We start from the raw sequence: 72,089 nt of genomic DNA, 5'->3' as shown, positions 1-72,089 counted from the left end.
AAAAGGCATTCTCTTTATTATGGTTGATTAATAAAGTCCCTGGAATAGATAGTCCGTTTAATGTATTAAGTGTGACTTAATCATGAGAACACATTAAACATAAGGACACTATTCCTAAAGTATCCGTAGTCGAGCTTTAGTGTGAAGTGGGATAACATTAAAGCATTAAGACTATTATGTTTGTAGACTGATGATCACATCTCATGGATCATGGATAAAGAGTTATCAAGTCTTAAACATAGGTATGAATATTAGGAGTAATATTTATACCGGATTGACCCGCTATGAGAATACTATATAGAAAGTTATGCAAAGTGTCATAAGTTATTCTCATGGTGATAATAGTGTATTCCACTCTCCGACCTGAAACCACTATGGATCCTAGATGTAGAGTCGAGTGCTTTATTGCTGATCCAACGTTGTCCGTAACTGGATAACCATAAAGACAGTTGATGGGTACTCCACAAAGCATGCTGAGGGACATGAGTGACCTAGATGGAATTTGCCCATCCTGCATAACAGGATAAATGTCTATGGGCCCAATATTGAACTGGACAAGGATGACACGGTCTATGCCTTGTGTTCAATATAGACATAAGGGCAAAAGGGTAATTATACACATAAGTATTATCACAGAAGGAATTGTCAGATCACATGACATTTTCGTGTCTTGGGTAGCAGTGATGTGTTGCTAGATACCGCTCACTGTTTATTATGTTAAATGCGTGATTTAATATAATTGCCAACGTCACGAAAACCTACAGGGTCACACACAAAGGACGGATTGATGAGAGATAGAGTAACTAAGGAATACCGTAAGGTACGGTGCCCTTAAGTGAGTTATAGAGCATCGTAAGGTACGATGTACTTGAATAGAATACGAAATATGGTAAGGTACCATGAGCTTAAGTGATTTTGGGCATATTATAAGATATGAGCCAAAATACACTTAAGTGGGCTTTTAGCTTGAAGCCCACACAAGTGGTTCTATAAATAGAACCCTTGTGCAGAAGCAAAAATTTGCGGTTGCATTATTTTCGTTTTCTCTCACTCTCTCTCTCTCTCACTCAAAGCCTTCATTCATACCAGCTAGCACTGAGATTGAAGGAATCCGTTCGTGTGGACTGAGTAGAGACGTTGTCATCGTTCAACGTTCGTGATCGTTTCGTGGATCTGCATCAAAGGGTTTTGATCGTTACAAGAGATCTGCACCAAAGGTTTCAATCGTCACAAGAGGTAAATATTCTATCACTGATCATGACCATTCGTAAGGATCTCTAAAGGAGAAATTTTAATTTCCGCTGCGCTTAGGGTCGCAATTCTCCTTCAGTGTGATAGGCCCATGAAATGATGTAATCAGGTCCAAATTTCATCATGTGCGATGCTGAAAGTGTGTCATGTAATCATGCAATGGAAATTGGAACGTGATCATGAGATTCATCCAAATGGAGCCTTGAAGAGAAACCATGCGCAAGTCATCCAATTCTTGGCCAAACGAGATGGTCTTGGAACTTTTGGAAAGGTGCGATCAAGGGGAACAAGTTTCATGTTGAACAGTATTCCATTTAAAGTACCAAGCCAAATATTCACTTCTGTCACCTTGAATAACTTTTGATATGGGCTTCAAATGGAGAGAGTTCCTTCACCGAAGTTGTATATATTTCAAACCTTTTAAACTTGGTAACAAATTTGACCTCATTTGAACTTGGGATGAAGGAGTTATGAATTTTAGAAGTCGAGGAAAATCTCTTGTTCAATTGTAATGGCCCAGAGTGACCTATAATATTTCCTCTTGGCACATGCATTTACAAATTGAATTTGAATTTCTTTAAAGAATACAAGTTATAGAGGACATATTGAATTTAACCATGAAATTTTAATGGCTTTCATATCATAAAAATTGAGCAAGTTATGGCCCTTGTAAGTTGACCTCCTAACTAGGGCACACACAAAATGACCTATAATCTTTCACCATAAAAAGTGACTTTCCAAGCAAAAAAAAGCTCTTGACCTCAACATGAAAGTTGTTTGGAATGTCATAAGGAGTAACTTTTCTCTTGGAAGCATTTTCATATGAAAAAAATTGTAGGAGATAGGGTCTAGTGAACCCCAGTTTTGACCAGTTGACTTTCTCTGGTCAACCACCATGAACTAACTTGCAAACTTGAAGTTACCTTGATCTCTTGGACTCATGGAGGAGATAATATATGCATAAGATGATGTAATATGAAGTATCCCTTGAAATATTTGATCAAATGATAAAGAAACTTGCTGAGGAAGTCACACAAGATACCATGAATTAGGGCTTCCAAGGCAAACAAACTTCCAACTTTTGATGAATTCTTGATCAAAATGATAAATGAAGATCATGGGGATCCATATATGAGGTATAGAGCCAATGTGAACCATATCTTGATTAGTGTCCTTGTATTGAGGGTCTCAAACACTAGATATGAGCTTGATGAGGCATAGGTGAACACACACACTACCTACAAAACAAGTAAACTACACATTGACATATTTTTGGTATTTTGGTTAGTAAATAATGAAAAACAAAGTATGATACAATCTAATGTGTTTAGCGATATCTCCCAATGCAAACCCAACGAATAATAGGTAAGGAGGATGCCAATGTGTGATCCCAAAGTCAATGCATATGATGAGAAGTTTGGGTCTTACAGAACTCACCGTTCTTCAAACCTTTCACTCGGCTGAATCTATGAAGCATAGATTTATGCAAAAAAACCAATGGTTTTATTCAAGAAAAACCCACTCAAAGCCTCTACCCAAACTAAGATTACACAATCCTATTTGGACGTTATCACCACAACAATGCATTATGATCAACAAAAATTATTATGTGTAGTTGTTGAAAAATGCAATGAAGAATGAAGATGAAGAGGAACTTTAGTGTATATCTTTCACTTTTCTTGTTAACAATTGAAGAAGAGACTCTAGAATATATATATATATATATATATATATATATATATATATATATATATATATATATATATATATATATATATATATATATATATATATATATATATATATATATATATATATATATATATATATATATATATATATTTTGTTGCAAAAATACACAGTAGAAAATTGAGTACCAACAGCGACCACTCGACCTGTTCACACAGGTCACTCGACCTGTTCAGACCCGCAACAAAATTACTCAAGTGAAGCAGACGATGAGTCGACTCAAATAGGGGACGAGACAACTCAAACAAGATTTTCCAGAATTTAGTCGACCTTTGACTCGACCTGCTCAGACATGTGGCAACATGGTTCAAATGAAACAGACAATAAGTCGACATAACATATGGATGAGTTAACTCATTTAGTTTTCCCAAGATTGAGTCGACCTATGAGTCGACCTGTTCAGACCCGAGAGTTACACAAAATGGGATATATCTGAATGAGTGGACCGCTCTAAGGCGTGAGTCGACTAAAAGTTCTTAAACTGTGAAAAATTGTTTTTTGAGACATATTTTGGTCAATCCAAACCATTCTCTTATGAATCTAAGGTACTAACGATGATCAAGTGCATTATTCACATATATGAGATGCTCCTATATGCATGGACACATTAAACTTATACTTTGAGCATGTTGGAGGATGAATGCATTCTATGATATGATGATATCGTCCAAAGCACACATTATGAGCAACTAAAAAGGTTTGACATCATTAAAACAAGGACTAAGAATATTTGACCTCACATACTCCCCTTTTTGATGATGGCAAACTGTGGCACAATCACGTACTTTGATAGATATCCTCCCCCTGATTTTATACATTCCTTTAAAAATCTGCTATTATAAATTTGCTATTATAATCAAGTTGTGCGTGTTTCCATTGTTTCTCCCCCTTTGACAACATCAAAAAGAAAAAAGAACACGGTCAACGAGAAACAAATATATTCATAAGCACATAGTCAACTACTTTGCAACAGATTGACATTAACAACCATTCACATAAATTGAAGTCAATATAAGAATTATAGTTATAAATAAGGCACAAAGAAAAAGAAAATAAGTAAATAACACTGCCACATTTGTTTAACATAAACTTTAAGACAAATAAGTAAACACAATAACATGCAAGCATAAAGAAATGGAAATGCACTGAATGAGTCAATCATCTAAGGTCGTCTCTCCCGTGACGGGTCATTTCTGCCTCTATAACCAGAGGGTTGACGCGGAGGTCTGTCTTGTTCATAGAGGTTGGTGAATTCAATGACGTTCTGATTAAGCGTATTGAAGGATCTGGAGAGAGAGTGATGAGTGGAATCAATCCTTTGCATGATTGTGGAGGCAAATGAATTGAAGTTGTCACTATGGGTTTGGATATGATTCCTTAAGACCGAGTACCATTCCTCTTGGAGAGTTGCAAAAGAGGCAAAGTTATCACTTTGAATCTGAAGTTGATCCTGCAAGGTCGTTAATCTCTCCTCTTGAAGTGTAGAAATTTTTTGCTGGTGTATTTGCATGTTTCTCAACATTTCCATCACTTCAGAATTATCATATTGAGAAGAAGGTGTAGGCATATAGGATGATTGTTGGTTGGTCCAACCGGTGTGTTGCCACTCTCCACAGCCTTGGTTATCAGATGGATTTTGTCCAGGAGTAGCACCTAGCCAATCACCATGGTCAGTGACTTGTTGATCATGCTCCATAGGGTGAGTATCATCAGCAATATTCTCTTCGTCGTTTTCATCATCTTCATCATCATCATCACTATCTCCCAAATGCTTAATATTAGAACTTGAAGCTTGAGTACGGATCTTGTATATTCGCGTTGTAGGATCCCAAGTGTAGCCCATCAAACATAACGATTTTTGACAGAATTCTTAATTTGCAGTCACTGAGTTATATTGAATTCCTGAAACGGAAACTTCAACCCGATTTAGGATATTTTGAATAAATGAAGGATAACAGAGAGTGTTGCCTCGACCTGACTCCTTTAGGGAAAAGATCCTGCTGGCAATGTAGTGTGGCCAGTTAACTTTCAACTTGTGTTTCAACACATAAATCAAGTGTATTTCGGCCTTGTCCACTACGGAGTTACCTCCTTGTTTAGGATGGATAATATGCGTCACAACCCAGTGTGAAATCCTGTCAACAAGCTTTAAAAGTCCCGTAGTCACATTGGTAGGGAACAAATTGCTCTCAACAACATTGGCAGAAAACGGTTTCTTCAGCATTGAGTTTGATGCATTCCTGAACTCATAGTTTGGAGAAAACACAATATCGGTAATCTTAAGATCATTAGGAGACGACAATGGAGAAATTTCAAACAGAGACTTCCAAACGTCATCATTAATTTCAATAACCCTATTACCGGTATGGCATGTAAACTCATAACTCTCGAATTTTCCAACAACGCCAGTATAAAACAGTTTGACTAAATCTCCATTATACTTAGTAGTACAGTATAAGAATAAGTCAATTCCTTGAGCATTTAACCGCTCAATAACTTCTGGAATGCGCATGCATCTAGCCATTAATGGTGAGTATACGTACTGCTTTACAACTGTTCTTTTTTTGAACTTCTTTTCAAAGGATTCAGCAAGACCATTAGAGAGTAAGGATATAGCAGTTACCAGAATATTCGAGCGAGGTTGTGCAGTCCCAGTGTGAGAAGAGGGTCCCCTTACAGTTCTTTTTCCAGAGGTTCTTGATGAAGCCATTTGAATGTTGCTTGTGAGGATATTTTAGGGTTTGTGTGAGGAAGAGAGAGAGAGAGAGAGAGAGAAGACCAAATAGATTGATTATGCAATTTAAAAGAGATGCCTTGAAAAATGAGTCGACCTATTAAAAAAACGCAGATGAGTTGACTCTGGGTAGCAAATAGTCGACTCATGGGTCGACCTTTTGGGACCCGAAATTAATGCGATAATGCAATGGGCAGCGAACAATCGACTCATACATGTAATGAGTCGACTCCATGTTTGAAACCTCAGATGAATGGACTATGGGTAGCAACGGGTCGACACATGAGTCGACCTGTTGGGACCCAAAGGTAATACAAAAATGGAATTCATAGCGACGAGTCGACTCATGGGTCGACCTGAAGGTAATACAAAGGTGGAATTCATAGTGACGAGTTGACTCATGGGTCGACCTGTTGGGCCCAAGTTAATGATTAGAAGGCATGAGATTCAAAAATGCTCCCAATGATGAATGCATGTTAAATATGATACCTAAGTAAGTTCAAGCATAATTCTAACATAGAAATGGGTCAAATTTAGATCAAACCATAAAATGAACATCAAGAATTGCATTACATAGAACACCTATAAACATATAATTGATCAAGATAATTCAAATAGATAGGAACTTATTACCTCAAATGATGATAGACGACGAGTGCCCTCACATAGCTCGCACTTATAAATCAAGGAATAGACAGACATAGATATAGAGCAAGTATCATATATAAATTTAAAAGCGATCCAAGATATCGAGAACACCAAGTTCCCTACGGATGTGAAATAAAGGCTCTGTCGCAAGTGGTTTTGTGAAAATATCGGCAAGTTGATTTTTGCTATCAACGTGCTCGAAGACAACATCACCTTTCTCAACATGATCTCTAAGGAAGTGATGTCGAATTTCAATATGTTTAGTGCGTGAATGTAGTATAGGATTTTTGGTTAAATTGATGGCGCTTGTATTGTCACACAAAATGGGAATACGTTCAAGTTGAACATTGAAGTCGAGTAATTGTTGTTTGAGCCACAAAATTTAAGCACAACAATTACCGTTTGCAACGTATTCTGCCTCGACCATTGACAAAGAAACTGAAACTTACTTTTTGATGTGCCAACTCACTAAGGAATTTGAATAAAAATGACAAGTGCCACTAGTGCTTTTCCTATCCAATTTGCAACCAGCAAAGTCAGAATTAGAGTAGCCAACCAAAGAGCAATTACTTCCCTTCAAAAACCAAAATCCATACTTTGAAGTACCATAAAGGTATCTAAGTATGCGCTTGACGACCTTTAAATGTGATTATTTGGGACATGATTGATACCTAGCACACATACATACACTAAACATAATATATGGACAAGATGCAGTAAGATAGATGATGGAACCTATCATACCTCTATACCTTTTTATGTCTATGGCCTTACCGTTTTCATCCCGATCTATATTAACCGCAGTAGGTATTGGAGTGTCGATTACTTTGGAGTTTTCCATATCGAAGCGCTTGAGTAACTCATTGCAATACTTCGTTTGGCTCACAAAAGTTCATTCTTCAAGTTGATTGATTTGAAGTCCGAGGAAATAATTTAGCTCCCCCATCATGCTCGTTTCAAATTCTCCCTGCATCAGCTTAGAGAATTCCTTGACCAAATTTATGTTAGTAGATCCAAAAATAATGTCATCTACATAGACTTGAACTAAAATAGAGTGTTTTCCTTGACGCTTAATAAAAAGGGTTGTATCAACCTTTCCTCTTGAGAATCCTTGTTCTAGTAGAAATTTGCTAAGATGTTTATACCATGCCCTAGGGGCTTGTTTGAGATCGTACAAAGCACTCTTAAGCTTATAAACATAGTTATGATGATCATAATTTTCAAAATAGGGAGGTTGAGATACATAGACCTCTTCATTAATATAACCGTTTAGAAAAGCGCTCTTAACATCCATTTGAAATAATTTGAAGTTTTGAGAACAAGCATAGGCAAGCAAAAGGCGTATAGCCTCGATTCGGGTGACCAGAGCATAAGTTTCCTCATAGTCGATGCCTTTCTCTTGGTTATACCCTTGAGCAACAAGGCGAACCTTGTTGCGAGTTATAAATTTGTTTTCATCTAACTTGTTCTTAAACACCCATTTAGTACCAATTACTCGATGGTCTCGTGGAGGGGGGACAAGATCCCATACCGCATTTCTCTTGAACTGATTAAGTTCCTCTTGCATTGCTAAAAACCAATGTTCATCGAGTAATGCATCCTTGGAGTTTTTAGGCTCAATTTGAGAGACGGAAGTGAAATGATAACAGAAGTTTCTTATCTTTTACCGTGTGGTAACTCCCTTTGAGATATCTCCTAGAATATTATCGATGGGATGATCCTTAGAAGACTTCCATTCCAAAGGAATATCATTGTTATTAATCAAATGATCCTTCTCTTTCTTTTCAGATATGTGATTCGGCTCCTCCTCAGCTTTTTCTGGATAGGGTTCAACACTCTTTTCTTCTTGATCTTTTATTATGTTTTTTCGAAGGAATGCCTGCACCATCAACAATAATACCTTCTCCGACAATTTTCGGATAAGATTCATCAAAGGAAACATGCACAAATTCTTCAACGATAAGTAACCTTTTGTTGTATACCCTGTATGCTTTACTAGATTGAGAGTATCCAAGAAAGATACCTTCATCGGCTTTTGAGTCAAATTTATCAAGGTTTTCTTTACCATTATTTAACACAAAGCATTTACATCCAAATACATGAAAATATGAAACAATAGGCTTCCTTCACTTTAATAATTCATAAGGAGTTTTATTTAGAATATGATGAATGAGTATCCTATTCAATACATAAGAAGTCGTATTTATGGCATTGATCCAAAAATATTTAGGAAGGCCATTTTCATTGATCATAGTCCTTTCAAGATCTTCTAAAACTCGATTTTTACGTTCCACTGCTCCATTTTGTTATGGAGTTCTTGGAGCAGAAAAATTATGATCAATGTCGTTTGTTTCACAAAATTCCTCAAAGAGGTGGCTTTCAAATTCACCTTTGTGATCACTTCGGATAGTAACTATGCTAGTGTTCAATTTGTTTTGAGAAATCTTGGCAAACTTTTCAAAAGCAGAAAAGTGTCACTTTTACTTGCTAAGAAGACGGTCCAACAAAATCTAGAGTAGTCATTTACTATAACAAAACCATAGTAGTTTCCACCTAGACTTTTAATTCTAGATGGCCCAAAAAGGTCCATATAGAGAAGTTCAAGGGGTCTCATTGTGGAAACAATGTTTTTAGATTTAAAAGAGATCCTTGTTTTCTTTCTCATTTGGCATGCATCACATAAGTGATCTTTTGAAAATTTGATTTTGGGAAGACCAATTACTAGATTTTTTGCAATAACTTTATTTAGCAAGTCAAAGTTGACATGCGCTAATCGCCTATGCCAAAGCCAAGAGTCTTGACTCATGGAGACGAGACATGTAGGGCTAGTCAAAGATACTCCATTTAAGTCAAGCATGCATACATTATTTACCCTTTAGTCCTTAAGCACATCATTCTTTTTATCATTTTGTTCAATCATGCAACAATCTTTTGAAAATGATACTTTATATCCTTTGTCACATAATTGGCTAATACTAATGAGATTGTGCTTAAGGCCTTCAACTAAAAGGACGTATGAGACAATAGTAGAGGAGGGATTACATACGCTACCTTTTCCGAGTATAGCTCCCTTGTTATTATCACCGTAGGTTACAAATCCTTTCTTTTTAGCCACAAAGTCAAAGAATAAGGAAATGTCACCTGTCATATGTCTTGAGCATCCACTAACGAGAAACCATGTTCTCTCTGTATCCTCAGGCCACTCCACCTACAAATTAAACAAGGGAAGGAGGTACCCAATTTTCATTGGGTCCTTGTGTGTGAGTGAAACTTTGGTTGCATTTGGGAAACCATTGAAAAATACCTTTAGGAACAAAAAATCTCCTAAATTGACATTTAGCAATAGTATGTCCCCTCGTGCAACAATATAGACAATTTAAGTTCAGATGAGAGTTGTTTTTGCTAACTTGATCCTTTACCACATAAGTGTATTTTTGATAAGGATTATTCACGTTACTTCTAAAATGTGATGGATCAATATCAAAGGTAACTTTAGGTTACAAAGCCTTGTCTAATTTAGCTTGAAGAGTTCTAACCTCTCTTTGCCAAATGTGACAAGTCTCACATCCATACCATCTAAACCAAAATCCCTTATCATCTTCAATTTTGCCTTTAGTAGCCTCTATCATAAATTTCTCAAGAGTTTCTAATTCCTTTTCGGAATCAGAAACCTTATTTTTTAAATAACAGAAATTTTTCTTAATTGAGACTAAACGTTTAAAAGCTTCCTTTGCCTTATTGTGTAGAGTACTAAAGGATTTTTGCAAATCAAAATAAGACATTTTATCAACATGATCATATTTAGAATGACTTAAATTCTTTTTCTTCTTTTGATGAACCATAAGACAAAGATTTACATTTTCTTCTTCATCACTTGAGTTATCACCGCTTGAGGACTCACTATCGCTCTCCCATGCAATGTATACTCTTCTAGCTTTGCTAGATTTCTTGTGACGTTTGTCTCTTCCTTTGTCTTTCTCCAACAAGGTACAGTCTGGCTTATAGTGACCGGCCTTTCCACAATTGTAGCATGATCCTTTTGACTTAGTTATCTTACCTTCCTCTCGATTTGAGAATTTTGATTGTCTTCTATAGTTGACAAGATTTTTATTTGAATGTTGAACTTCATTCTTTCTAAGGTATCAGTTATACCTCCTTACAAACTACCCCATGTCTACATTCAAATCTTTATCATCATTACTTGATTCATTCTCACACGTATCATTGGTGGATGACTTAGAACTTGAAGCATTTAAAGAGATAGACTTCCTTTCCGTGTCCTTAGCTTTCTCCTTCTTTTCTTTCTTTTGAATCTTCTCATGTTTCTCAAGGTTCATGAGATCTTTCTCATGCTCTTGAAGCTTACCAAACAATGTTGTCATGTCCAATATTCTTAGAATATTGGCTTCCTTAATCGCGGTGACCTTTGGTTGCCATTCCCTGTTAAGACATCTTAAGCTTTTGTTAGTAGAAACATCATTAGGGGTAGTCCTATCAAGAGCATTTAACCAATTGATTAGGTGATAAAGTCGCTTTTACATATCAGCAATGGTTTCACCATCCTTCGTATGAAAAATGTCAAATTCTTGAGTTAAAATGTTGATTCTAGCTAGTTTGACATCATTGGTTCCCTCATGCGTAACTTGCAATGAGTTCCACATAGCTTTAGCACTAGTACAATAGGAAACCTTATAATACTCATCAACACCTGTCGCATCGCGCGAAAAACCGGCGGGAAAACAAGAACAACAGAGCCGCCACCGTGCGTTATTTATCCCAAAAGAGGGAAAGGAAACGCTCAGAGTAAACCTGGAAAGAACATGGTCTCGCGACCAACGAGGATGGGTTCGGGAGTCGGTTATGCGAAGGGAAGGTATTAGCACCCCTACGCATCCGTAGTACTCTACGGGATCCACGTACAAAAGGAAGGAAAATTGGTTGCTAAGAATACTGCTCAAACACACACACACTGGCTGAAAGAGACACAAGAAACTGACTGAAACTGACTCGGCAGGACATCGTATCCTGGGCCTACTTAGTCTATCAGGCATAGACATCAGAGTCGAAGTAGTTCGGACTGGGGAAACGACACATGCTCGCTAGGACATCGCATCCTATGCATACGTATCTTCTCGGACGAGAGAAGAATCAGAGCATTCGTAGCTCGGCTGACACGCATACAAACAAAACACAGGCAAAGGCAAACGTGGAGCCTGAATGCCAATCGTTGGACTTACATCAGCATCCGAACTAAAACACACACAAGAAGGCAAACATGGAGCCTGAATGCCAATAGCTGGGCTTACATCAGCATCCGAACCAAACACACGCACACTGGAACCCAAATGCCACTCGATGGACTTACATCAGCTTCCAAGCACACAACAGCACAACAAGTTAATAGGGAGTCGGGGACTCAGCCTATAACTGTCAAACACACACAAAAAAGAAAAAGGGCGCCCGGAGAGATCAGCTCAATCTCCTGCCTACATACTTCATCTGGTATGAAGATCAGGGCGATGTAGTTCCCCTATAGAGGGATAAAGGACTAGCCTAACCAGATAACAGAGGGAGACACAACTAGGGAGACTACGACTCGAGCCTAGATGTTATCATGCAAATTCATCCCTAAGTTAAGGTTTCTAGCTAACTGGCACAGGGAGCCAGCCTATCCTAGTCATGACTTGCACAGGAAGCAAGCCACACACACACTTAACTTGCACAGGAAGCAAGCCAAGCAAAACCTAACTTGCACAGGAAGCAAGTCTAAACTAATCCTAACTTGCACAGGAAGCAAGTCTAAACTAATCCTAACTTGCACAGGAAGCAAGTCAAACAATCCTAACTTGCACAGGAAGCAAGTCAAACAATCCTACAAGCACAGATAGCACACACTATACACAAGCAAGTGGCTCAAACAAGGGTTAGGTTTTAGTCAAGGGGTCATATCAACCTCGACAAACAAACCTCTGGAACTGGGTGAATGTGCTCTTAACCCTGCCATTGAGGGGCTAAGGTGAAGCAGATGAAAGGTGAGTGAAGGTAAGACTTCACGGCTCTTATCCCTGGCCTGGGAGAGCTTAAGACAAGAATGTGTGGGTTCAGAAAGTGGGAACCCTTCTACACATTTAAGACTGACTCAACTGTGCAATTGCACAAGATCTTGGGTTTTTATCTGTAATGCATCAACACAGTGGTGTGAGCAAAGCAGATGATGTAACACCCTTCTAAATACCCCAAATATTTAATTAAAATAACAACAATTAAATCATACATATCAGAGTAAATATTGTCACTCAAGGGTGTCACATAACAACTTCTTCACATAATTCAACATAAAAGCAGTCATACTCAATTTTATTCGACATAAAAACTCTTTAACAATACGCAGCGGATAAAATATTTCAACATCTGTAATTCATCAAAATTAACATTTATTCGACAATTCAAACATCCCGTCCCGATGTTACATCTATCAGAGCATGACCCTCTCACCACACTAGACTTCAAGCACTAGCTCCTACTCAACTCACTGCTCGTTACCTGAAAAATATTGTAAGGGTGAGTTTCTCAATCGATATAACAAATATTATAAATCATCATGTTATGTTAAGTAATTCTACACGTTAATCACCCAAATCATATCATGCATGCGGTAACGGCACAATCAACTCAATTATCATACGCAATTACAACGTAATTACAACTCAATAACAACATAAAGTGCAACTCAATGAGACTCGACTCTTTATGCATGTGGTACCATTTGGAGTAAAACTCCCAACTTAAAATCATTGCCAGTTTAGTGGCCATCAAGGCATAAGCCTTCAACTTTCAACTTAAAATTTTGCCAATCCAGGCCAACGTGGTGTGAGCAAAAGCCCCATAATTTTTGCCAATCCAGGCCAACGTGGTGTGAGAAAAAGCCCCGACTTAATGCATATGAATGTCTATGGCATGTACGACTTGAACTCAACAACATAAGAATAACAGCAACATAACAGCTTTTCTTTCAACAAAACAACTTATAATCAACTTTGGCTCATCAGCCTACAACTCAGTAATTTTCAACAAAGCAACTTAAAATCAACTTTGGCTCATCAGCCTACAACTTAATATTTTCAACAAAACAACTTAAAATCAACTTTTCAACATATTTGCATCGGCATTTCACAACATAAACTCAACAATTTTATTCATCACAATTAATTGCAATAGGCCAACTACCAATTGCATTTTCAACATAACAATCAACTATTTTTCCACACTGCAACAGTGTTAACCGGTTAACGCTATAGGTTAACCGGTTAACGCAGGACAAAAATACCATTTCTGGCAAAACGCAACAGTGTTAACCGGTTAACGCTATAGGTTAACCGGTTAACGCAGGCAAAACTCAACATTTTCTCAATTTATAACAGTGTTAACCGGTTAACACCCTGGGTTAACCGGTTAACGCAGGCGAAACAGCAGTTCCTGCGCTAACACAAGGCAGAATGCAGAGTTTCCGCATTTTCCGCCGTTGGAGGACTTCCGGACCTCCGACTCCAATTCCGTAAAAAGCGATACGTTCAGAATCTCACAACTCACACAGCCACCGATCTAATTTCAGCTTAAATTCAACTTATTCATCATAATATTTCAGCATCCATAATCTCAATTCGGTCAAATTAACAGCTTATCACTACCCATTACATGTTAATCGATAATACCCGTTAAACGACGATGAACCCCCCTTACCTGATATAATCCGGCAAATCTCTAAGCTTTAGCTTCTCCGTTCCTCAACCGTGCTTTTCGGCTCTTTGCCCTTCTTCCTCTTCTCTGCAGCTTCTCTGTTTCTCACGTGAAACCTTTTCCAAAAAAATGAAACCCTTTCCTTATTCCAACTTATATATTTTTCCAATAATTATTATTAATAATAATAATAATCCAATAATTCAATTTTATTTAATTAAATTAATAACTATATTATCAACTTAATTAAATAATTCTTTTTCTTTATTTGGGGTGTTACAACTCTCCCCCACTAAAAGAGTTTTCGTCCTCGAAAACATACCTCAAACAAATAACTCTGGATAAGACTCCTTCATCTGACTCTCCAGTTCCCAAGTCACATTGCCACCTGCTGGTCCTCCCCAAGCTACCTTCACCAAGGCAATTTCTTTACCCCGCAACTGCTTCAACTCTCGATCCTCAATCCTCATAGGTGATGTTTCAACAGTCAGGTTATCTCTCACCTGTACATCATCTACTTGGACAACATGCGACGGATCATGAACGTACCTCCTCAACTGAGACACATGAAAAACTTCATGCAAATTCGCAAGTGACGGCGGTAAAGCGATACGATAGGCTACTTCTCCTATCCTCTCCAAAATCTGATAAGGACCAATAAATCGCGGTGTCAACTTCTTCGACTTCAAGGCTCGACCAACACCAGTTATCGGAGTAACACGAAGAAACACGTGATCTCCCTCTTGAAACTCAAGTGATTTCCTCCTCTTATCATGATAACTCTTCTGACGACTCTGAGCAATTCTCATCTTCTCCTGAATCATCTTAATCCTTTCTGTAGTTTGTTGAACCATCTCCGGTCCAACCACAGCACTCTCACCGGACTCATACCAACATAAAGGTGTCCGACATCTCCTACCATACAAAGCTTCAAACGGTGCCATACCAATACTCGAATGAAAACTATTGTTGTAGGTAAACTCAATCAAAGGCAAATAACAATCCCAAGCACCTCCTTTTTCCAAAACACAAGCTCTCAAAAGATCCTCTAATGACTGAATCGTCCTCTCAGTCTGGCCATCAGTCTGCGGATGATATGCAGAACTCAATCTCAGCTTAGTTCCCAAAGCCTTCTGCAAACCTTCCCAGAACTTCGATGTAAATCTAGGATCTCTGTCCGAAACAATACTAGACGGAATACCATGCAAACTTACAATCTTCTCAATATACAACTCAGCCAATTTCTCTAACGGATAATCCATTCTGATCGGAATAAAATGAGCCGATTTCGTCAATCTATCAACAATCACCCAAATGGCTTCAAAATTCTTACTTGTCCTCGGTAACCCAGAAACAAAATCCATACTGATACTATCCCATTTCCACTATGGAATCGCCAACGGTTGCATTAGCCCAGACGGCTTCTGATGCTCAATCTTTGACTTCTGACAAGTCAAACAAGAATAAACGAAACTCGCGATATCTCTTTTCATTCCCGGCCACCAAAATAACTTCTTTAAATCATGATACATCTTCGTAGCTCCAGGATGAATACTCAACCCACTACGATGTCCTTCTTCAAGAATACTCTTCTTAAGTCCAGTAACATCCGGAACACACACCCGACTACCAAATTTCAAAATACCATTCTCATCAATTCTGAATTCGCCACCTTGACCTTGATTCACTAGAGTCAACTTATCAACCAAAAGCATATCAGATTTCTGACCCTCTCTGATCTCCTCCAGAATACCACTTGTTAACTTCAACATTCCCAATTTAACACTGTTGTGAGTACTCTCACACACCAAACTCAAGTCTCTAAACTGCTCAATTAAATCCAATTCCTTAACCATTAGCATAGACATATGTAATGATTTCCGACTCAATGCATCAGCCACTACGTTTGCTTTACCCGGATGGTAATTCAAACCAAAGTCATAATCTTTCAGAAACTCTAACCATCTCCTCTGTCTCATATTCAACTCTTTCTGATCAAACAAATACTTTAAACTCTTATGGTCACTGAAAACCTCAAATCTTGATCCATACAAGTAATGCCTCCACAACTTCAAAACAAACACCACAGCTGCCAACTCTAAATCGTGCGTCGGATAGTTCCTCTCATGAACCCTCAGCTGTCTCGAAGCATAAGCTATAACCTGCTTATTCTGCATCAACACACCACCCAAACCCAACAATGAAGCATCACAGTAAACCTCAAATGGTTCCGACGAACTCGGTAATGTCAGAATAGGAGCACTAGTTAACCTTCTCTTTAACTCTTGGAACCCTTCTTCACATTTTGAGTCCCAAACAAACGCTTGCCCCTTTCTGGTCAACATTGTCAACGGTAACGCCAACTTAGAGAATCCCTCAATAAACTTCCTATAGTAACCTGCAAGTCCAAGAAAACTTCTTATCTCAGAAACTGACTTCGGAGCTTCCCACTTAGACACCGCTTCCATCTTAGAAGGATCAACAGCAACACCACCTCTTGAAATCACATGACCAAGAAAACTAACCTCTTCTAACCAAAATTCACATTTTGAGAGTTTAGCAAATAACTTATTTTCTCGTAGGACTTCCAACACCACTCTCAAATGCTCAGCATGTTCTTCTTCAGATTTCGAATACACCAAAATATCATCAATAAACACCACGACAAACTTGTCTAGGTACGGATGGAAAATCCTATTCATATACTCCATAAATACTCCAGGTGCATTAGTCACACCAAAAGGCATTACAGAATACTCATAATGTCCATACCTTGTTCTGAAAGCAGTCTTCTGAATATCCTCAGTCTTCACACGTATCTGATGATACCCAGATCTCAAATCTATCTTGCTGAACACACTCGCACCAACCAATTGATCCATCAAATCATCAATCCTCGGCAAAGGATACCGATTCTTGATCGTCACTTTATTCAGTTGTCTGTAATCCACACACAACCTCATAGTACCTTCTTTCTTCTTAACCAACAGCACTGGCGCACCCCATGGTGACACACTCGGACGAATAAATTTCTTATCCAACAGATCTTCCAACTGACTCTTCAATTCAGTTAACTCAACAGCAGACATACGGTACGGAGCCATCGATATCGGTCTAGTGCCAGGTACCAAATCAATCGAGAACTCCACTTCGCGTTCTGGTGGTAATTCGTTCACCTCTTCAGGAAACACATCAGGAAAATCACACACCACGGCTAGATCACAAATCACCATCTTATCCTTGGCCTCCAAAGTTGCCAACAGCATGAACAACTCTGCTCCCTCAGCTACTGCCTCATCCACTTGCCTTGCTGATAGGAACAAACTCTTTCCTTCTTCAATCTCAGGAAAGATCACCGTCTTATCAAAACAATTGATAGAAACTCGGTTGAACACCAACCAGTTCATACCCAGAATAACATCAATCTGCACTAGTGGAAGACACACTAGGTCCATCCCAAAGTCTCTACCAAAAATACTCAAAGGACAATTTAAACAAACCGAAGTAGTAGTCACTGAACCCTTCGCAGGAGTATCAATTACCATACCACCAAACAGCTCAGATATCTCTAACTTAAGTTTCACAGCACAATCCAAAGATATAAAGGAATGAGTCGCACCTGTGTCAATAATAGCCACAAGAGGAAAGCCATTAATGTAACACGTACCTCGGATCAAACGATCATCAGCAGAAGTCTCAGAACCCGATAAAGCAAAGACCTTGCCTCCAGACTGATTCCCTTTCTTCGGCTTCTGACACTGACTTCCAATATGCCCTTCTTCACCACAATTAAAACAAATCACTTCCTTGTGCTTGCAATCAGCTATTGCATGCCCAGTCTTACCACAGCGAAAACACCTCTTTACTTCAGCAGTGCATACATTACTCTTATGACCAGCCTGACCACATCTGAAACAAACTATACCAGTAGGAGCACCTCCCCCACTAGCTCTCTGAGTCGGAGCAGCTCTTTGTTTCCCTTTCCCAGCTGGAACATCATACGGCTTGCCACGGTTTTGATGTTGCTTGCCTCTGCGATCACTGACAATCTTGTAATGAGCATTATTGTCCTCTTCAAATATCCTGCAGCTATCAACCAATTCAGTAAAAATGCGTATCTTCTGATACCCAACAGCTTTCTTAATTTCAGAGCGCAATCCGTTTTCAAACTTGATGCACTTTGAAAATTCAGCACCCGCACCAGTGTAATGAGGATAAAATTTGGACAGCTCCACAAATTTCGCAGCATAATCGGTGACAGACATGTTTCCTTGCTTCAGCTCAAGGAATTCAATTTCCTTCTTACCACGGACATCTTCCGGATAATACTTTCTCAGGAATTCCCTACGGAATACATCCCAAGTAACGTCTTCACCCGCCACGGTCAACCTCTCGTGAGTCTCTAGCCACCAGTCATCAGCTTCGACTGCTAGCATGTGAGTACCATACCGAACCTTCTGAGCTGGAGTGCAATCCATAACACGGAAGATTCTCTCAATCTCTTTCAACCATCCCAAGGCTGCATCTGGATCATGCTTCCCTTTAAACACCGGCGGATTCTCTCTCTGAAAAGTCGCCAAGCTACGTGATCCAGCATCACCACCAGCATTTGGCAAGTTCTGCACAGCTTGTGCCATCGCTTGCATTGCGGCAGCCATTGCAGCGTCATTCCTTCCAGCCATTTCAACTTATCAATGCAACACAACTTAAAGTTAGATTGGTAACAATACACAATTGTTAGACAAAACGACACGACAACTGGCCGGACGGACCAACCTGCTCTGATACCACTAATGTAACACCCTTCTAAATACCCCAAATATTTAATTAAAACAACAATAATTAAATCATACATATCAGAGTAAATATTGTCACTCAAGGGTGTCACATAACAACTTCTTCACATAATTCAACATAAAAGCAGTCATACTCAATTTTATTCGACATAAAAACTCTTTAACAATACGCAGCGGATAAAATATTTCAACATCTGTAATTCATCAAAATTAACATTTATTCGACAATTCAAACATCCCGTCCCGATGTTACATCTATCAGAGCATGACCCTCTCACCACACTAGACTTCAAGCACTAGCTCCTACTCAACTCACTGCTCGTTACCTGAAAAATATTGTAAGGGTGAGTTTCTCAATCGATATAACAAATATTATAAATCATCATGTTATGTTAAGTAATTCTACACGTTAATCACCCAAATCATATCATGCATGCGGTAACGGCACAGTCAACTCAATTATCATACGCAATTACAACGTAATTACAACTCAATAACAACATAAAGTGCAACTCAATGAGACTCGACTCTTTATGCATGTGGTACCATTTGGAGTAAAACTCCCAACTTAAAATCATTGCCAGTTTAGTGGGCATCAAGGCATAAGCCTTCAACTTTCAACTTAAAATTTTGCCAATCCAGGCCAACGTGGTGTGAGCAAAAGCCCCATAATTTTTGCCAATCCAGGCCAACGTGGTGTGAGCAAAAGCCCCGACTTAATGCATATGAATGTCTATGGCATGTACGACTTGAACTCAACAACATAAGAATAACAGCAACATAACAGCTTTTCTTTCAACAAAACAACTTATAATCAACTTTGGCTCATCAGCCTACAACTCAGTAATTTTCAACAAAGCAACTTAAAATCAACTTTGGCTCATCAGCCTACAACTTAATATTTTCAACAAAACAACTTAAAATCAACTTTTCAACATATTTGCATCGGCATTTCACAACATAAACTCAAGAATTTTATTCATCACAATTAATTGCAATAGGCCAACTACCAATTGCATTTTCAACATAACAATCAACTATTTTTCCACACTGCAACAGTGTTAACCGGTTAACGCTATAGGTTAACCGGTTAACGCAGGACAAAAATACCATTTCTGGCAAAACGCAACAGTGTTAACCGGTTAACGCTATAGGTTAACCGGTTAACGCAGGCAAAACTCAACATTTTCTCAATTTATAACAGTGTTAACCGGTTAACACCCTGGGTTAACCGGTTAATGCAGGCGAAACAGCAGTTCCTGCGCTAACACAAGGCAGAATGCAGAGTTTCCGCATTTTCCGCCGTTGGAGGACTTCCGGACCTCCGACTCCAATTCCGTAAAAAGCGATACGTTCAGAATCTCACAACTCACACAGCCACCGATCTAATTTCAGCTTAAATTCAACTTATTCATCATAATATTTCAGCATCCATAATCTCAATTCGGTCAAATTAACAGCTTATCACTACCCATTACATGTTAATCGATAATACCCGTTAAACGACGATGAACCCCCCTTACCTGATATAATCCGGCAAATCTCTAAGCTTTAGCTTCTCCGTTCCTCAACCGTGCTTTTCGGCTCTTTGCCCTTCTTCCTCTTCTCTGCAGCTTCTCTGTTTCTCACGTGAAACCTTTTCCAAAAAAATGAAACCCTTTCCTTATTCCAACTTATATATTTTTCCAATAATTATTATTAATAATAATAATAATCCAATAATTCAATTTTATTTAATTAAATTAATAACTATATTATCAACTTAATTAAATAATTCTTTTTCTTTATTTGGGGTGTTACAGATGACACACTGAATAGTGGGGGATAGATTGCATATCCCTACCTTCCACCAATTGCCTCTTCACTTAGGAGGTCTTTGACTCTATGCAGGGACAAAAGTAAACATCCACAAACATTGCCTCTTAAGGAGGGCTTCAGACAGTTGCCTGGCCAAGTAACAGGCCAGGTCTTCCAGACTACATGAAGATGAGAAATGATACCTCAATGCAAATTGCTTATACAAGCAAAGCAAAGCAAAAAGTTCACAAGGAACTAAGCAACTAAAAGCACCTGAAATAGTCAAGCAGATGTTAGTATACAAGTCAGAGTTAAATCAAAATGAAACAGACATCAACCAGTCAACACAAGCAAGTGAATGTGCAAGGCACAAAGCTTAAGGCATGTGAGCCAAGCCACCTACAAAACAAACAAGTTAGACAATGATATTTAATCAAGCTCAATCAAAAAGAATTGGTCTCATTGGCCATTTGTTGGTCAACCTGAAAACATGAGCTCAAAGGTGAGTAACAGGGCCACTAGGGCAAGCCTAGGGTCAAAAATGAATGAGAAAGTCAAAACAGCAAGCAATGCCCAATCAAAATCAAGTTCAAACATTTAAGAAACAAACCCAATTGGTTTCACATTCATAACAATCACCATTATCATTTCATGAACAATTTAGGTCAAGGTATGGCATTTAGAAGCTCATAGAAGTCAACAGCAAGACTTAACTCAAAAGCAATCCTAAACATTTCCAAAAATCACCAAATAAATCATGACCAATCACAACCCACAGCATGGTAAGCATGTCAAATTTCATCCCATTTGGACAAGTGGAAGGCAGTCAATGAAAATCAGAAAGTCAAAGCAATTTTGAACATGCTCAATGAAGTCAACCAAACATGCATCAACTTAGAAAAATCATAAATCAGAGATGGTGTATGATAAATGAATGGGAATAAAGCCATGGCAAAGATGAGGATGTCTAGTTATCACATGTCAAATTTCATGTCCATCTAATAAAGTCTGAGAATTTCACAAATGAAATGGGAACATGTGTCACACAAGGTCAACATATGACTAACCAGGAGAGAAAATCTCAAACAATTAGGAAATGCCACAAATAATTCCAAGAAAATTCACATGTATACTAGACATACAAGAGTAGGTTCATGCAAAATTTCAATCCATTTTGAGGTCAAGAAGCATGGTAATGAAAATCATGAAGTTGGTCATCAATGGTGTGACACAAATTGTCACACCCTAATTCAAAAAATCATAACTCACAAACCACAAATGATAAATTCACAAACTCTACACCAAAATCACCATGAATGTGTCTAGTTTGAGCACAAAAAATTTGGGAGCCATTGGATACATTCTCATCATTTCACAAATGTTTTGGCAAAGTGTACAAAATTTGGTCACATGTCACAAACCCTAAGGCCATTTAAAAATTACCCAACCAAAAAATCTGGAAAAATTATGATAAAAAAGTAGAGACCATGATGAACACAACACAAAAAATCCCATGATTTTTGGATCAAAAATGGATGCACAATGATTTTTGGAAGATTGGATATCAAAGTGAAATAAAATGAAGAAATTAATTGAATTAATATTGAAAGAATGGCATTTTTGTAATATAGGAATCCACTTATTGCTGCACGGTCGTTTTGGCCAATAGATTGGAATGTTTTGATTGGCTGGTGAAATTAAAGGCCATGCACACGTGAAATGAAAGAAAATCTGGGCAAGGTAATGGAAACCTAGGGTTTCTACTGTAGCATTCATCCCTCTTTCAATCGACCAAAACTTTTTCACTCAGAAACAGCAATTGGTCATACCATTGTGATCATCAAGCAACACACAACCTAAATCTAACATTGGTTTTCATTAAATCAAGCTGGGCAAAGAGAAATCAATGAGACAAGCTTGGATGACCAACATTCATTTCATCATAATTCAAACATTACTCAACCATTTTTAAAACTAAGACCACTGTCAAGTTCAGCATGGAAAGACCTTTTGAAAGCATGTATCAATTTGACAAAAGAGGGAGGTCGAATTTTTACCAAATTGGGAAGGCAGATGAGATGCAGTGGCTGTTTGATGCTTTTGAAGTGAAACAGTTGAAGCACAATCCTCCAAATGATGATTGGTGAAGGTCCTTTGACTTGTGGATGCTTAGCTTGGCTTCAACCTTGGACTGTCATGGTTGAATGGCTGTTAATGCAGTGCTAGAACAAGTGCTTCCAGATGTGAAAAGGTGATTGCAATGTGCTCATGATGTTGTCTTGATGATGAATCAACAAAAGCCAGGCTTGGTTATTTGGAGTTTTGTTGACTGTTTTGGAAAATGGCCAAGAGTGAGGCTTTGAGAGAAATGAGAGGACAATGGTTTTTTTTTGGTTGATTATGTTGGCTGCAACTCGAGGTTCAAAAATGCTGAAAAGATGGTGAAAAGCAATGGCCAGGGTTTAGTTCATTGAGAGTTCTTGACTGAGTTTGAAAAATGCCAATGAGTGAGTTTTTGGAGAATGATTGAAGCAGGTTGGTTCTGCTGTGTATGTTGGCTGCTATTGCTGGCTTCACATGACAGAAAATGAGGGAAGATATGGTATTAAGCAAAGCCAGGTTTTGTTGGAAGTTTTGACAGAGAATCACAAATGCACAAAAGATGAGTTTTTTAGCATGTATGAAGTTTGTTGGTCTGCTGTTGGTTCCTCATGACAGAAAATGGGGTTTTAATTTGCTGTTTCATGTTGCTTGGATGAGGAGAACCAATAAAGCTTGCTAGGGTTACTTGAGATTTTGGGAGATTTTGAGAAAAATGGCCAAGGATGTGTATCAATGAATGAGTGAATTTTTTTGGTTTGTTGCAGTTGCCAAGGGTTTGTAGCATGACAGAAAATGATGAACAAGACTGCTATGTGCAGTACCAAGCATGGCAAGGTTTTCTGTCCTTTTGGAAATTCTTTTGACAGCTCTTTTAAATGCAACAGCAGGGTGAGATTTTGAGAGAGTGAACCATGCTTCTTCTGCTGTCAAATGGCTGCTATTAGTGTTCATGATGCATAAAACCTGCTGTTGGAAGTACCAAGCATGGCAAGGCTTTTGGTCCTTTTGAGGATTTTTTTGGAGATTTTGAAGATTGGCCAAAGTGAAGTTTTTTAGCATTAATGATTTTCTGTTGGCTTGATGCAGCTTCTAATGTTCTCAATTGACAGAAAATGATGTCTTAATCTCCTGTTTTTGGTACAAAGCATGGCATGGTGGATAGTATGGATAGGTATGGTTGAATTTGTACTTTTCTTCCAATTCAAGCAACTAAGTATGGATACATGATAGGTGCAAGTACTGCATAATTTGAGCTTGCAAACATACTTTAAATGACATTTCTGAGCTATTTCAATTGGCCAAATGGTAGAAAAATGATTATATCAAAAAGTCAACCCTTGGTCAAACTTGCATTTAAATGAGATAAGTCAAAAAATGCCATTTTGATTGGTGAAGTTTTGGCTCATGAAATTTATATTTTTGGAAAGAGGGGATCAAATGTGACTTGTAGGAAAAAACCCCACCAAAATTGGCCAAATGGTTTGAGAGATATGGCCTTTTGAAGTTCAAGATTTTCTGAAATCGATTCGATCATAACTTGCCAACCACACATGGGAATTGAGAGTTCTTGGACTTTTTGGAAATGGGAGAACAAGATCTTCAACTTTCATGTTGGGCAAAAATTCATTTGAAGCTTGTATCATGATGTAAGTTTGAGGATCAAGACTTTCCATTTTTGGTAAGTTTCAGTTACGGGTCCAGTTTCCATTTTTGGAAATTTCTGATCTGGCTTTAAATTCTTCCATGATGGTGTTTGACATGATATATGAGGCCTATTTGGACATGAATGAGACCTCTCAAACCATTTTCCATCAACAAATCACTGATTAAATGAACAGTTGACCAACAGTTGACTTTTCTAGGGTTTTGGATGACTGAACCTCTTCTGGTGAATTCCAAACCCTAATTCCTTGAGAACTTGACTTCAAATGATGTCCCAAGTTGTATGAACTTGTTGGACAAACCCTAGGGCCTTGGCTCCTTGAGAATTGTGCTTGCTTGCTTGACTGACTGATCTCCTGACCAGTTTGACCCAATTTCTTGATTGGCTTGCACTTGAGGCAAAAGAAGCAATGCAATGCTATGCAATGGACCATGATATGCTATGACCTAATATGAAAATGTATGTACAATGATAGGTGCAAATTTGAGGTGCTACAACACCTAAGGCGACGATGATCATATTTCTGGCTTTCCAATCATAGCTATACTTTTTCTCATCCTCTTCATTCCATTGTGCTTCAGGTTTAGGTATAACAACACCATCCATATTGGTCATACTTATTTCCATAGGACCATCTTGGATGACTTTCCATACCTTCATATCAATAGAGTTGGTATGGGCGCACATATAATCTTTCCAATAACTATAGTTTCACCAGTAAAAATAGGCGCTCTATTGTACACCCCTTTAGAATCGTTACTCATTTTCTAAAAAGTTATATACGAAGCACTAGATGAACTGGTGCTCGTGATACCACTTGTTAGACGATAGTACGGATCTAGAAGGGGGGGGGGGGTCGAATAAATCAGTATTTAAAATTTAGCGCTTTTTAAAATTGTTTTGAAAGGTTATGAAAGCTCCCTAGACCACAATCGTCTAAACGATCCGTTAATGGAAAGATCGGATATGCGTGAAACCAAATGGAATGACTAAGATAAAGGTAATTAACAACTATCTTAATTAATCAATTAATTACACCAATCCTTTATATAGTTGCCGCTAATGATGAGATAACACAATAGGAGAACAAGTAAAATATTGATACACTCGTGTGAAGTTAATTTTATCAAACACTTGGTGTGCACTCCACACCAAGTCTCAATTTCACTAAAGTTAATTGTGCAGAATTTTCCTTAGTTGCAATCAAAGTGATTGCACTAATTTATCGAACAACTTTAATGCACAACAATTAAGCGAGATTAAGTTTACAATTAATTTCATACAAGACTCAATTTATGCAGAATTTAAAGAGTTAAAGAAAGAGAGAACAACATCAGATTTGTTTAGGCAGTTCCCCAATCGTCCTTGCTTAGAGTACGTCTGCCCCCAATTCTAAAACTAGAATTGATATATTTATTATCAAGTTGCAAAGTTTATAAAATAGAAGAAATAATCACCATTAAGCAAACCTAAGTGTTGTTGCAGATCCTATTTACTTCTCTCCCCTTGATTCGAGTTAAACCAAGTGCTTCAAGCGTTTCGAACAAACCTCTAATTGTAGCTACCTTATTGCAAGAACTCCATGTTCTCCAAAACTCTAGCTCAGCTAATTTCGATCGGATATGTGTGAAACCTCCGATTGCATCTACCTTATTGCAAGAACTCCATGTTATCCAAAATTCTATCTCGGCTGACTTCAATCACAAGACGCTTGAACCCAAACCTTTCTTCACAATCCTCCAGTTACCGTTACTTGTTTGAACGAACCCACTGTTCTTCAAACCTTTCACTCGGTTGAATCTATGAAGCAAAGATTTGTGCAAAAACCCCAAATTCATGGAGGACAAAACCCAATAGTTTTATTCAAGAAAAACCCACTCAAAGCCTCTACCCAAAATAAGATTACACAATCCTATTTGGACGTTATCACCACAACAATTGCAATATGATCAACAAAAATTGTTATGTGTGGTTGTTGAAAATGCAATGAAGAATGAAGATGAAGAGAAACTTTAGTGTATATATTTCACTTTTCTTATTAATAGTTGAAGAAGAGACTATAAAATATATATATATGATGCATGAACCAAGTAACAGACACAACAGAAGATTTTTGCAAAAATACACAGCAGAAAATTGAGTACCAATAGCGACCACTCGACCTGTTCATACCTCAGCAAAATTACTCAAGTGAAGCAGGCAATGAGTCGACTCAAATAGGGGATGAGTCGACTGAAACATGTTTTTCCAGTGTTGAGTCGACCTATGACTCGACCTGTTCAGACCCGTGGTAACATGGTTCAAATGAAGCAGGCAATGAGTCGACATAACATATGGATGAGTCGACTCATTTAGTTTTCCCAGGATTGAGTCGACCTATGACTCGACCTATTCAGACCCGAGAGTTACACATAATGGGATATGTCTGAATGAGTTGATCGCTCCAAGGCGTGAGTCAACTCAAAGTTATTTAACTGTCAAAAATTGGTTTTTGAGACATATTTTGGTCAATTCAAACCATTCTCTTATGAACCTAAGGTACCAACGATGATCGAGTGCATTATTCACATCTATGATATGCTCCTATATGCATGGACAAATTAAACTTATACTTTAAGCATGTTAGAGGATGAATGCATTCTATGATATGATGACATCGTCCAAAGCACGCATTATGAGCAACTAAAAAGGTTTGACATCATTAAAGTAAGTACTAAGAATCTTTGCCCTCACACCTTCTACCTCTGATTTTTCTAACCAAACAATAAACATCCTTTCTAACCAAACCATTTAAATTTCTTCTGATTCTGAGAGATAATCTGAATCTAACCCTATCATAGACCCTGCGGAAATAAATGATTTAGCTAGACAGTTCAAGTCAGAGGCAAATGAACGTCTCCACTATGTAGTTCAAGACTGCACAAACTGTGTCAATCCTGCTGAGAGTGATGCCGCCTAGGTTGACCTCATAAGGTGGATGAACTCATGCTCCAAGGAGATTAAGGAACTTTGTTTTGAAGGTGATCATTTAAGATTCAGTGACAAGCTAACTGAATACTTAGAACCTCTTGTGGACTTTTTCTCCCCAAGAATTCCTATAAGACAACTTCCTCCTTTTGGAACTAAAATCCCAATAGTTGTGACTATTGAAGAAGAAGAAGTAACTGAAACTGAAGTGGAAGCTCCTCCTCCTGCTCAAGAAACTGCAATAGTAACATCTTCTAGATCACATCAATCTGTAGAAGCTGAAGGCTCTGGTTCTGAACCCATTCCTCTAGTTCTGAAGACTCTGCAAAAGTTGAAGCAAGAGAATGAAGTTGTAAGGACTCGGTTGGACAAACAAGATGAGATGTTCAAGGAACAAGCTGAAACAAACAACGAGATTGGATGGATGCTTCATGCTATCTTATCCAGACTGCCACCCCCTTTTTAAGCCTTAATTTTTAAAACTTGTTGCTTTCCTAGTTTTTTAAATTTTTATCATTTCTGACTCTGTACCTTATGTTTTATTCAATGAAATGAAGTTCCATTTTGTTTTACTTTGTCTATTTTCTTTCTTTTTGATTGATGATAAATGGGGAGAAGAGTGATACAATTTTGATATACCTATTTCCTTTTGGACACCCAACATTTTTCTTTAATATTCTTATTTATGACTCTGATTAACTAATATGGGAACTTTGAATAAGTTCATCATGTTTCATGTTAACCAAGATTTTCAAGAGTTAATATTTTTCAGAAGACATTAACCAAGTTAATATGAGTTTGAGTTACCCAGGTGTATATAAGTTCCAGCAAATCAAGTTATGATACAAGGCCGATAACCAGCCTTTCTGATACTTAAAGCAAAGTCAAGTCTGAATACTTATGTAACCAGGCTTCTACATTATGAGAAGTTATTTCTTTCATACTGATTGAGATATTTTATATGTAAAGATTATTTACAGTCTTAAATTCAGGGAGAGTTTGCAAATTTAACTCTGAAATTCTAAGCTAAAAAATAATTTTAATAGTATAAAATTCAGGGGGGAGTTTACAAACCCCATTCTGATGTTTTATGTGATTAAACCTAGTAAAAATTATTCATCAAAATTCATGGTTTTGTCATAATAAAAAATGGGGAGATTGTAAGGACAAGATTTGGTTATGCATCTGACCTTTAGTTTTGATGATAATAATATATTGTTTCTTAGAGAATAATTTTATACCTTAATGGTTTTTTCTAGTGTGTATCTTTTGCTAACAGGTTCTGATTCTGAAGATTTGGTGAGTGACATCAACATATTTTGGACTCAACACACTTTGACTCTGAAGAGATACAAAAATGTGCTTTACAAGATTATATCAAGTTCCATAACGCTCTTAAATAACAGTTATGATGAATGTTTGTGTAAAGCTTCTGACTATGACTCTGATAGAAGAGCCTCTGAAGGTTTGTTAAGCTCTCAAAGTTATGCGCTCTCGAGTTCTGAAGACCAAGTTCTGAAGACAAGGTTTTGAAGATTCTGAAGACAAGGTTCTAAAGACTCTCTACTCAGTATTGATCCTTCTAAAGATGCTTCAACAACATTTATTCAAAAGCCTCTGAACATTAGAAGATAAGATCAATAGGTTTTACGCGAGAAAAATAGTACACAACACAAGTGAAAATGCTCATTCCACTATGTTGATTTCATGGAATAAAGACTGTACTATTGTACCATTTTGTCTCTCACCTTTGCAGACCATTATGGAAGGTGTCAGCTCATTTGTGAAGATTTCCATCCACACTCTCCAACAGATCTTTCCTTGCCTATATAAGGAACACTTGGAAGAATGGAAAATGAGAAAGATTTTGAACGATTATCCAATATCTCACAATGCTTTTGCTGGACTGAATATTATTCTTGTGAATATAGGAAAGAAAACACACATAAAATTTTATTTGTTTTTTTTGTGATAAATTCATTGTACTAAAATTTGTGTAATTTGCTTTCTTAGAAGCAATTTTGTAACACACATTTCTTGCATCTCGTTGATTGAGTTTATATTCCTTGAGAGACTAGGGTTTAGTCAAGATTCTCAAGAATACATTGACGCGTTGTCTTTGTGTGTATTTAATTAGTTGATTATAGTGGATCAAGTCCTTGTTGGTAAAGCGAAATCACCTTGGCAGGTGGACTGGACTCACTTTGTTAATAGTGAGCCAAAATAAAAATAATTGTGTTCATTTATTTTTGTTCTTATTTCATCTTTCAGTGTTTTGGATACGGAAAGTTTTGATCTTAGAAACTCAATTCAAACCCCCATTTTCTTGTGTTTCTCGTCACCTTCAAAAAAAGTGTCCAGAGATGAATCTCCGGATCACCAACATGATATTTGAATAAATGGTGTTTACGAAAATGCATATTCGAACACACTTTTAACACATACAGAGATGCATATATGTATTAAATTTTAACGTAAAAATGATGTATCTTCAATTTGGCCTGAGAAATGGCTAAAAAGGATGCGTCCAGAGATGCATATTCGGATGCTAGAGACATTATGGACTTTTCACTATGGTGGCGGAGCACCCATAAGGGTGAAAAGAGCATTTCCCATAAAAAATGGTTTGACTATCAAATTGGCCAAATTATTGTTAAACCCGAAAAAACCTAGTTATGAACTCGAAATCGAAAAAACCGAACTCGAAAATGGGTATGTATTCCTCAACCGATGGTTAGGTCGACTTTGGGGTTTGGGCCCGAATCCCAACTGACCCGACCGATTGTCCACCCCTAAATTAAATTCTAAAAGATTTAAGTATGAGTGTTAATTGGTTCGGGCAATTCCGAACCAAAACAAAATCTAAATCAAACCATGGTGTTTGTGTGAGATGTTTTTTTTAGTTTGGGCAAAAGGCGAATCAAACCATTAAAATCCAATGTTAATTGGTATGGACAATAAATTTCCAAAATTCTACTCGCGAGCCCGTCTACCCGAACCAACCATAGTAACTCATATATTTTGTATCATCATTATCATTGAAACTAATATAAGATATTAAACTTTGAAACTAGTATAAAATATTAAACTTAAACAAAAATAATACTTGTGACATTCACAACCTATATGGAGAAACGAAAAAAATTAAGAGTTTTATATTAATATGTAAAATATGTAAAATTACTTGATGTAAATTAGATATATTTTTAAAAATATTTTTGCATATTTGTTTGTAATATGTCCGATCAATTCAACTCAAACCAACCCGTTATTTTTTGGTTTGGTTCGATTTTGATTTTATCGGAAAAAATGAAAATCCAATCCAAACTGATCCATATATTTTTGATTGATTTGAGTATTAGATCCTCTTAAAGTTGAATCAAACAGGTCCGCAAACACTTTTAGATTTAAGAGAAAAAAGAATATGCATTAACAAAATAAAATAATTTTACACTATCAATTAATAAAAGATGTGTATTTCGTTAAATCACGCTTTTATTTCTAAAATACTGAGATGATATAACTGAATGATAAAATTATATTGAACGATGATGTAAAACAAATTTACACCAGTAAGTCTCACAAATTTAAATTCTATCAATTTTATTTTATTCTATTCAAAATTTAATTTAATTTATAATTTATTTATTTCTCATTTAAATCTAAAAAATACTATAAAACCTTAAAAATTCATTTTATAAATCCCTTAAGAGAAAATGGGTGATACACCGACCGTGTAAATTTATTTTACAGTGTCAGTCAATAATGACCATGTATCCCGTCAAATCATATTAAAAATTTTAAAATACTTATATGACATAACAAAATAATATATTATTATTGAATTACAATGTAAAACTTTTTTATACTTTCAGAGTAGCACCATTAAATCCATCTCTTAAAATCTAAATTCAAGAATCCTATATGTACAATTTTTTTTGAGATTAATTATTATACACTGTCAGTGTAAAAAGTTTTACACCGTCGATTCATCACCATCATCCGTTTGTATTACTTTATAGATTTTTAAAATAAAAGTCAAACTTCTTTTAATATCCGACGTCTATGATTAACTGACGGTGTAAAATCCTTTTACACTGTCAGTGTATTTCAATTAAACTCATTTTTTTTATAAGAAAAAGTTAAATCTTTAAAAGTCAATACTTGAAATAATACAATTATTCCAGGATATTCTTCTATCAAAATACTCTTAATTTAGAATGACCAATAATAGATGAACTAAATTAATTATTTATTCTCAATTTACTCCAATAAGGGTGTAACTGTCATAAATCTTTAAAAAAGTTATAGTTTCTGTAAATTATTAAAAAAGAAACATGAACACAGAAAAGGATCAAAATTGAAAAATATAGAATTGCGAGAAATTGCGTTTATACGATTTTCGGAACAACCAGCCAACGGTGCATCGGTTGAATTTCATCCGACATTCAACGCATGCAATCATCATTCCTACCATTCTTCGCATTTGTTAAATTCTTCATTCCTTTCTTCCTTCTTTTCTTTCAATTCAATTCAATTCAATTCAATTCAATTCAATTCGTGTTCTTCAAGTCACGCAACCTAAACCTAAATCCAAATCCAAATCAAAAGGAACAATAACATTGATTGATCAATCATCGAAGAAGAGGAATCGAAGCGAAGCTTTGTTGTTTGGGAATGGCGGAAGGGGTGGAAGAAGCATCTACCCCTAGCCTTCTTCCTGACTTGCTCAAAAACACGCCTTCCAATATTGCTAGATTGGAAGATGTGATTGAACATTCTAAAGCAAGGCATAAGTATCTCGCTCAAACAACTAGTCCTTCTGATGGTGGTGATGTTCGTTGGTACTTTTGTAAAACCTCTTTGGCACCTAATGGTATGTATCTATTCTCTATCAATTCTAAACCTAAAAAGCATTTCTTTTTGTCTCTTATTACTCTTTATGCAATGTATTCTAGACTCTTTTTTTAATATAGTTTTACTTTTACCAATTCAATTTTAAATTACTTCATTAATGATTAACCTCTATTTTGCTCAACAAAGCGGTTGGACTCAAGTTGTTACTTAATCAGATTCAGTTAAAGTCGAATCAATAGTGGTTGGATTCAAGTAATTACTTAATCAGATTCAGTTAAGGTCGAATCAATCGTGGTTGGATTCAAGTAATTACTTAATCAGATTCAGTTAAGGTCAAATCAATCGGGATTGGTAGTTTAAAACCTTTGTTGAGCTTATATGAGATATTGAATTTGCTTAGTCTTTTGTGTGGTTTTGGGTACCTATTTATCTATGTATCTGTATATAACTTACATGAGTAGTGTATGATATGTTGAAGAGTTGTGTATAGGTAAAACAAACACGTGGGATCAAGTTAGCTAAGTCCGAAGACTCTAATACCACTATTGAGAAAGCATGGTATTAGGAAGGCCCAATATGTTTTTAGTACTAAAGTGAACTTCGAAGTGAGATCTTCTTAAATGAGAGTAACACAAAAGTTAGGGCTTACGGAATCTTAATGTGGTTTTTGCTCAATTAGAGATTGAACTGTGTTCCCTGCGACTAAGTGTGAATGTTTTAAAAAGACTGATGGCAAATAAGTTTTTTTGCCGGTGGCATTAAGTAAGAGTTTGATCTGCCTTATGCTTGGTTTGGCTTTGGGTTATGTGTTGTGAGAAACTTTATGCACATGCACCCTCAACATGATTTCTTATGTACACATGAAAAAAACACATATTTTGTGTTGTTTGGGAGTACACTTTCGGTCAAGTTATGTCATCTGAAAAGTACACATTTAGGGAGGGAAAAGCTACTATAGAAGCATGCACTTGGATAGAACATTATGGTAGAAGTTGATCCATGTAGCCGATCCCACTTATTGGGATACGGCTTGATTGTTGTTGTTGTTGTTATTGTAGGGCGGGGAAAGTTTCCTTCCTCCTTTTGTATTAGTAGTAAATGGACTTATATTTGTATTGAGTTCACGAAGACATGCATGATTTAGGAACTTCATTAGATTTGTTAAAGCTGTTTGTTTGTGATCCTCACGGGACTAGTGGATCAGAGGAATCATATTTTCTGGTTTTTGGTCTATGCATCAGCACCAAACTCTGTTATGTTCATCTTGAATGAGTTTTGTTGTTATTCTGTTGCAGAGTTGGCGGCGTCGGTCCCAAGCACAGAGATAGTGGGGAAGAGTGGCTATTTTCGATTTGGCATGAGAGATTCTCTAGCAATTGAAGCATCTTTCTTGCAGGTTGTTTCATGAAATGTATACTAGGTTAAATTCTTGTGCTTATCTTGATGTTAATCGTGGCTTTGGTGACCTTTAGATGGTGAGATTTTTTGTTTGTGTTTATTCAGAGAGAGGAAGAATTGCTTTCTTGTTGGTGGAGAGAATATGCAGAGTGTAGTGAAGGACCGAGAGAACAACAAAGTTCCAGTAGCAAGTTAGATAAACATCAATTTTGTGAATCTGATGAAGAGAGAGTTGGCGTTCCTGTGAAGGGAGGACTCTACGAGGTACTAGTTTTATATTGTGTCATCTTTTCCCAGTAGTCTAACAATGTTAATCGTTAATTTTCTGTCTTTCTTAGCACATTTAGCTTGAAGTTGTTTTCCATGTAATAGTTCATTATTTAATTCTTCCACCTCTAGGCTGGTTTGTAGATGAAATTTTTGGGTGTTAAAAGTTTGACTGCTGAGCTGAAAACAAATATCTGTGTTTTTAGATCATCTTCCCATAAGACAAACTTTTTTTTTTCACATGGGAATCTCTGTTGCCTTTTCTGCATATGTCGCTAGTTAGATTTGATACAGGATACTATCTAACAGCATTCATAGATTTTTCAACAACATCGGAAGATGAAGTGTTTAGGCATTTATTTATTATTTGATTAGTGCTAGCAAGACAATCTTTAATACACATTTTTTAATACTCTCTTATTGGTTAAATTCATATCGACCCCGCCAAATCATGTAGGTCCCATATAAATTTGGTGGACCAATATGAATTTTAACAAGTAAAGAGAATGTGTTGAAAAGTGCTAGCAACTCACTCTCTTTTATTGGTAAAAATTCATATGGATCCCCAAATTATGTGGGTCCCATATATATTTTGTGGGACTCATGAACTTTAACCAATAAAAGAGAATGTGTTGCGAGTATAATTCTTATTTTTTTATCTTACTATCTATTGCACACACTTTTAAACTCTAAGGATATTTGAACTGTTGTGAACACATCAAATTTGAACATTTTCATAATTTGAGGGAATGCTCATCATTACATTAAAAAGAAATAAACTGGGAACTTCTTTCCAAGGATGTGATGCTCATCAATACAGGTAGATTTGATTAGAAGACATTGTTTCCCTGTTTATTGGAATGGAGAAAATCGACGTGTTCTAAGAGGCCATTGGTTTGCTCGTAAAGGGGGCCTCGACTGGTTACCAATTCGTGAAGATGTTGCCGAGCAATTAGAGATTGCTTATCGTAGTCAGGTATGTATAATTGTTCAAAGTACATTTTCTCCAATTTTACAAATATCTAGCTGTAAATATGATTCTGACATAAAATTCAAAATATATATTAGTAGTATAATTCTTGCTCAGTTTCATCGAACTTCTCATAAAAGATATTGTTAAGAGTCCTACATCGGACAATATATGGCTTGAACATGTCTTTATATGTGGGGGTAATCCTCATCCTACAAGCCGATTTTATAGGATTGAGTTAGGCCCAACTACAATTCTTAACATGATATCAGAGCCTCGTTTAAGATCCGGCGGGCCACCTACTATTAGGTTTCCGTTATCAGGCCACCCACCATTTATGTCCACACTCCAAATGTCCAGTCCTGGGCATGAGGGGGTGTGTTAAGAGTCCCACATCAGACAATATATGGCTTGAACATGTCTTTATAAGTGGGGGCAATCCTCACCCTACAAACCGGTTTTGTAGGGTTGAGTGAGGCCCAACCACATTTCTTAACCGATATAACAGTAGATGTATATGAAAATTTTAGCATCCTCTTTAGTGGTGTGCATCAAATATTGCATTTCCAGAGGGCACTGCCGTTCTTAGAATTTCACAAAACCATTCCTTTTTCCTCAAGATTTGGGTCTTTTTTTTGGTTATTGAAAAAGCCGACGTTAACCGCTAAGCAACCACACATATAATTAGGTACTGTTATTTATATGATAATTTTATCTCTGTGTCTCACGTATTAGTTTGGCATTTTAAATCCTCTTGGGGGGTTAGGTTATGGCAGGGAAGGGAATAGCCAGTTTTCAATTGCATTCATTTTTGCTTCAGAATGCAAACAAATATTTTGACCGGTTGACCGGTTTATATAGGTTTGGCACCGGCGAACATTTCAACTGTCAGGACTTTTTGCTGCTCGAGTTGATTTGCAAGGCTCCACCCAAGTAAGCAGATTATTTTGACAATGATGATATGTTATTTTTTTGTTTTGTTTATTTTATTTTATTGTTTTATGGATAGAGATTGTTTTGCATTTTAATACCCGATGTTCTATTGTGTATTGATGTTGAACATGCAGGGCCTGCATGCCCTTTTCACAGGAGAAGATGATACATGGGAAGCCTGGCTAAATGCTGATGCTTCTGGCTTTTCTAATTTAGTTAGTCTTAGTAGAAGTGGAATCAAACTAAGACGTGGTTATTCCCCATCAAATTCGCCAAAACCAACCCAGGTTTCTATTTCTCCCCTCACATATTAGTGCTATAATGTAGAGATAGTCTGCCATAAGAGTACTCTTCTATCTTTTCAAAGATGGATATGGACAATAGATCCTAATTTTGCTTTGTAGTTGTATCTTATGTCTTTCTTGTGACTTTGAAAGCGTGTTTATACTGACATACAAAAGTATTGGTATAGTAATATCCCTTTTACCCATATTTATCTGTTATTTTTAGTAAACATTTTATTATATAAAATTAGGAGCTGCATCATATTCAGCATTGATAACTATGGTGATACTGATACCGATAATATTTATCTTTTATTTTTTAGTACACATTTTACTATGCTGATAATGATCCAACTCAAACAAGAGTCCATTGAGAATTCCTTAATATTTGGTGACTGAGACTTTCTTGCTTAGTGTTGTTTTTCCATTAAGATGGTAAGCTTGTTGTTTTTCGATTGAGGGGAAAGACACTGTTTATAATTGGGGCAGTTCTCACAAAACAAGTCGGTCTCGTAAGGTTTAATTAGGCCAATCCCAAATTCTAATACGGTCATTGGGGTTTAGTGAAGACCATGTGATCTAGACTGTGGAGGCATAACTATTATTGCTGCTTCCATCTAAAATAGAACAGAACAAAATAGAACAACCAAATGACAAAATGCCTGGCTACACACAAAATTATTTCAGAACCTGATGTTGACCCCCCAAAAAGGATACAGGTGTGGGTGACATCGCCCTGTTAGACTGGATGGCATGGCAGCGTCGCTCGATCGTGAAATTTTAGGATCCAACCGATTTTGAGGTGGCATCCTATTTGTGTGGTTGTCAGTGGTAGATCGGCGACAAACGATGGTCAACACCTCCCAACAGTGTCGGAGGGTGATCGTAGGGTAAATGGCTGACAATGGGCTACAGCCAACATTGAAGATCCCAAGGGCTGCTATGAAGGCAGCAAAAAAGGGAACCACATTGGAGGTACTAGGGTTTTACATGGAAACAAGGCCACCAAGACTTAGAGCTCATGAGACCATGTGTAAAAATATGAGTATTATTTAAAATATCTAGAGTACAGACACTACTACGCTTATATAGACTACACTGTACCTAACAGGATGAATTTAATTATTAGTATAATTACAAAATATATGCCTATTTACAACAATAACAATAGGAATAGTCAAATTTTCTTGTTTCTTGGTATAACAATATTATATATTTAAATTGTTTTCGTGGTAAACTAAATTTCATTTTGATTTGTGTTTGATATCATATATAGTTGAATAAATGAAGCACTCCTTTCTTGAAGAATGTAAGTGCTGATCTGTTCTATTTGTACTAACATGTAACTTCTAATAGGATGAATTAAGGCAAAAGAAGGAGGAGGAAATGGATGATTACTGTTCACAGGTATGTAACCACAAATTCAGGTTATGATCATCATTATAGTTATACTATTGTTTATAGACTCTAGTCGCCTCATGTTCTCTACGGGTCTCCATAAGTTTATACTGAAACCTGGAACTCTATTTTATCTTGTTTCAAGAAACTGAATTTGATCATACTGTACAGCTGTCCCCACCCTCACTTTTGCTTGATATCAATTGCATATTGTTTGTAGGTGCCTGTTCGACATTTGGTATTTATGGTACACGGGATTGGGCAAAGGTTGGAAAAATCTAATTTGGTTGACGATGTGGGCAATTTTCGCCATATTACAGCAAGCCTTGCAGAGCAGCACCTTACTTCACACCAACTTGGCACTCAAAGGGTCCTCTATATCCCATGCCAGGTATCTGATGTGTTATTCTTTCCCTGTTTATGTGTTCTCAGCCTTTTATAATGCTTCTGTTCTTCCTCTGTTTGAAGGCCTTTTGCAATGTACACCTTCACTTTAAAATTAAGTCGTGTCTCACCCCTGGCGTTCCATTTTGGCACACTGTACCTTATTTTATATTCGGTTAAAATTAAAACTGATTGTTTGCTAATTTATAGTGATTGAATGGCCAAGTGTATTATTGATTTGATCCAAAAACCTTTTTCTTAATTATAACCTGAGAAATCAAATCCTTAGATATCCCTGTAAATTTCTCCAGGAGCTGTGAAAATTTGTCAATTTCACTTGCTTTCCTTTCTTACGAATTTTGAATGTTTATGGTGTTGTTACATTTTTGTTTCCTGGAAACATGCATTATTGATATTAAAAGTGATGTGGCAATTTGGGCAACTTATATGTTAAATGCTGAAATTGTTTTCTGTAGAATTGGAATTTAGTATGAACTATGAACTGGGAAATCTTACAAAGTTAGTGTACATTTTACTTTTTTTTGTTACAAGGGATAAAAAAGATAAGCAAAAAAACATAGGCAACTAACACTAACAACAATCGAGTAGAATATTCCGTCCTTGCATCAGCCAATAAACATGTCTCATATCAGAAGGAAGGAGCTTCATTCAGCATATTCTATTTTATTTTTCCCCAATTTTTTAAATTTATTTGTTTATTTTTAAAAGATGACACGTCCTCTCTTGTAGCATGCTGCACAGTCTATCATCATGTCAGAAAGAGCAATTCCTTTTATACATTCAGAATTTGAATGCCAAAGAGTGGCCATGTACGTTATCCAGTCACACAGCCTGTTTAAGGCCAAAGAGAAATACTTTGAAGTTGTTGTAGCGTGTTTCTGACATTTTGCTCCAAACAAATGCTTCAATCAAGAACTAAAGAGCATACTAATTTTTTTGCTGAAGCCTTATTATTATACCTTCAGTTATTGTGTTTTCTAATGTTATAATCTTTCCTTATTTGCCTATAATTATTAATTAATTGATGATTTCATGGTATCTAGTGGAGGAAAGGTTTGAAGCTTAGTGGTGAAACGACTGTTGAGAAAATAACCTTGGATGGAGTGCGGGGATTACGTGTCACACTTAGTGCAACCGTTCATGATGTGTTGTACTACATGAGCCCAATCTACTGTCAAGACATAATTAACTCGGTAAGAGTTTGTGTGCCAGTGTTTACTGCTTCCATTGTTTCTCTAAATCTTCCTTAAAAATAATCATCAGATAGTTTCATTCCTTGCCTAATTTTCTCCATTTTCAATTTTGACATCTGCGTTGCTCATAGATCATATAAAGAAAATAAATGAAATTAGGATACATAAAGAGGCAGTTCACTTACAATTCTACAATAAATGGCAATATTCGAAAAGTTTGGACGGTTGCTAGCCCACATCATTTAACCGCATATATTTTGATAGTAACTTTTATTAGAAAGAATTGGGAAACAGAACAACAATGCACAACTTCGATGGTCTTCAGCCTTCATAATGTTTAGCTGACTCTTGCTTTACTCTTGTCTAGATTCTACAGATTCCATAAGCTCTAAATTCCACATTTTAAGGGCTGATAAGAGTTTTAGTTCTCGGAACCTCCTTGTATGTGATGCCTGTATCCTCACTTGTTCTGCAATTGCAAAAACTGCACTGCAAAAAAAGAACAAAAAGAAACCAACTTTTCGTTTTACATTTGCTTATAACTGCACTGCAAAAAAAGAACAAAAAGAAACCAACTTTTCGCTTTACATTTGCTTATAACTGCACTGCATTTCTGTCTGTTTTTAAAAACCAGATTCAATGAATTCATATGTTCTTCATTTTCTGACTTGGATGGGTTACTTTGAATATTTAGATGTTATACTACTATTTTAATAGAGAATTAAACAATGTTCATTTTTTTGACCTGTGAATTTACACTTCTCTAGGTATCCAACCAGCTGAATCGACTATATCAAAAATTTCTCAAGAGGAATCCAGGATATGATGGAAAGGTATGGTTCTGGAAAAATTGCTTCTTTTTTTTCCTCTATGCATTTTAACATCTGTAGTGGTTCACTTTATAAAGAATTTTGTGTAGGTTTCATTATATGGTCATTCTCTGGGAAGTGTCCTCTCATATGATATTCTCTGCCATCAAAATAATCTGTCATCCCCATTTCCAATGGACTGGATGTACAAGGAACATGGTGAAGATGGGGAACCAGTCCCCAATGAGAAAAGTAATTATTTCAAGCACTCATCGATCAATCAGGATGACACGTTGGGTGTGAAGAGCCTCTCTGGTGAAAAGAAGAGTACACAGCAGAGTTCTTCAGAAATGGAGGCAGAATTTTCTGAGGAGTCCTCAGTTTTATGCCCTACATTATCAAGTGGACACAATTTTATTGCAGAACATAATTCTGTTAACCCAAGTAATCAGGGAGATATTTTTGAGTGCATTTCTGATTCCAGCGACACTTTTTTTGAGAAAATGGGTGCATTGGATAAACTAGAGAGTATGAATCTTGGGCTACCGGTGGATAAGGAAAAATGTAATGGTACAAGCAACAAAGATGAAGAAATCAAAAAGCTTCGGGAAGAGGTTGGTTTCCAATTTTTTACCTTTTTTTCTTCTTTTTTTTTCTTTTCTTTTTCATGGACTTCTCTACCAAGTTTTCCCTTCCAAAGGGAGAGGCAAGTTGAGAGACCTTAAAATAAGAAATCATACTTTTGTAAGGAACTCAAAGAAAATGTGTTGGAAAACCGAATAGAAAGAGCCAAAAGATTGGGGATATTTATCTATAAAGATGTTCGGTAAGAAAAAATGGTAGCAATTTACATTAATAAGTTCTCATAAATAGTTTATTCAGCTATTAGGACTAGGTAGTGTTAACTCAAATGTTTTGGATTCGTAATATTTCATCAGTAGGCCATCTGTAAGTACTATAAGTCATTTTGGATGGGTAACCTTCCCTCTTCCTATGTCATAACCACAAAAATCGGCAAATTATTAGCTATTGTTTTTATGAAATAGAGTATTATTTTGAAGCTAACCAAACTTTGACTAATCCTATATTTACACAACAAGATATGGTTCAACCTATAATATGACATGACATACATGTCCACAACTTCAAATGTACTGGTGACCAGGGAGCAGTGTTGATGCAGTGAAAAGAAAAATTCATAATAAATGTCTGAATGATTTGCATGAAACTGTTTTACTAATTCAGCAAAGCCAATATCGACTTATCCATCAATTTGCTTCCAATATGTTAAATAGCATACGGGGTGCACAATTCTATGGGATATATAAATATATTGCAACAGATACTGGGAAGCAGTAATTCAAATGGGTTTGGTGTGTATGTGTACACTACATACAAAAGGTTCATTGTTGAACTCATATGAGTGATGGAAATGAAATACCATTACATGAATAGTTTCCCTACTAATAACATTGACTTCCTTTATAACTTGGCCTTTAGCTGACAATTTTTGTATTTGGTTAGATTGATTCACTGAATGCCAAGCTAAATGATCTGGAATCATGTGTTGATTGTCATACCAAAGAAGAATTAGATTCTGGTAATTTCTAGTTTTTGTGTCCTTGAAAGAGATGAAGAAGTTTTTCCATGTTCATATTGATTTCTAATATATAACAAAAATGCAGTTAAAGATGTTTATATGCATGTGGCAGTGCCACAATCATCTCAAGAGTCGCCTCCTATACAAGATGCAATAGAGCATTATACTCCATATATCAATTACACAAAGCTTCTATTCAAGGTATTAAAACTACTACAAACTCTGTTTCTAGAATGTAAACTCTTAGATGATTTTATCAATACTTTTCCTTTAGTATTTTTAACATCTCCAACTCTTAACAAAAAAGGGTCATTGCGAATTCCTTAGTATATGTCATGCAGTATATATCATGTTGCTTATATGACCGATAATGCATTTATTCCAGGTTGATACATTCTTTGCGGTTGGATCCCCTCTAGGTGTATTTCTTGCACTCCGCAATATCCGACTTGGCGTTGGTAATAATTTCTAAGCTTGTCTTCTATACAGTATTAAAAAATTTATTTATGATCTTGATAGGTCTCTTTGAAGAGGTTCTTTTATAGTATTGCTTATGGCATCTTTCGCATTATGTTATTTCGCATTATGTTAAATAATATTTTGTGAATCTGTATATATCATATGGTGGATATAAGCCCACTCCTTTATGGCGATCTTCTCACAATTGATTTGGGGACCATTTCTGTTTTTGATATTCAGCGTGACCTGAGGCTAGACAGCTTTGTTGCATTTTTTATACCCCTCTGCTCATTTGATCCCTTACATTTTCTGTTTTTGCTAGTATCTTTTCTTCCAAATAATGCACTTTCTTCTGCTACTTTTTAACATAATCTATTTTTCCATAAAGAAAAACTTGGACTTCAATAGGCTAATGGCTTGATCAGTTTTGGTTTTATGTGCTTCTAAAATTAATTCATGTTCATTTGTGTTTTACTTTATTAGATTAAGGTTAGAGCTTTTAAATGTCGGTTACTTTTAAATGTCCAGTTTTTTTATATGCATCTAAGATGATAGTAATTTCTTTTTGTTAATTCCAGGAAGAGGCCAAGAATATTGGGAACAGGAAAATATTAGCGAAGAAATGCCAGCTTGTCGTCAGATGTTTAACATTTTTCACCCATTTGATCCAGTAGCATACAGGTTTACCTTAATTCTAGCCCTAATGAAGTTTTCGCAGTCAATAGTATTGATAATTTGCTATAACTAATTTAAGTAGAGCATAGCTACCAGTTAATTATGATGATTACTTTGTTAGAGAGGTTAGCAAGACAAGAGCAATTTAGCTTAAATAAGAGTGAGATTCAGATTTGTTACTTTGCATAAACAAAGAATAATTTTCCCACGTTTTTTGTTCTAATTCATTCAATCAATAAAAATCATCTTTTCTTTTACACGATTCATTTAAAGGTTCCATTCAACATGAGTAGACAATATAAATTCTCGCCACCAGTCAATTCGCTTGGTTTTCCTAGTTGTTTTTATTCTTTGGCTCTTCACTAAATTCTTATCGTGCTCTTTGGAGCATCTACACTAATGTTTATATTGTGTTGAAATTGAAAAAATAGGCATGAATGAGATAGTGAAAACCATGTGTCTTAATGCAATAGATACATGGCCTAATTGTCTATAACAATATATAAAGGCGATACAATGTTTTATGTACGCATTTTCATTACAATTTTGCCTTTGCGTCCAATTCAATAAATAGATACTGTTTACCAAACGTAACCGATAATTTAAATTTATTAAAGGAGTGAAACAAAAATTTAGTCTGAGAGGTTGAAAAGTAATATACAGAGGCAGTTATGGAGCCTGTCTTTCCTCAAGTAGTATAAATAGGCGTGTTAATGTTACATAATATATTACATCTCAATAATATATTCAGTGCTACATAACCTAGAATTCTTGTGTATGTCAGCATGTGGAATGATAATAAATCAACTGTGATTTTGATAATCTTTTCTATTTTCCAATACTGTATAATTTATGAAAAAGTAAATCCGTGATATCCCATGCTATTTTTAATTTCATTACAGGGTAGAGCCACTTGTCTGCAAAGATTACATTGGCAAACGTCCAGTCTTGATTCCTTATCACAGAGGAGGAAAAAGATTGCATATAGGATTTCAGGTGAGGTAGCAGAGATACTGGTGTTATGTGACTAAATTGAAACATTATTACTGTCTCAAATAACACCACAAGTCTTCTTGTAGGAGTTTACTGAAAATCTAGCAGTTCGCACTCACGCAATAAAGAATTATGTGATATCTGCAAGGGTGAGCTTCTTTTTTTTTGTCGAAAAATAATTTAATGAGAAATGCTAACACTCTTTTATTGGTTGAAATTTACTATTGAATTAGGAGAGACTAAGAGACATTTAGGTTAAACCGTGTGTTTTAAAAGCACTACGGAGACTTTATTATATATAGAGAGATTACAACTAATTACATGATATAGTCGATGTGGGACTATTCTATATACAAATATTCTAACACTATGTATTTACAAATATCAACACTCCCCCTCAAGCTTGAACATATAAGTCAAATGCACCAAGCTTGTTACATATATAATTAGTTCGGGGACTTCTCAGAGATTTTGTAAACACGTCTGTCAATTGATCATTAGAATTGACAAAGCTTGTGACGATGTCACCTGACTCGATCTTCTCTCTAACAAAGTGACAGTCTATCTCAATATGTTTGGTCCTCTCATGGAAGACTGGATTTGAAGCAATGTGCAATGCAGCTTGATTATCACAAATAAGTGTCATTGGTCTTGCTTCTTCAATTTGAAGTTCCTTGAGCAACTGCTTTAACCAAATAAGTTCACATGTTGCCATTGCCATGGCCCTATACTCTGCCTCGGCACTTGATCTTGCAACTACGTTGTTTCTTACTTTTCCAGGATATAAGGTTTCCTCCAACAAGTACACAATACCCAGAGGTGGATCGTCTATCAATGGGTGACCCTGCCCAATCAGCATCAGAGTATCCAATTATCTGAGTATGTCCTTTATCTTCATACACTAAACCTTTTCCTGGAGCACATTTGATGTATCTCAGAATCCGGATAACAGCATCCATGTGTTCTTGACAAGGGGAATTTAAGAACTGACTTACCACACTAACCGCAAAAGAAATGTCTGGACGTGTGACTGTGAGATAATTCAACTTTCCAACCAGTCTCCTATACCTTCCTGAGTCAGATAGAGGCTCCCCCTGATTGGGTAGTAGTTTGACACTTGGATCCATAGGAGTATCAGCTGGTTTGGCATTCAACAAACCTGTTTCTTCCAAAATATCCATAGCATATTTTCGCTGAGAAATCACCAAACCATCTTTAGATTGGGCTACCTCAATACCCAAGAAATAACGGAGTTTACCCAGGTCTTTTGTCTGAAATTGATTCGAGAGATGTTGTTTTAACTGGAGTATACCCTGCTAATCACTACCAGTTATGACAATATCATCTACGTACAAATAAGATAAATACACCCTTGGGCTGAGTGACGATAAAAAACAGAATGGTCAGCTTCACTACGGACCATACCAAACTGTTGTACTACAGCGCTGAATCTGCCGAACCAAGCTCTCGGAGATTGCTTAAGACCATAAAGAGACCTGTGTAACCTACACACCATATTCAATGACTCCCCCTGAGCAACAAATCCAGGTGGTTGATATATACTTCCTCTTCAAGATCACCATGTAAAAAGGCATTTTTGATGTCAAGTTGATGAAGAGGCCAATGCCGAATGGCTGCAATGGCTAGAAGAAGTCTAACAGATGCCATCTTGGCTACAGGCGAGAAGGTATCACTATAATCCAATCCAAAAATCTGAGTGTATCCTTTGGCTACCAAGCGAGCTTTAAATCGATCAATCTTACCATCTGGACCAACCTTCACTGTATAAAGCCAACGACAACCTACTAAAGATTTCCCAGGGGGTAGAGGAACCAGTTCCCAGGTACCACTGCTTTGAAGAGCACACATTTCATCAATCATTGCTTGCCTCCACTCAGGGTGAGATAATGCTTCATCTGGAGTTTTAGGAATAGAAACAGAAGACAAACAAGTATACTGCAAAGGGGAAAGACGATGATAACATAAATCAATATAATGTGGAGACGGATTTCGTGTTTGACGTATACCTTTTCGAAGGGCAATCGGAAGATCGGACTCAGGTTGCAGGATCGGATCCGGTGATGGCGGAGGCGTCGGAGGAGAGTCTGCAATGACCTCAGGGACAGGGACGACAGACGTTGGGCGACGACGCTGATATGTTTGAAGTGGTCGAGACGTAGGGGGGTCAGGAGCCATAGACTGGTGGGGGATAATGGTAGGCGGGACATTAATAACTGCCGGAAAAGGTGTGGAAGTACTTTCTTGAAGAGGTTCCGGAGATACTGGGTTGGACCCGAAATATGGAACAGACTCGAAGAAGGTAACATCGGCCGATATGAGGTATCGTTGTAGAGTATGAGAATAACAACGATAACCCTTTTGGGAACGATGATAACCAAGAAAGACACACTTTAGTGATCGAGCTGCTAGTTTATCAAGACCAGGGGAGAGATTGTGTACAAAACACGTTGACCCGAATACTCGAGGAGGAATTGGGTGGAGAGGAGAATTTGGAAACAGGATTGAATGAGGGATTTTATTATTAAGGACAAATGAGGGCATGCGATTTATGAGGTAACATGCTGTGAGCACCGCATCCCCCCAAAAACGGAGAGGAACATTACCATGGATTAGTAGGGTCCGAGTGGTTTCTACAAGATGCCGATTTTTGCGTTCGGCTACCCCGTTTTGTTGGGGTGTATGAGGGCAAGATGTTTGGTGCAGAATACCATTGGATGACATAAAAGTTTGAAACTGTTGGGATAAATATTCACGTGCATTGTCACTTCTTAAGGTACGAATAGACAAACCAAATTGGGTTCTTATTTCTCGATAAAATTGTTCAAAAATAGAAAACAATTCAGATCTGTTCTTCATTAAAAATAACCATGTGCAACGTGAAAAATCATCAATAAAAGTTACAAAATATCTAGACTCAAAAGTCGACACGGTACGCGAGGGACCCCAAACATCGGAGTGAACTAAAGCAAAAGGGGATGCAGCCCGTTTATTGACTCGATCAGGAAAGTGACTACGAGTATGTTTCCCTAACTGACAAGACTCACAATGTAAAGTGGACAATTTAGATAGACTAGGCACCAACTTTTGTAGCTTGGGAAGACCTGGATGACCTAACTGTGCATGTATAATGAGTGGAGAATCTGTGGTGGAGCATGTGGTAGATGACATAGAGAAGTAGTAGAGGCCCTGAGACTCACATCCGACGCCAATCGTCTGTCCCGAACTCCGATCCTGTAGAGTAACATTACTATTAGTAAAGGTGATAGAACAATTTAGAGAACAAATTAAACGACTGACGGACAGTAAATTAAATGGGCAATTAGGTACATATAGGACAGAAGTCACAGAGAGAGACGGTAAAATTTGAACAGTACCAATCCCTTGGGATCGGGTTTGAGAACCATTTGCGGAAGTTATACTCGGTAAGAAACCAGAGGTAGAGAGGGAAGAAAAAAGACCTTTATTACCGGTAACATGATCAGACGCACCAGAATCGAGGACCCAAGGACCAATAGGAGATGATTGAGAGAAACAAACAGATGAATTACCAGTGTGTGCGACCGAAGCCGTGGAACCAGAGTGCATAGTATCTGGATTATCAATTTGAGCTGCATTTACCTGGCGTGGAGGTCTGCCATGTAACTTCCAGCAACGGAAGACAGTGGGTCAACCGGGTAAAGCACGGCAAAAAGTTGTCTCTTAGTAGGCTCTAGATACCATATTGAATTAGGAGAGACTAAGAGACATTTAGGTTAAACCGTGTGTTTTAAAAGTACTACGGAGACTTTATTATATATAGAGAGATTACAACTAATTACATGATATAGTCGATGTGGGACTATTCTATATACAAATATTCTAACACTATGTATTTACAAATATCAACATTTACATTGGTCCTACCAAACATACGTGGGAACCACATGATTTAGTGGGGCTTATTCCCAAAATAGTGAGATTGAAAGTGTGTAAGCATTTATTATTTTTATTATTATTAAGATGACGAAGAATGGGAAACGATTTAACAGAGAGAAATACCTGGAGTGGAGCATTAGGCGTCCTCCTTATAAATGGGCATCATGAGAAATCAATGAAGAAACAAACAGAAATGCTAATATTGTTACTCTGATATCTTTGCCAATCATATAGGGTACAACCCTGTTGTTTGACGCGCTAGTCCTTCATTCTAAATTTTTCAATTCTTCCGAAGGTACTAATTTTAAAATGGAGTTCAAGACACTGTTTCATAGTCAGAGTAACAATTCTTGTTGAAAGTAGATATTTAATAACAAACTTATTACTAGAGTGGTAATTTAGTATCAGGTCCAGCTCAATAAGGATAACACATTAATATTCTCTAACTTGCAAAATTGAAGCTTGAAACTGAAGGAACACATAATTTATGGCGAGCTTGATTGTTCAGAAAACACAAACGTACTCCCACACACACTCACTCTTCTGGTATTCAATTTTCTACTAGTGCATAATAACAGTTGCAATTTCTGTTTCGCAGGATAGGGTACTAACAGTTTGTCAATCAAAAGATATGGAGAACATAGAAGGTAATATAGTTTTTCGGTTCCTTTTTATTTGATAGCCTTTTTATGTATTTCAAATTTTTATAACTTGTTTGAGAATTCTATCCCTTTCAAGGCCATTGATGTAGTAGTAGCCATTAAAATGTCTAGTAGTTTTTATATGGCTTTTCATGCTTGCTGTTTATGCGGAGAAATTTGATATTATGCTTTTCCTGTTTTTTCCCTTAAAAAAGGATGTATTTTGCTATACTATACCGCCTTCACACCACAAAAAAGAAACTGTTACAATGCTATTATATGTAGTTTTGGTAAATATTATAAGAGTTTAATTTTATGTACATTGTCAGTATAAAAAAGTTTACACATTCATTCTATGATTTGCTGCCGCATAATTTAATGAACATTTTAACTCTTTAAATGATGTGGAAGCTTTTATTAAAAAAAAAGGGATGTGGAAGCACGTCATTGGGTGCACATGTAAAACTTTTTGACACCGACAATGTAATGTGTATTTTATGTTGAAGTTCTTAGCATCATATTATAGTTTGTTAGTATGATAGAGTTTAGTAGTATGGGTTAATTATTCGATAGAATGAATGGATGAATACGGATGGTTATTACAAACACAAACTGTAGAATAACTTCCAGCAAAGCTATTACACAAATGGACAGAATACACAAACTGCTACGGACAAAATAATAACTACTATAACTGACCAATCCTCTTGGAATTTGGGTTTGGTTACATAGTAATCCATAAGAATAGTACCAAACTTAGTTTTTGTATATGACCATGCTTTCCAATTCCCACACTAACTCTGACAGCATTGTAAGATGAGCTCAGTTTATAACGCCATATTCATCACATGCAATCAAATCTTATTGCTTGCGTCTTATCTTTTATTTGGATTTTGCTCTTAATCAATGAAACACCGGCTCCGACGTAGACACGTCACTATTAATCGGCCAGTATCCAAAATATAGGACACCGCCCGCGTGCACACACACACTTACACACATATATTAGGGCATCTTTGTGGTTGCATGTGTCAACAGCATGACAAAAATCTATATTAAAAATAGGATTTAGATGTTCACCTTCTAAAAATTAAGTTAAGCTTTACAATTTTTACATGATAATGATCCTCAAATTAAGAATACTACAGATAAAGACCATTTTACAATTAAGTCTTTATAAAAATAATTTGTGGATAAGATAAATAATGTCTCTTAAAACAAGTAGTAAAGTCTTATAATAACTGAATATCAGACACATGCCTTTACATTTCAATGAAGTGCCTAAGACAATATTAGAAGTGCCAGTGTCTAAGACAAGTGTCGGTGTTCAAGACATGTTTGACACATGAGATGAACGTTCTGAGAGGTATATTTGTGTGTGTTTTTTGGCACATCTATGGTTTGATTTAAAGATGTGTATGACATATAAGATATCAATAAAAAAAATGGTTATATGTTTGATGCTGTTTTCAACTTTAACGGTCTTATAGTAGTTAAATTATTAATTTTTCGTAATTAATCTTGCCACACAATGTGACATTTGTTCCCTCATATTTTTGTTCACATTCCCACCAATCTGCATTTTAGGAGAGAGTACTGAAGAGGAGGAAGAGACATCATATGGATCTTTAATGATGGAGAGGTTGACGGGAAGCAAAACTGGACGAGTTGATCACATGCTTCAGGTATGAAGTTATTACTCTTCATTACCTATCTCATTCAAACACTTCGGTGTCATAAGTATTGTGCAAAATGAGAACACACATGACTGAGTTATAAAACTTTTGGTGCTCAAAATGATGTATATGATTGTGTATTTGTGTCTATGAATGCAGGATAAGACATTTGAGCATCCATATTTGCAAGCCCTTGGATCACACACGTAAGTGTATTTCGAATTTCACATTATCATAGTCATCATACTATTAGATCATATTTAGACTCAACTGAGGTGATTTCATTTTTTTATCTGGTAAACAGGAACTATTGGCGAGACTATGATACTGCTCTTTTTATATTGAAACACCTGTATCGAGATATACCAGAAGACCACAATTCCACAACTGTATATAACACTGGAAGCTCTAAACATGAGAGTAGTCCTACTGGTTGGTATGACCCAAGAGACACTGTCGAAGAAGATGCTCCTTTGACTTTCTCTGACAAAGTCAAGGTCAGAAACTTCTCAACCAAAGCTAAAAGGATTATGCAAAATTAATATTTCATTTGATTTCTTACTACATGATTATATATATCACATATTGGGATGGGATTTCCTTATAATCTATGTAATGTATGAAAGAATGTACATTAGAAGGATTCTCCATATTAGGGTTGTTTCATTCACAGCTAACTTGATTAATGTTAGATTAGTCCAACTTTAAATGTACATAACTAAAGGAAAATAATCCTTCTAAATTCTGATGGTTTATATCAATTTATATTGCAAAAACTAGCTAAATACGCACGCGGACACTGGTTAAAATAATTTTGTACAGTAGAATTGTACTCAAATGCACATTGAGAGTAATATTTATAGCTGCTTTTTTGCTCGAATTTAATTGGTTGTGTCTTGTCTCACTTCATGAAGTATTTCAATTGCATTTTCAACCTTAAGTCCAAATGAGTGATGACCAACACCTACCAAATAAGAGTATTTCAATTGCATTTTCAACATTACATACAAGTGCAAATGAGTATAGCCAACACCCATCAAATAATGGCAAATTATCCTTACAGTGAGAATCAATCGGTATTGCAATCATATTACACTATCTTACCTAAATTTAATTGGTGTGTTCCATGCCATTTCAAGAAACTTTCCTTAATCACGGTTAAAAGCTTAAATTCTACGGAATCATTTATGTAATTAAAAGTTCAACATTACAAGTTCAACATTACATATACCTGCAAATGAGTGATACTGCAAATGAGTGATAGTGGACACCTATCAAATAACAGTAAATTATACTCATAAATTATTTTTATGGTTATGTTTCGTGTCATTTAAGAAAACTTTCCTTAATCACCGTAAAAAATTTAAATTCTATGTAATCACTTATATTACTAAAAGTGATCAATATAAATAAAATTAAATGATTAACATATAAAATAAGTATTGTGCTGATAATAATTATATAAAATAAGTATTGTGTTGATAATGATTTATATTATTCATCAACCATCTAAAAGTTATATATATCACGAGAATTTCTTTAATTGCAAAATATGCGAATAAATACAGTAAACAATCAGCCACTCTATCTAAATCTGTTTCATTGGTGACCAATCAGGATTAATAAATGTCATCGATGGTCTACTATCATTAAAATATTTGTAATGCTTGCTATGGAATCAAATGGATAAATAATACTACTCTTGTTCCAATTAAGTGTCGTAATTGAGTATTTCATAAATTAATAAAGAGTTTAACGTAATGCTCTAATAATATAAAAAAGTTTTATACATTAATCTAATAAAAATTTATCATTTTATCATATCATACAAATAGTTTAAAATTTGTATGATCGTTATTGGTTTACAATATAAAATAAATTTACACCTAAGTGCATCATCCATTTTTTCATAAATAAAAGAGACAATATCAATTTTACGATGTTATTCTCGTTAACTATTGATGTATTTTAATGATGATAAATACTAAGAGAGAAAATAATAAATTAAGAGTCATGTAGACTTTAATAATGGAATGATATTGAAAATTTGCCTTAAAAATTAAACACGATACTTATTTTAAAATAAATAATTTATTAATATTCAATATTTATTTTAAAAATTTTAGAACGGAGGAAGTAAAAAAACTCAAAGTATACTATAAGACAAATACTAGAAACTTAAAAAAATATATCAGTAATGATACTAACAACTCTACACCTCAATAAGCCGAATAATATCAAAACTAATCATTTTTTTTAATATGTCTGAACTCTTTCCACATAATAATTAGTCGAAATTTTTACTCAAATATATTGTTTTTCAAAAAAAAAATCAAACTACTCCAGTTTCAAAAAAAATAAAAATAAGGTATAGACGTTAGACCAATTGACGTCTACCCTTAAACTTTAAGTGGAGGCGTGTTTACCAGTGATTTCTGATAAACAACCGCTAGTCTTCCAAATTTATATATTTTTGGTAAATTACAGGATCAACTAGATTGATCCTAGGACATGTGTCTCAAGAACTATTATTACGGTGATTTGACTCATGGTTAAGTTTGTTTCTGATTTGTGGACAACGAAAAGTGTTTTGACAACAATTCTAAACCAAAACGTATGACTTTATGAACAACGTAAATGACGATAACTTTGTAGTAAAAGGTTTCTTAAAGATAACGAAAATACTTGGGAAGGGTAAAAATAAATGACTCGAAGTAAATGCTTTAAGTTTTGAGAAAGTACTGAAAAAGAAGACTTGGCGAAATGTAAATACAATAGTAAAAGTGATGATAAACTACTGAAAATAAGGGCAATTCGACAAAATAAAAGGCAGTGAATAACTTTAATTTAAATAATTGGTATGAAAAAGATAACATGAACGAAACTTATGGTGTTCTTCATACATACATTTTCAGCGTAAAACTCTTTTCTCTCGCTCTGGTACTTCGAGTATATTTTGTGAATTTCTGTATATCTGTTTGAACACCCCTGAATCCAAAACTAAGACCCCTATTTATAGCAATTCGACCCTAACGGCCTCTACACATATGACTGCCATGTTCGCCATTCTTAATCGTTGCATGTCTCAGATGTTTCCACGTGTTGGCCTGACGAAACGACTTTGTTTAAATTTCAAATGCTTCCCGCTTGAAGCTTCGACTCTGTGAACGCCTATGTCGAAGAGAGCTTTGTGGAAATCCAAAAAATCTTCTAAGTCTCAGGCTTCGACAACAAAGAATTGTTCACCCACGAAAATAATTAAACAGCTTCGACACAATCATCTTTTATTTATTCTCCAAAACGTAACACTTCCAAAGAACTTCAGCTATCTGTCGAAATCTCCAGCTAACAAATTGCCCCCAAGAAATGTCTATTTCGAATTATTGTAGAAATGGACATTTTTTGTATTCACCAGATTTCGACCAGAGACCTTTCATAGACCTAAAAGTCCATATTTGTCAGTTAATCATGATTAACTTTTTCAAAACGTCTCATCAGAACGTGTGCGCAGTTATTTGTCATCATGAACTTCAACTTCCAAGAAAATGAATAGTATTCCCTGTACCCTCTTCTTAGAAAAAACCACCACGTGGCCCACTATCCTAGTAAAGCGTAACTAGTCAGCTTCGTAGGTTTAACACTATAAAAGCTCATTTGTCATTTCTCTCTTTCTTTTCACGAAAATCTCCATTTTCCATCTAAGTTCATCTTCTTCAACTTCTCTGAAAAAACGCTTCTTCTTCCCTAAAACCCTAATTCTTCAAAATCTCCAAAACCCATTACAATGTCTTCTGAAAAACAACAAAAGCAATCAAAGAACATCAAAGGTGTTGGATCCTCAAAAAGTTCTGCTTCCCAGAACATTCCAACTAGCACAACCATCACTGTTGGGGACCGGGAATGCATCACTGCTCCAAAACTTTTGAAAGAACAGAAAGCAATTTTTGCTTCTCAGGTAATGGTTCCTTCCTTACTTTCTGGAAATGCTTTAGGGTTTTTAGGCCCATTAGTATCTGAAGAACATTTAGAGAAATGTGCTCAGTTTTTTCCCTGTCATCATACTACTAAACCCATAGCCAACAAAACTGTTTCCTCTAGAGATAATGAGGATCTAAACCAGAGAGAGGCTTTTCAACTGGATTTTATCACTGATAGTTTCAAACCCTTTCGGTCTTGTCCAACTCTAGACAAATCCTATCTAGCTTGGTTAACAAAAGTTGAGAAGAAGAAAGCCTCATTTTGGAAAGAATTGGGTATTTTTGACCTAATCCAAATGTCGAAGCTGGGATTCAGTTACTGTCAACCTTTATTATTATCCAGCCTATATTTCTGGGATATCACATATAACACTTTTCATCTCCCTTGTGGAATGATGACTCCCACACTTTTCGACGTAGCTGCCATTGCTGGACTTTCTCCAACAGGAGAAACCTCCGACCCCAACCAAGACTGTGAAAACTTGATTGACTTCAACGTTAAGAACACTTCGTTTAGTACTTACATTAATCTATATCACGCTGATGGGGAAGAAGTTTCTGATATAGAACATATAGCATTCTTAGGTCTATGGTTGTCCAAGTTCTTCTTTTGCTGCAAATCTTTACAAGTTGCTAAGAGATTTTTAACGCTCGCTAACCAATTGCATGCTGGTCGAAGAGTGTGTTTGAGTGAACTCTTATTGGCCAGTTTGTACGAAAGTCTAGGATCGACTAGTGTTAAGCTAAAGGAATACGAAACTGGTACCAATTTATTACTATTTGGGCCTTATTGGCTTCTTCAATTGTGACTTAATGCCACTTTCGAATCCTTTTTGCCAACACGAGGAAACGTCGAAGAAAATGCCCCAGAGATAATAAATCGAAGCATTGAGGGCACCGGGCTCCTTTGACTGACTCCAACTGATGATGTTGACAGCTTACAAACTTCCCTCACCAAATACACCTTGATGTTCTCGAAGCATCACCATTTCCTTCCTTCGATGGCTCCTTTTGCCAGTCGAACCCATGGTCCTTCCTGGTTTACTGCCTCACTCGAAGACGCTGTGAAAAATGCCAACACAGAGATCGAAGACATATGGCACGCCTTTCTCCTCCCAAGGTTGCTTGTTTCTAGGATTCTGCCAGTAAAGAGCCATGTGTGTCTGTTGGCTTATCAGCCTAATTTTGCCTCTCGACAATTTGGGTTGTGTCAACTTATCCCTGTTTCTTTATTCAAACGAAAGCGCGAGATTGCTATGCAGGGACTGAATGGAGCGCTTGAGACATTGCCATCCACAAAGAATTCCATGCAAATTTTGCTGAATTCCAATTAATATCCTACCAACCGTCGTTCTACTACACCAATGGTTTTGCCACTTGGTGGACAGATTTCTATTCCCAGAATATGTTTTCTACAGCTGGAAACAAAGAACGTCTAACGAAGGCCTTTTCATCTTTGCAGGAAAACGTCCCCAAGGGTAAGCTTACTCATTCTGAAGAAATCTGAGCATTCCAAAAGTACTTTGAAACTGTCTATGACCCAACGAACCTTTTTAGAACCGTTTGTGATGCAGCGCCAATTTTTAAAGAAAAATTTGAAAAACAGATTGCCAAAAGAAAAACTCTCAAAGTTGTAAAACCTGAATTGAAATATGATTTGGCCTTTGAGTGCGAACCACCAAAATTTCCAAATTTACCCAGTGCAGATTTTGCTTTGTCATTTTTCCCCCTTACCCAAACTGGTTTACATGTGGGAATATTTTTAATGAACTGAAAAATGACCAACAAAAACCTGCTAAAAGAGTAGTTGCATCCAAACATACCTTAGACAGTTTCAAAGGCTTTCTTCACTTCGACTTAGCTGCAGTGAGAATTACTTCTCCGACATGTGAAGGTGTGGAATGTTTGGATTTCTTGGTTTTACAATTCCCTTTCATCTTTTTGCCAATCTTTTAAACATTTGCATGTTTCGACTAACTCACATCCTTCTTTAGCCGTCGAAAGGAAGGTGGCGAAGAAAGAGAAGCCTGTGGCGAAGGCTAGTTCAAATACTGTTTCAAAGCCAACTACCTCTTCAAGCAAGGGAATGCCTTCTGGTGCTGCTCCAGAAAAAACGAAGAAGAGTTCAAAGGTATTACATCAAATAACTTCTTTGTCTCTTTCGTATTTTTTTCTAATTATTTATAATTTTCTTTTTCAGGGTAGTGGCAAGCCTCCTTTGACACCCAAGAAAAGAAAAGCCTCTACTACTAATATAATTCTTGTCAAAGATGATGAAGAGGATACTCCTCCAACCCCACTCAAGAAAAAACAGAAGAAAAATAAGGCAACAGTTGTCCCTTTCCAACCAAATAAACAACAAGGTGTCGAAACCACCATTCTCCCTCCTCTTCCAAAGAAAACTCAACAGGTATACTTCGACCTTAAGTGTTTTATCTTTTGACAAACTCATACTTTATTCTAACACTTTATTTTCAGAACAAAGCCACCACTCCCATCATTTCTACTGCCAATAAAAGTGATCCTTCGAGCGGCATAATCCAACTCCTCCTCCGACAATCAGCGATACTATCCAAAATAAAGGCTCTTCGACTGGAGCTCAAAATCTTGAAGCAGATAACGCTCAGAACAAAGAAGAAACCTCTTCTCCTGGTGAAGATGGTAAAAGAGATTCGAAGCACGTTGACGAGAAGGACTCAACAGGGAAAGAAGATTCTGGGGATACTCCTAGTAATTCTCCTGCCAGAGTTGCGTTCCCTTCGGATGATGCTGATGAGGATGATCAGGATTCAGATGAGATTGAGGGGTATTTTCAGGAAGATGAAGACATGAATGTGGGAAAAGCTGATACTGAGGGAAATCAAACTGGAACTGGTAATGCCAGCGTCGACACGGTCCCAACTCCAACTAAAGTTCGACCATCCATCACCCAGACTTCACCTATACCACTTACTGAGGAGGAGAAAAGATCTTTAAAACAAAATGATCCCCTCAAGTATGTGAGGTTAATGATGGCTCAAAGAGAGTCTTCTTCAGAGCAAAGTATTTCTGGAGCTTCGACCCATTCTGGTGCTAGTGCAAACGAAGCATCACATGACGAACTCCTTCAGCAGGTGAAGAAGGCATTTTTTTGATGTAAATCTCTTTGAAGAATTAAGGAATAATGTGGAAGCGAGCTTTAGCATAAAGAAGATGATAAGCAAGATTAACATCACTGCCTGCCCCACTGATGTAGGTGAAGCCCTTATTGATATTCAGAACCTTATTGACCAAGTGTGTGCTGAATATCATAGGGAGGTGGATGCCAAAGCTAAGCTTCTATCGATTGAAAAAGCTCAAGCCATTGAGTTTGACAATGCCCTTCGAACTTCACAAGCTTCTGAGAAGTTAGCTGCTTCCAGAAAATCAGCCCAAGCAGAGTTCGACACTTACACTGCTTCGATACGTCTCTGGGAATCTCATATTGCAGAATTGCAGAAGAAGATTTCTGACGCTAAGGCGAAACAGGCTGCTATCCAAGGCTTGGATAGTACTGAAGCTGATGATCTGGCGAAGCAAAGCGTAAACCATGTCGAAAAGGCTACGGCTATGAATGAAGACATTGCACGCCTCAGAGGGGTTCAAGCGGCTGCTCAGTATAAGATTGGCTTGGCGAAGAAAAAATATGATCGGATGAGGGCCACTATTCCTTTTTGATTTCCTCCTGTATTTGCTTTATTCGACTCTTGTTCACTTGTAACTTGATTAAGACGAAAACCATTTTGGCACATATTTGGAGTTTAAATATCTTCACCATTTTGGCCATGGTAGTTCTTTACTTATTATGCTGTTATGGTTCTAACTTCGTGCATAAATGGTTTATACTTCTTTAAGTATTTTCCATTTACTTTTAGGATTCTTCGATCCTCTGTTAGTTCTTCTACTTCGTATGCATTGTTTGAAAAGGCTTTTAAAATTCAAAAAGGTCCTTCCCAATGTGGAGACCATTTTCCTAATGCCTTATTCTTTCGATCTATAGGTAATATAACTTTCCAAACTAAATCATTCATAGTGAAGGTTTTACCTTTGACCCTCTTATTGTATGCCCTTGCTGCCCTCTCCTTTTGTCTTCTTAATACTTCTAACGCATGCAACCTTTCTTCGTCCAAATCCACCAGCTCATTTATCATCATTTCCCAGTATAAGTCAGATGGAATTTCTCCTTGTCTTTGGATTCTCACTGATTGCAAGTAGATTTCGACAGGTAATACTGCATCATGTCCAAATGTAAGCTGGAAAGGTGTAGCGTTAGTGTCTTCTTTAGGGGAGGTTCGACAAGCCCAAAGCGCTTGGTCTAAAGTTTTGTGCCAATTTTTTGGCTTTTTTCCTACATGCTTTTTGATTAAACCAATTATTACTTTATTGGCTACTTCGACTTGTCCATTGGCTTGAGCGTAATAGGGTGTGGATGTTAACAATTTGAAACCCATTTCCTTTGCAAACTCTTGCATCTTTCGACCAGTAAAAACTGATCCTTGATCTGTTGTTATACTTTCTGGGATTCCAAATTTGTATAAAATTTGCTTTTGAATGAATTCGATAACAATTTCTTGATCCACATTTACTAAAGGTACTGCTTCGACCCACTTAGTGAAATAGTCAATTCCTACAAGTATGTATCTTTGACCTTTGGATGAATTGGGTCTAATTTCCCCAATTAGATCTAATGCCCATCCTCTGAAAGGCCAAGGATTGATAATTATATGAAGCTCACTTGCAGGAGCATGTTGAATTCCTGCATGTATTTGGCATTCTAGGCAACCCTTAGCAAACTCTATACAATCTTTTAACATGGTGGGCCAATACATTCCATATCTGAAAAGCAACCATTTCATCTTATGGCCTGCCTGGTGTGCTCCACAAGCTCCACTATGTACACTAGATAATGCCAAGTAAGCTTCGCTTTCTCCTAAGCATTTCAACAGAATGCCTTCAGGGGTTTTCTTGAATAATTCATTCCCTATCAACACGTAAGATAAAGCCCTGTACTTGGTTTTTCTTTCTGTATCTGTTGAAGGGTCCTTAAGATAATTAATAATTAGATTCCTCCTATCTGTATCTATTAAGGTATCAATGGCCAATACTTCAAACTCCTCCTTGTTAGCATATCCTAACTGGGTGCTTTTCAAATTTGTCGGAGACAATCTGGAAGCCATTGCCTTTCCTCTTACTTCGACAAGTTCTTCTAGCTTCTCTTTTGAAATTCTATATCTTGAAGCTATTTGTGCTAAGTCATTAGCCTCTTGGTTTTTTATTCTAGGGACATGTTTTATGTCGATGTATTCAAATTTTTTGAGTAACCTATTTGCAATGACGAAGTACATAATCAAATTTTCTTTTATACATTTGTACTCCTTTGTCAGTTGCTTGATTACTAGTTCTGAGTCTCCTTTAATTTCGACCCTAGTTGCCCCCAATTCCAACAAAGCCTCAAGTCCTACAATAAGGGCTTCATATTCTGCTTTGTTGTTAGAATAAAGGGGACCTTCAATTCTATATTTGAGTTTTGTTGGAATTTCGTCAGGAGAAATTAACATTATCCCAACCCCACTTCCATCCTTATGGGTGGAACCGTCGAAGAATAATTTCCAAGGTTTCAACTCAACTTGAAGTTGAGGATTTTCGACCACTGCATGGTCTACAATAAAGTCTGATACTATTTGTCCCTTCATTGCCCTTAAAGGCATAAAGATTAAAGAGTATTCAGTGAGTGCTAAAGCCCATTTGCCAATTCGACTGCGCATTATTGGCTTAGATAACATATACTTGATGACATCAAAATGTGAAGAGACGTATAAATCAATAGGTTTTATATAATACTTGAGTTTAGTACAAGAGAAATGCAAACAAAGACACAACTTTTCTATCGAGGTGTATCTAGTTTCTACATCATTTAAAACCCTACTAAGATAATAAATGACTCTTTCGACGCCATCTTCATTCTCTTGCACCAACATGCTACCTATGGTAGTGTCGGAAGCTGATATATACAGTCTCATAGGCTTCTTTCCACATGGTGGTGCCAAGATAGGAGGATTCGTCAGATAATGTTTGATCTTGTCGAATGCCTTTTAATGTTCGTCATTCCATTCAAACTTCCCTTGTTTTAGCCGCAGAAGGGGAGAGAAGGCTTGAGTTCGACCACTTAAATTCGAAGTGAATCTTCTTAGGAAGTTTATCTTTCCTAATAATGATTGCAATTATTTCTTGGTTGATGGTGCTTTGGTCTCCATAATAGCCTTCGTCTTGTTCTGATTGATTTCTATTTCCTTTTTGTGGACCACAAAGCCTAGAAAATCTCCAGCCTGCACAAAGAATGCACACTTAAGAGGATTCATTTTCAAGCCATGTTTTCTCATTCTTTCAAATGATTGGCTGAGATGGGTTAGATGATCTTCATCTGACGTAGATTTAATCACAATGTCATATATGTACACTTGCATAAATGTATCTATATAATCATGGAATATAGAATTCATTGCTCGCTGGTATGTTGCCCCAGCGTTTTTTAGGCCAAAGGGCATAACTATCCACTCATAAGTGCCTATTGCCCCTGGACATCGAAAAGCTGTTTTAGAAACATCCTCTTCTGCAATGAAAATCTGGTTATAGCCAGAATATCCATCAAGCATGCTGAGATATTCATAGCCTGCGACTGAGTCAACCAGCATCTCTGCCACATGCATTGGATACTCATCTTTAGGAGTTGCTGCATTTAGATCACGAAAATCTATACATACTCGCAAAGAGCCATTTTTCTTGATAACAGGGACTATATTTGAAATCCAATCGACATACCTTGTGGTCCTGATGAAATTACAACGAAGAAGTCTTTTGACCTCTTTTTTGATCTTTGAGAGGATTTCTGGGGCGAATCTTCTTGGAGTCTGCTTGATGGGCTTCTTGCCATCCTTGATAGGCAGCTTTAATTCGACCAAGTCCCTCTTCAAACCAGGCATCTCGTCGTAATCCCAAGCGAAGCAATCTTTGTTTTTTCTTAGCAATTCAATAACTCTCACTTTCAACTTGGGGTCCAGTTTAGCGTTGATGTATGTAATTCTTTTTGCACTTCCATTTCCGAGATCAATCTCTTCGAGAGGATCTTGCGCTAACATCTTTGCACTTGATGTTACTGGATCTTTTTCAAATCCCAGAGGCTCTTCGTCGTAGATGGTGTCTAACCTCTTTTCAGTTGGTTCCACAGGTACTTGTTCGTCAGGGGGTTTTGGTTTAGAGTACTCCCCAGGTCCTGTATTATAGATTTCACCATATGTGGCTTTGTTAGCCATGTTTGTTATCCCGGCTTCGAGAGCCGCTTGTCTTTTGTTCTCAGCCATGTAGGCCGAAATCTTTTCGAGAAAAGAAGACTCAGTCATCGTACAAGTCTTCATCCCAGCTTGTTGGCCGTATTTTAGAGGATTCCCCTTCTTCTGGGTCTCCCATAATCTCCATATCCCACTGAAAGCCATTTGGGTGGAGAGTCAAGAAGTACAAGGCATTTTTATTTGGGGCGTAGCCTTCTTCCGCTGGGTAGCATGGTCCTATATGAGCCAAGTTCCTGTCGAAGTTTCTCTTGTCCACATGGTTTACTTCTGCCATGAAGTAACTTTGGTCAGCTTCGACATTCTCTACCACACCATCTTCTCTCCAGATGGATATTCTCTGATGCATGGTCGAAGGGACTGCCCCTATTCCATGTATCCATTCTCTCCCTAGTAGTAAGTTATAATTTGCTTTTGCAGGTATTACCATAAACATCGTTGGTCTTGTGATTGACCCAACAGTCTGGTCCACTTGTATGACACCCAACGTCTGTCCTATCTTACCCTCATAATTTGACAATACCATGTTGTGAGGTTTGACATCAGTGTCGAACATACCTATCTTTTTCAACATGAATTGGGGCATCAAATTGACTGCTGCTCCTCCGTCCACCAAGACTTTATTCACTCCCACCTGTCCAACTTTGGCCCTAATTATAGGGGCTTGAGGTCTTTCGAAAATAGAATTCTGCTCTTCGACAGCGCCACTGTTCAGAACATAGTAACACACTGGTTGATGCTTCGCCATCTCCACAGTGTCCGCTTCCTCATTATCTTCAACCTATGTTTCCTGGTTATACTCGTACGATAGGACTGAGACTACGTTGCAATTCATATTAACAGAAGACACTTCGTCGGACTCGAAGTCGTCTGGGAGCATTTCCTCCCCTCTTACTTGTTCCTTCTGAACCTTCTGACTTATGTTTTCATCTGGAAATAACTTCCTTCCTACGGGTGGTTTGGTCGAATCCATGACATTTGAGGGAACCTTGACGTTGCTGGATTCTCCAGTCTCTTTTAGATTCATCTCTCTTTCTGCCTTCCTCATCCTCTGATGTCTTCTCCATTGGGATCATGACATAGGATTTTTTTCTTTGTAATTTTCTAGCCTGATAGCCTCTCTTTTGGACGCCTGAAATTGTTTTCTGTACGCCCAAGAGGTTCTTCCTCCATCCTTGAAACTTCTCCATTTTCCTTTCTTTGGTCCCGCCTGAGTCCATTTGTCCTCAGGGACTTCCGCTGGCAGTGTAAACATAACTCTTTTCGCCCTTGGGTGAGGGCTATCTGGCCTCCTAGGTGCTCCCCTCTTGTCGAAGTTATACATGTTTGGGTTACCTCCATGTCCGTCCCAACCTTGGTCATATGGGATTCTTTCGAATGCTTCGGCTAATTCTCTGTTGTACACTGCCCCACACCTGGGACACATCAAGCATTCTATTTCATATTTGTAGCAACGCACAATGAAACCAAGAAGGCTTTCTCCTGGTGTGGGATACACCTTCTGTAATTGGCTTTCCTTCCTCCAGTTTCTCTCGGTCTTTGTTCATTTCCATCTCTCGTAATCCTCAGCCACCCTTCGAGATATCCTGATGCTGCATCTTGGGCACAACAACATGTCAGCATTCTTTTTGTGACATCGCCAGAGATATTCACGTAGGCTTTCGTTGGCTTTGGGATAGCCAAACTTCATCCCTTCTTGCTCCATCTTCAAACATTCCTCTACTTCCTTCATTTCTGGGGGGGGGGGGGGGTTGCTTCAGATCTACCATGTTGACACCTAGACTGGCGCCATCTGTGATTGAAATTTCCTCGAATTTCTTTCTTAGGCCCTCAGTAGCCTCGGTTGCTTTCCCCTTGAGACCTTCAGTGGCCCTTGGTTCGACGTTAGCAACCTGTTTACCTTTGACAGAGATTCCAAAGGAAAAATTGTTACTTAGGCCATCAGTAGCCTGCTTTCCATCTAGCGTATAGCCTCCAGTTCTTGTTGCTTTTACAGCCTCCACTTCCCCTACGTCAATCATGTTGATTTCGACAGGTTCAGCATAGTTTGTCTCAGCAATGTTGAGGGGATCAGTATCAACTTTCATCTGGTTTTTTCCTTTGTCAGCGAACTTGAGGCGGCCATCCCTGATTGCATTCTGAATAAGATCTCTGAAAAGAAAGCATTGTGAAGTTTTATGGCCTAAAAAATTGTGATATTTACAGAAGCCTCTTTTCTTTCGTTGTTCTAACGGAGGAATTTTGGTATTAGGAGGCACTATCATTTGGCCATCTTTTACTAATAAATCGAAGATCTCGTCCCATTTGGTAACATCAAATGTGTAAGTCTTTTTGGGAAATCTATCATTCTTTTCAGTTTCGACAGGGTTTCTGCCGTTCGAAGGTGTAAGTAATTTGCAGGCATAGGGTGGTGCTTCTTTTAATTCAGCTAAATCTACTTCAAATTCCTCAAGACCATAAGGATCTTCAGCGATTTCAGACTCTCCGTCTTCGAATTCGACATAAGCAACCCTCTCTTTCTTATAATTCTTATTCGCTCTGGCCTTTTCAGATTTTAAGCGTTCGACCTGTCGAACCCTATCTGCTAATTGGGCCATGTCTCTTAGATGCTAGGTATCTAACTTTTTCCTGGTGGAATAGTCTAAACCTCCAGCGGCCATTTCGACCAACTCGTGTTCAGGCACTATTGTAAAGCATCTAGATTTCAACAAACGGAACCTATTTAGATAATCATCTATAGGTTCGGTGAATTTTCTTTTGATGCTGGCTAATTCCTTAAGACTTATCTTAGTTTGCCCCATGTAGAATTGTTCATGAAACAATCTTTCTAACTGGGGCCAAGCATCTATGAAATTTGGTGGCAAAGTTGTAAACCACGTGAAGGCGTTCTTTGTTAAAGAACTAGGAAAATATTTCATCCTTAAGTTCTCACTGTTTGCCAAATCCCCTGCCTCAGTCATGTATCTGGCTATGTGCTATATAGTGGATTCACTAGTATCCCCTGAGAATTTGGTGAACTTAGGGATTTTACAACCCCTTGGTAATTCTGTTTGCAGGACATATTCTGATAAAGGAGAGGAATAATTTGGCCGTCGAAGTCCTGTATTCAGACCATTCTGGGCCATGATTCTCTCTATCATACTGGTTAAGTCATTTTCCATCATGTTTTCCTGCCCGACCCTATGAATTACTTCGTCTGCATCCTGGTCTCTATTAACCATTATCACTCTCCTAGGTTGTTCTTCAAGGACTTCCCGTCGAATTGGCTGTTGTTCCAATCTTGCCCCCATGACTCTTTCATCAGGGGCTTGCCTTTGTGGTCGAACCTGATCTATCGTTGGTTCTTCTCCCTGGATTATAACCTGGTTTGGCCTGTGTCGAACAGCAGATTATGGGGCGCCTAGGAAATCTGCTATGCGTCCCATCTGTGCTGACAGTTGTTGGTATGTTTGGGCATTGTCAGTGTTAGTCCTATTCACATTCTGTATTAAGGGAGAAAAAATGGTATTCATTTCTCTGGCCAGAACTCCTACCATATCATGGTTACTGGCATCCATTTGTTGTCTAAAGACTGCCTGATTATTCGTTGTAAGGGTAGGTGTCATACCCTAAAATTTGCCTGTTAATCTTGCAAGACATTCTTCAAGGCACTTCAATTCATTTTTCAAGACACTGATCTTAAAGGAACAAAGACCCAGCACACAGGTGGCCAAATCCAGAAAATGGCTTAAGATGGCTTGCTCGCTAGGCGAACAAAATCCTTCGCCTAGCGAACCCTTCGCTACACCACTCGCCTAGCGAAGCTTGCGAATACTAGAAATTTTGGGCTTCATTCTGAGCCCATTAGGTCACAAACAATCATTATAAATACCCCAACTTCAGTCAGAAGAGAGGGAGGAGAAAAAGAGAGACAGACGGACGGAGACAGAAAAAAGGAACAACAAACCCTGGAGGCTAACCCAGAGAATTCAGAGCAACCCTAAAGGAAACCCTGAAGGAAACTCATCTGCACAAAGGTTACCTCCGCCCAACTCAATCCGGCACCAACCCTAAGAGTGATCTGCCAATTCAACGTTGCAATTCAATTGCCAACAGGTTTGCACTACCACTACCGGTTTATGCTTCCAATTTACATGTGGTATTATGATTGAGTTTATAAATATATCTTAGGTTTTGCATGTGGATTTAAATATGTATGGATATCTTGAATGTTTAACCATAAAATTTCTGTAATGGATGCCATAGGGTGTGGAGCTTGCTGAAATCGTACTGTTCTTAAATTCAAAACCCGCAGCCGTTCGCTAGCACATCGCTAAGCGAACATGTAGCGAGTGTTCGCCAGGCCCTCGCTAGGCGAGGCAGCAGCGAACATGACAGTCGCTGATTTTTCTGTTCTGATTTTTGCTAATCTGACATGTTTTATTGTAACCATGCATGTTTTACCTGACATTATTACTGTTGTGATTCCTTTTGGTTTAGTGCAACTCTCGATTGCACCCTGATTTGGTATTCTGACCTGTTTGCTGAATATTGTAAGGGCTCACATACTCCTGGAAAAGGTAGCTTGCTAGGTATTTCACTTTATTTGTGGGATACCCCTGTGGAGATTCATCCTAATTACCTAATTGATTATAATGTGGAGATTCATCCTAATTACCTAATTGATTATAATGTGGAGATTCATCCTAATTACCTAATTGATTATAATGTGGAGATTCATCCTAATTACCTAGTTGATTATAAAACATTGCCTTTGAATATGTGATCTCGGACCTCTCTTTGTTGCCTTACGGTATTACGGTCATGTCCCGCGAATGTGGGGATGCACTTAGCAAAGACTCTTCGGTTAAATCATCATGTCCCTATAAGATAAATCATAGTCCCTCGGATGTTGCCTGCGAATATATGATTTTTGTCCCTCGATGACCCGTCGTTGTAGCCTACGGTTAAATGATGATCGTCCCTTCGAATGCTAAGGGATCCTTACAAATGTTGCCTTCAATGACCAATCGATGACCCTACGATGTCCCTTTTACATCCAAAAGGATAAAACTACTTACTTCTCAATAGTAAGGACAGTTTTACCCTCATAAGGATAGGAAATGCCCATAAAGACCTTGGGTAGGTATGACTCTTAAATGCTGACTCACAACCTAAAACATTTTTCATACATCACACTTTGCAAAACATCTACTAGAATATCACCACTTGGTATACATTCATACTAGAATCATTGCCAAGTTATATTTTTCTAAACAACTTTCAAAATTAAGCGAGATAAATACTTTGTATACATTCATACAAGAATCATTACAAAGCTAAACTCTCTTTTCAAAACATTTTCTAAGCAGTTCACAAACACTTTTTCAGACAAGGAAAACATAAGTGATCCAGCAATTAAGAGCCCATGGATAACCATGGATACAAAGGGTGCTAACACCTTCCCTTTGTATAATGTACCTCCCGAACCCAAAATCTAATCAAGGTCTTTCCTGTTCTTTTCCGCCCTTCCTTATTGGATAAAAGAAAAGTCGGTGGCGACTCTTGCTATCCGCGACATTTGCTTTCCAAAGCAAAAACACACACAAAAGTCAGTTCACCGTATGACAGAACTGGCGACTCTGTTGGGGATCCTTAAAAAGAGAGGTTGCCTTAAAAAACAAGATCACTTATTTAAATTGTCTGATTTACTTTTAAGGGATTGCTTGGGTATTTTGTGCTTGAGTGAAAGATCCTACACCCGGATCTAGTGTACCTTAGGTAAGTAGCAAGAGATCATCGCAACTGTCCGGCGTATACTGGAATGGTTAAAATGATGGCTACGGTTAATGTGACACTTTAGATGTCCTGATGTTCCTCATGTTTACTTGAGGAAAAATTTGGCGTCTGCGTGGTGTCATCAAAGCATTAACCAGACCTTTAGAACCCTAATTGACTCATCCTATCCATTAGAAAGTAGTGAGATAACTGACTTCGGTTCCGACTGGGGTTGGTTGATACTTGATACTACACTCTTTGAGATTGGACTTTAAGGAAATTTTGGTCAACTTCTTGGTGTTGCACTGAAGTGAACTTAAGGAAAGGTCGATGATTTGAGATCCTTCTAGAACCCGGTTACTATTCTAGGACAGGTTGAACCAACCAAACTTCAGTGGGGAGGGTGCTTACCTATGGAACTCATGCAAGCCTCAAAACCTAGGAATGATTGCGGTGTGACTCGTTTGTGTTTGTTACTTACATAACTTACATAACATCATAACATCATAACATCATAACATCATAACATCATGACATTGTACTAACCATTTCAAGGACTTAGGGATTTAACTTTGTTCTGTTAAACAGGCTATGGCTTCCAGGAAGACCATCCGGATCAATCTTGTAGCGATCTCTCCTCAACTCAAGAATTTAGTGTCAGAGCTTCCCGATCATGCTCAGTTCACCAAGAAACATGGTTCTCTCCTCAATTTAGTTACCACCGGTTTCAAAGAAGATATGATGAGAGTTCTATTCCAGTTCTTCGATCCTAAACATCATTGCTTCACCTTCCCAGATTATCAGTTGGTACCCACATTAGAAGAATTCTCCAGGCTGCTTGGTGTAAGAACAAAAATTGTTCTACAACAGATTCCAAGATTTTGATGATAACAAAGGATGAAACCAAAAATGGCACTCTAACGAAACGTTTCTAAGTGTGCAGGACTCTAAACAAAAGAAAGGAATCTGATTGCGTTATCAGATACAGAATCATATCAGATACAAATTACCAGAAGATCAGAAGCATCTGAAGCAGAAACACGCTCAAGAAGTTCTAACTCTGAGCAAAACAGCAGAATATCAGAAGCATCTGAAGAAGGAGTACACTCTAGAAGTTCTGACTCTGAACAACGGTATATCAATTCCAGAAGCTCTCAGCGTCATCTGAAGACATCATCAGAACTCTAAAAGATCAACATCAGAAGCTCCGAATCAACATAGCAAGATTCCAAGATTCCCAGAGTCACGTAGACTGATAATGGATCTCCTAATTCAGAAAGAGTAACGTCTACTTCAAATTCAAATGGAAAGAATCTATTATTGGAAAGAAGTTATTCAGGGAGATAAAGTTGTTTTGGCAAGAAACAACAGAAATTATGGCATTAATTCCTATTCAAGACTAATTATCTGCCATCAATTTCAACGGTCCTTTCACTCCTATATAAAGGACAGCAAACAACATTGAGAGGCGCGCAAGTACACACTGAAACATTCTCTCTCTCTCTCTCTCTCAATCTTTCACGAGTTTTTGCTCATACATGAAACATTCTATTTGCTATCACCATTGTAATATTTGCTTTATCCTAGAAGCACTCTAGATTACAAACCTTGTTTTATCTAAGTTGTTTTATTTCCTCAAGTGACTCTGCGCAGTCTGTATACTTGAGAGGACTAAGAGATCCCTCTCTTAGACGTTGGTTGTAAACTATCTTTCAAGATTAGTGGATTAAGTCCTTGTTGAAGGCGAAATCACCTTGGCCGGGTGGACTGGAGTAGCTTTGTGTTATAAGCGAACCAGTATAAATTCCTTGTGTGTTTTTATTCTGAAAAAGCGCTTATTTTCCAAAACAATTCAAACCCCCCCTTTCTTGTTTTTCTCACCTTCAATTGGTATCAGAGCTCCGGCTCTGTTATTGATTTTCTAATCAAACACTTAACAGTGTAGAGAGATCCAGAACGAGAAAAACTATGGCCCACACAAATGAAAGAGACAGTTACAATGCTAAGCCTCCTGTCTTTGATGGAGAGAAATTCAATTACTGGAAAGATAGAATTGAAAGTTTCTTTCTAGGTTATGATGCTGATCTCTGGGACATTGTCACAGATGGATACACACCTCCCGTCTCAGAAAATGGAGTTGAAGTTCCCAGAAGTAAGATGTCAGAAGATCAGAAGCGTGTCTTCAAAAATCATCACAAGGCCAGAACCATACTTCTCAATGCTATATCTTACAACGAGTATGAAAAGATCACCAACAGAGAAACAGCAAAAGACATCCTTGACTCTCTGAGGATGACTCATGAAGGAAATTCTCAGGTCAAAGAGACAAAGGCTCTGGCGCTTATCCAGAAATATGAAGCTTTCAAAATGGAAGATGACGAAGCCATAGAGGTAATGTTCTATAGATTCCAAACTCTAATTGCAGGTCTCAAGGTTCTAGACAAAGGATACACAACTGCAGACCACGTCAAAAAGATAGTCAGAAGTTTGCCAAAGAAGTGGAGACCCATGGTTACTGCCCTGAAGCTGTCAAAGGATCTGAACAATATCAGTCTTGAAGAACTTGTCAGTTGCCTCAGAAGCCATGAGATAGAACTAGAGGAAGATGAGCCTCAGAAAAAGAACAAGTCTGTAGCATTAAAGTCCAGATCTGAAAGACGCAAATCTGACAGAACCAAAGCCTTCCAGGCAGAAACTGAAGATGCTGATGACTCTGAACCAGAAGATTCTGACGATGAAGAAGAATTGTCCCTCCTGACCAGAAGAGTTAAACAACTCTGGAAAAAGAGGAACAAAAACTTCAGAAGACCAAGACCCAGAGGGGATCGATCAGAATCAACCTCAAAAGGTAGAACTAACAAAGACATTACTTGTTATGAATGTAAAGAAACAGGTCATTACAGGAATGAATGCCCCTAGCTAAAGAAAGACAATCCCAGAAAAGAAAGTTTCAAGAAAAATACCTTCAGGACAAAGAAAGGACTAATGGCTACCTGGGATGATAGTGAATCTGGCTCATCAGAATCTGACTCTGATGAACAGGCCAATGTGGCATTTATGGCTACCACATCCAGGAGCAGCTCAGATGAAGAATCTGAAGAGGTATTTTCTGAACTCTCTCGATCTGATCTAGAATCATGCTTGTCAGAAACTCTTAGCTCATATCAGAAATTAAAACAAAAGTTTAAAAATATAAAAGGCTGTCTTGAAGCAAAATTTGAAGAATGTGGCAAACTTGAGATGACAATTCTAAAACGAGAGGATGAAATCAGATCCTTAACATTACAAAGAGATGCAGCGAATAAAAATCGTTTAGAACTGGAAGAAGTGTTATCTCAAGCTCCACAGACTTCAAATACAATAATTTATAAATACGAAGAAGCCTTTCAAGAATTTCTGAAAAATGGGATAGGAAGGAGTGTCATGGCATCCATGATTTATGGAGTCAGTCAGAACAATAAAAAGGGAATTGGGTATGATCCTAAGGAAGATAAAACTTCTACTGGTGACCAACTTAAATCTCCGTTTTCATATCACTATACGCACACACAAGAACAAAAATTTGAAAATGCTAGAAAACCCAAAGTTATAAGAAACTCTGGGAAAACTAATCAGAAAGGACCCAAGAGACTCTGGGTACCAAAAGATAAGATTGTTTATGTTGTAGATATCCTATGCAGCAAAGTTCAGACACCAGTCATGGTACCTGGACTCTGGATGCTCGCGACACATGACAGGAAGAAAGTCTATGTTCCAAAGCCTGGAACTTAAAGACGCTGGATTCGTAGGCTTCGGAGGAGATCAGAAAGGAAGGATCAGAGGCTCCGGAACTATTGGTAATGGTACTCTTCCCTCTATATCTGATGTTCTTTACGTAGAAGGATTAATGCATAATTTGTTATCCATAAGTCAATTAAGTGATAACGGTTATGACGTGATCTTTAATCAAAAAACATGTAAAGCCATAAATCAAAACAATGGTTCAGTCCTATTCACAGGCAAGAGGAAAAACAATATTTATAAAATTAATCTTTCTGATTTAAAAGAACAAAATGTTAAATGTCTGATGTCTGTTCACGAAGAGCAATGGGTATGGCATAGACGCTTGGGCCACATTAGCATGAGAAAACTATCTCAGCTAAATAAACTCGAGTTAGTCAGAGGCCTACCTAAACTGAAGTTTTCTTCAGATGCTCTATGTGAAGCATGTCAGAAAGGAAAATTTTCAAAAACATCTTTCAAAAAGAAAACTATTGTTACTACCTCTAAGCCTCTGGAACTTCTCCACATTGACTTATTTGGTCCTGTGAAAACAGCATCGGTCAATGGAAAGAAGTATGGACTAGTCATTGTTGATGATTACAGTCGCTAGACATGGGTGAAATTCCTAAAGCACAAGAGTGAGTCTCACTCTGTATTCACTAGTTTTTGCTCCAAAGTGCAAATAAAATTTGACTCTAAGATTATCAGAGTCAGAAGTGATCATGGTGGGGAATTTGAAAATAAATCCTTTGAGGAATTATTTGACTCTAATGGAATATCCCATGATTTTTCCTGCCCTAGAACTCCACAACAAAATGGAGTTGTAGAGAGACAGAATAGGACACTCCAAGAGATGGCCAAAACTATGATCAATGAAACTAATGTGGCAAAACACTTTTGGGCCGAAGCTGTAAATACAGCGTGTTACATTCAGAATAGAATCTCCATAAGACCTATTCTGGATAAGACTCCCTAGGAACTGTGTAAAGGAAGGAAACCAAACATTTCATATTTTCATCCATTTGGATGTTCTTGCTTTATTTTAAACACTAAAGAACATCTGAACAAGTTTGATTCCAAAGCACAGAAAGGCATTATGTTAGGATACTCAGAACGCTCTAAAGGCTACAGAGTATACAATACAGAAACCAAAATTGTGGAAGAATCAATTCATGTCAGATTTGATGATAAGCTTGACCCTGAAAAGTCAAAGCTAGTTAAAATTTTTGCAGATTTAGAAATCACTCTTGCAGGATCTGATAAAGCTCCAGAAGCAACTGCCACTCAGAACTC

At 37.2% G+C, this 72,089-nt stretch overlaps 2 protein-coding genes and 1 pseudogene across 2 annotated transcripts; 1 reads left to right on the top strand and 2 right to left on the bottom strand.

Annotated features, from left to right (window-relative positions):
• The first annotated feature begins 31,764 nt into the window (after window positions 1–31,764).
• Window positions 31,765–50,724, top strand: LOC127100877 (phospholipase SGR2). Its single transcript, XM_051038185.1, has 21 exons — window positions 31,765–32,321; window positions 33,598–33,698; window positions 33,806–33,964; window positions 34,788–34,943; window positions 35,799–35,870; window positions 36,005–36,157; window positions 37,511–37,561; window positions 37,773–37,943; window positions 39,001–39,150; window positions 39,918–39,983; window positions 40,070–40,573; window positions 41,484–41,559; window positions 41,645–41,760; window positions 41,945–42,017; window positions 42,597–42,699; window positions 43,596–43,689; window positions 43,773–43,835; window positions 48,221–48,269; window positions 49,851–49,948; window positions 50,099–50,145; window positions 50,244–50,724. Exons 1-21 carry the CDS (start codon window positions 32,123–32,125, stop codon window positions 50,479–50,481), a joined length of 2,739 nt encoding a protein of 912 aa, XP_050894142.1. The 5' UTR covers window positions 31,765–32,122; the 3' UTR covers window positions 50,482–50,724.
• Window positions 50,725–57,872: 7,148 nt separating this feature from the next.
• On the bottom strand, window positions 57,873–59,954 carry LOC127103676 (uncharacterized). The gene is made up of 2 exons (XM_051040918.1): window positions 58,448–59,954; window positions 57,873–58,282 (listed from the first exon to the last, which is right to left on the bottom strand). Exons 1-2 carry the CDS (start codon window positions 59,952–59,954, stop codon window positions 57,873–57,875), a joined length of 1,917 nt encoding a protein of 638 aa, XP_050896875.1.
• Window positions 59,955–62,349: 2,395 nt separating this feature from the next.
• Window positions 62,350–64,834, bottom strand: LOC127103675 (uncharacterized; annotated as a pseudogene).
• Between the last annotated feature and the right edge of the window lie 7,255 nt (window positions 64,835–72,089).

This window comes from Lathyrus oleraceus, chromosome 7 (assembly GCF_024323335.1).
Source record: "Lathyrus oleraceus cultivar Zhongwan6 chromosome 7, CAAS_Psat_ZW6_1.0, whole genome shotgun sequence".
Lineage (NCBI taxonomy): Eukaryota > Viridiplantae > Streptophyta > Magnoliopsida > Fabales > Fabaceae > Lathyrus > Lathyrus oleraceus.
The sequence above is the reverse complement of the archived record's forward strand: the minus strand, read 5'-3'. Positions and strand labels throughout refer to the sequence as shown.

Coding starts and splice junctions, on each gene's coding strand:
- LOC127100877 (XM_051038185.1), top strand. CDS start 32,123: ATGGCGGAAGGGGTGGAAGAAGCATCTACCCCTAGCCTTCTTCCTGAC. Junction 37,944..39,000: donor TCCTCTATATCCCATGCCAG/GTATCTGATGTG, acceptor CATGGTATCTAG/TGGAGGAAAGGTTTGAAGCT. Junction 39,151..39,917: donor GTCAAGACATAATTAACTCG/GTAAGAGTTTGT, acceptor ACACTTCTCTAG/GTATCCAACCAGCTGAATCG.
- LOC127103676 (XM_051040918.1), bottom strand. CDS start 59,954: ATGAGACTGTATATATCAGCTTCCGACACTACCATAGGTAGCATGTTG. Junction 58,283..58,447: donor CAAATTTGGAATCCCAGAAA/GTATAACAACAG, acceptor AAAAGCATGTAG/GAAAAAAGCCAAAAAATTGG.